This window comes from Haemorhous mexicanus, chromosome 4 (assembly GCF_027477595.1).
Source record: "Haemorhous mexicanus isolate bHaeMex1 chromosome 4, bHaeMex1.pri, whole genome shotgun sequence".
Taxonomy (NCBI): domain Eukaryota; kingdom Metazoa; phylum Chordata; class Aves; order Passeriformes; family Fringillidae; genus Haemorhous; species Haemorhous mexicanus.
This window is the reverse complement of record NC_082344.1, coordinates 31,637,225-31,698,770: the sequence shown is the minus strand read 5'-3', so window position 1 is coordinate 31,698,770 and position 61,546 is coordinate 31,637,225. Positions and strand designations below refer to the sequence as shown.

At 41.0% G+C, this 61,546-nt stretch overlaps 2 protein-coding genes across 5 annotated transcripts; one reads left to right on the top strand and one right to left on the bottom strand.

The window, feature by feature from the left end:
• The first annotated feature begins 2,049 nt into the window (after positions 1-2,049).
• Positions 2,050-11,828, top strand: SH2D4A (SH2 domain containing 4A). Its single transcript, XM_059844296.1, has 9 exons — positions 2,050-2,628; positions 3,402-3,561; positions 4,083-4,245; positions 6,287-6,352; positions 6,769-6,904; positions 8,098-8,314; positions 8,720-8,850; positions 9,254-9,474; positions 10,916-11,828. Exons 1-9 carry the CDS (start codon positions 2,454-2,456, stop codon positions 11,006-11,008), a joined length of 1,362 nt encoding a protein of 453 aa, XP_059700279.1. The 5' UTR covers positions 2,050-2,453; the 3' UTR covers positions 11,009-11,828.
• Positions 11,829-14,873: 3,045 nt separating this feature from the next.
• Positions 14,874-56,394, bottom strand: CSGALNACT1 (chondroitin sulfate N-acetylgalactosaminyltransferase 1). Of its 4 annotated transcripts, XM_059844294.1 has the most exons (12): positions 56,235-56,394; positions 55,691-55,759; positions 55,016-55,138; positions 52,557-52,618; positions 31,483-31,736; positions 28,932-29,850; positions 22,548-22,764; positions 21,267-21,368; positions 20,274-20,452; positions 19,833-19,927; positions 16,716-16,797; positions 14,874-16,341 (listed from the first exon to the last, which is right to left on the bottom strand). In XM_059844294.1, exons 6-12 carry the CDS (start codon positions 29,563-29,565, stop codon positions 16,058-16,060), a joined length of 1,593 nt encoding a protein of 530 aa, XP_059700277.1. In that variant the 5' UTR covers positions 29,566-29,850; positions 31,483-31,736; positions 52,557-52,618; positions 55,016-55,138; positions 55,691-55,759; positions 56,235-56,394; the 3' UTR covers positions 14,874-16,057. The 4 variants fall into 4 exon arrangements, with proteins under 4 accessions (XP_059700277.1, XP_059700276.1, XP_059700275.1 ...); XM_059844293.1 differs by lacking the exon at positions 52,557-52,618; XM_059844292.1 differs by lacking the exons at positions 52,557-52,618; positions 55,016-55,138.
• Positions 56,395-61,546: the final 5,152 nt, after the last annotated feature.

Here is a 61,546-nt window from a genome sequence, read left to right as displayed (position 1 = left end):
AACTTGTTTGCTGAGCACCCTTCCATCCTGTCAACACACTATGTCTCAGGCATGGAAAGAGAGACCAGTTTGTCACCATGGCATATGGCAGAGCACACCATGTTCTCCTAAGTAAATGCCATAGCAAAGCCATTCCCACTCCTGAGAAGTCAGAGCAGCATGGACATGCTGCTGCGTGCATTCTGCTGATGGATTCTCATGTGTCATGTCCCAGGAAGCTCTTCCCTCTCTATACCTGCCATCTCCATGGCTCGAGGACAGCCCAAGACCCTTTGGCTGCTGAGCTGAAAAATCTCTGCCATTGGGGGGTACTCAGAGGGCATTGCTCAAGTCAGATCATCTCCCCTAAAAACCTTTTTTTAAATCAAGAAAGTAATTTGTTTAAACCAAATCCATACCGATTTGGAACAGCAGCTTCGTGTTTCTTCTGGAATGAAGTTAACATTTTTAATAGGGAAAGTATTATGTAATCAGAGAAACAAAATAGAAATTAGAAGACTTAACATCAACTCCTGGTCACTGCACGCTCCCCAGGACTCTTGCTCCTGGCTTCTGCTGCAGACAATGCATTTCTGGTACCATGATCTGCTCTCGTTTCCTTGGGGTCCTTGAGGAGCAATTTGTCTCCCTGCCTACAGCTCATCCTCCTGCTCCAAGCTCCTTTCCAGCTCCTCCTGCTGAAAGTGCATGGGGACTTCACTGGAGTGGGGCTCCAGTCAGCTGTGTCTCTGGCAATTTTAATGCAAGCCATATTCAGAAGCAGGGGGATGCTTGGGACAGGCTGCTCGCTCGCAGCACGGGTGCAAGTCGGAGAAAGGTGGACCAATGCAACAGATACTGTTTTGACAATCTGACTTCATGATGGCTGCCATTGTGCTGTCTCCTTTCATCTAAATAATTGTGTGCTCTGTGTGTGCTCCTTGGGAAGCTTCAGTATTGCACTTGCAGGCTCCTCTACTACCTCCTTCTTTGTTATTTTATTTGTCAGAAGCCACGCAGTCATACTGTGAAGATGAAGATGCTCCCAGCAGTTTTCTTCCAAAATTTGGGTTCCTAGAAGTCCAGTCTCTCTCCTGTAAGATGGCTAATTGATTTGACCCCATTAACTTGATTTAATATGTATTCCCACTTCACCCTAGCACAGGTCCTGCCATGTCTGTGCTCTTTGTATTTCCACATTACTGCCCCCCATAACCCTCTGCCTCCCACCTACTGTGCTACGTTCTAGCATGCTTGTTCCTTAGACTCCTAGGATTTGTGCAGGAGGACATGGACAATCCCACTGCTTTAATTTTCTCGGTAGTCCAATAGCAACATTTCCCAAGAGTTTGTCCAGAAAGTCCCTGCCAGTCAGCCACCCTGCTCTGGTGTTGCACTTAACTGTCAGCCTCCCCATGTCGCCAAAAGCACTGCCAATCTCCAATCACCAAGCACTAATCTCCTGATCTCCAGTTATACAGGTAAGATAAGGAAAATAGTTGTTTTCAAGGTCTTTAGTCCACATTTCTACTTTCTCATTTGTCACCTTCCCAAGTGACAGGAGATCTTTCAATTTTCCAGTGAATTCTCTGTTGCAAATGTAAATCCATGAGCACAAAGCAAGGCTCTGCGGGTGTTAGTATCTCGCGAGCATGCACTGGACACAAGCCAGTATCCTGGGCAGGAACAGGGATGCCCCTTCTCCCCATCAGCTTCATCCTGTCAGACGAGGATGTCCCATGCCAGGCTCACCACGTGGGCAGGTGCATCAGCAAGATGTGTCATAGCAGGAGCTGTCTCCAACACTGGCTAGCCAAATCGCCTTTCATCAAACCAGCTGCACTCCTTGTGCTCCCTTGACTTTCTGGGAGGCTGACTTTGATGGATGGGAGCACTCCGAAATTCCCGCTCCCACCTCAAAAGCAGAGTCAAAAGTCCTCCCTGTCTTTCTTTGGTAAAATGAGGCAGGCTGGGCTTTTAATCATCAAAGTTTTCCTGTGTGGAAGGAGGAGGAGCCATCTAGTCATGGGTTCATTGATTCCCTGCCCAGCAAGAATGTTTGTTTGAGCACAGCCAAGCCGCACCTCTGATGACTAACAGGCAGCGCTCTCTCTCTTTGATATACTATCAGCTGGGTTTATCAGAGTATCAACACAACCTCCCCACTCCAGGACTCTCCCCTTCTGGCCAGCTCTCCCTGCAGAGCAGCAGGGGCTGCATGAGAGCTGAGCTCACCTCTTATTCCAAGGAATCTTAACAGCAGGTTTTAAGGTACTTATTTACTTTTTTTGGTCTGTGCAGGAAGTCTGAGCTAAAAAAAAAAAAAAGAGAGAGACAGAAGTATAATTGCTCTGGCACGTCTGCATTCCTGCTTCAGTCTCAGACGGGCAGGCACTCTTTCTTGTCAGAGCCAGGAAGAGGATCCGATCCCTGAAGATTATCGCCACAAACGTGCGTAAGTGAAACCTGCAGCCATGCTGAAACAGATATTATCAGACATGTACATCGATCCGGAGCTGCTGGCAGAACTCAGCGAGGAGCAGAAGCAGATCCTCTTCTTCAAGATGAGGCAGGAACAGATCAGACGGTGGGAAGAAAGAGAAGCTGCTGCAGAAAAGATTTCAGCAAAGAAGCTACTGCCAGGAAAAGGTAAGTCTCTGCCTCCTGGCTGCTTCACCCTCTGGCACATATCTGGCCTAGTCGACTGCTTCCTAGAAATAGGAAGTAATATATTCTTAGATTAATTTCTTTTCCAAGGGACATGGCATAGGCTTATTTTCAAACATAAATAAATCCACCTGCAATGGGGTAGTTTTGGCCAGGCACACAATGGTTTTTACACCCTGGCCCAGACATTCTGTCCTTGTCCAAATTGCTCAACTCCCCTGCCTGGGAAGACAGGGCTTATTTGCCCCCAGGAGATGCATCTCATTAAGTTTCCCACTAAATGGTGCCTCAGAATCTGTCTTTAACATAACCATGGATTTGAATAACTCTCCTGAGGCACTAGATCTGATGGGCAGTTCCCACTGAAGTTCCCTTGCCAGGATTGCACAGCATGCCGGCTGCTAGGAAGATAGCTCTCTTCTCCTAGGTCTCCCTCACGCGCTCTATTTGTAGGTAGCTTCACCCTCACACAGTTAGGGGAGGACAGTGGTCGGGTATTAAAGCAAAAAAAGAAGCAGTGGTGATTCTTCTCCTTTGTTCCCAGTCTCAGAAATGCCTCCTTCACTGACCTGGCTCAAGGAGTATGAAAAAATTGGCAAGTGTGGGCTGCATCCTAGTTGAGTTTCTTCATGTACAGTTTATTTTGGGGGAGCTCTGTAACCAACAGCAGCTGGTAGGACACAGCATATGCAGCATAGGCCCTGCAAAGAGCTACCCAGCAGACAGCATTTGCCAAAGAGCTGCTTCTTTTCCAGCCAACAGGAAGTCAGTGACATGGAAACTCGGCGCTGACAATGAAGTGTGGGTCTGGGTGATGGGCGAGCATCCTTCAGATAAATCCTATGCAGCCATCTGTGAAGAGATCCAGGCACAAAGAGCAAAGCGCTTAGCGAGAGAGCAAGGCCAGGAGGGCAGGTAAGAACCCTTCAGCTGAAGGACTCTGTGGGCAGATATGGAGGAGAAGGCTTTTGTCTAGGGACGCATGAGCTGGAGTCTTCTCTGTAGGGGCTGTGGTTAGCACTGTCATGCTAGTCTTGCTGGCAAAAGGCACAGGCAAAGGTTGGTTTTCTGAGAGGACCCCCAATGCTGGCAGAGACCAGCTGCAGCCCAAGAACCATCCTGGCTCACTGAGCCTCCTGTGACAAGGCTGCTGCGTGGGACCCTCTGCAGACCACAGGAAATGCTGATGCTGTCACGGCAGCAGGTGATGGACTCAGACCACTCTGATTCACTGGCAGGTGCCCGGGTACAGCCGGACAACGGTTACTCACCTCGAGTCATTAATTTAATTACCCACCTACCTGATCTGGAGATATAACTGCCTATGCACATGTGGCTTTATTGCAGCTCTGCTCTGCTCACGTGCAGCCTCCTCACGAGATGCTCAGACATCAGAAAGTGACTCCCTCCTAAGTCCTCTCTCTCTTGCATTTCAGAGAGACTGACTCTTCTGCAACATGGTCTCTGCACCCACAGCCAGGACTTCTGGCTGAGACAGATCTTCACGGGAATACAAAAAACACTGCGGAGAAAAAGGAGGAACATGGAAGAGGAATAGCTGATATTGATACAACAGGAAAAAGCCAGGAGCTCACAAAGGTAGTTTTCAATTTTCCCATAACTATAAGAAACATGTTTTTTGAGATCTAAGAAGTGCAGCAGATGCATGTTGCCGTAAATACAAATCTGAAGGAAAAAGCCATCTATCTGTTGAAGCTTTTCTTCTATAGAAGAGAAGAAACCATGTTGTTATATCCTTCCTTAAGACTCAGAAGGTCCATGTACTGTTCTCAGCTGGGATAGATCTCCTCTGCACCAATGGATAAACTACTCTGAATTGCTTTGCTTCCATTCTCTGTGGGTAAAACAAGGGGTGCAGTACTTTCCCTTCTGCACTGTGGCTGGTTTGAATGGCTTTTGGGGCAAGACCAGGGAGGCTATTCTAAGATTTTTAAATGGAATGTCACAGCTCTCAGCAAAATCATTTACTTTTATAAAAGACCAAATGAAGATAATTTTACCAGCATCATCTGACATGCATATTTTAGGTGGTTCTTAGGGGTTTTTGTCTTCTAATACAGAAAACAGCTTATGACATTGATAGCACAGGACAGCTCCAAATGCAGTAAAACAGTGTCTGTGTTCCTGTGGTGTTTCATTACAGAGATATTTTTTCCAGCAATAAATAAATTTGTGCTTTTTAACTGTCTACAAAAAGCCATTTGCAGAGAAAGGAGAAAAACAAAGAGTTAAATTAACTACCCATGCAACTACAGTTGAACAAAAGGAACAGGACGTCCTGCCAATTTAATGGGAGAAGTCCTATCTCATTCTGCAGTTTTCATTCAGCCTTGAATGAACTTGTATGAGTGTATATTTTTTTATCATACTGCCACTCCATACTTGGGTATAAAAAGTATGATAACAGAAGGCTGGGTTTTGGCAAAATGCTCTCCTACTGCTACCAAAATAGTGAATGGAATTTGGAGTGACTGTCTCCTTTATCAAAAGTCTCTGAGTCACATGGGGTTTTTCTCTGCACTGTTTGCTGAAGTTGAGCAACTATGTGGGAGGTTCTTGTTTTTCAAAGGAACTTATTAGTCAAAACTGACCAAAAAAACCCCCCAAACAAACAAAAAACACGCCCCAAAAAACAAACAAGCCCAAAACCCCCCAAAATCTAACCCACTTTCAAAATCTGGCACATGGGGATAGATGGGGGTTGTATATTTTCCCTTCTTTTCTGTCATTATATTATTAGTAAAATTTCCCAGGTTTTTGGGGCTTTTGTTGTTAGAAGAGGGCTCCAGACTGAAATCCCCTGTTGTATTTTCTAGGCCTGGAGAGAGGCTTTTTCCCACCTCCTACATTAAAATGTTTTCTCTGAGATCTGGTTCCCATTTAACCTGAGAGATCCAGGTGTCGTGCTGCAGGAAATAGGGTGATCTACAAAAAAATGTTGCTCCACAGACATTTGAAGTTCCTAGTTTCCTGTTGAGGAGAGGGAAATGTAAAGCCATGTTCCTATTAAATATTAGCCAAGTAGGTGATGGAGCTAAAAGGAAGTGTGACCTTGTTAAGCAGAATAGTACAGTTAACTCATCACTTGTACTGTGGGAGGCAGTCAGGGTCTGATGGGGAGGTGGGTGGGTGTTTACTGAAAGCCAAACCTAACAGTTTGTCTGCAGAGGCAGCTCTCAGCTTGGGACTACCGGCAGGGCAGCTGGGCTGGTTTTCAGGGAAAATAGAACACGAAATATTCAGCCAGTTGGATCAGTTTGTCAAGTAGGAGTTTGCAGCAACCCAGCCACAGCTGCAAACATGCACAGGCAGGTAAAGCTGTAGACAGCAGGTTCTGCAAGGGATTGCTTTAGAGGAAGGGAAGAAAGGGACTACTCCCTGGGAGCACTTGTGAGCATTGCTTAGCAAATCTAGGCATGCTTATGGCTATCCTGACACCCCTGACTTCCCCTCCTGTGGTGTGTTTAGCCAAATACAATGGGAAAACCCCCACAATGTTTGTCAGAGTGGGTTGGAAAAACTTTTTAACTGCTTTTGCATTAAACACCTATTGTACCAAAAAAAGGAGCAATTGTCCTAATGTCACATTCATTTCTCACCACTCTTTTGCTCTGCTCAGAGGGGAACCAGAAATGTTCACCAGATGCTGGCAGATTGCCACGTGAGAAAGAAGAGTTTTCAACAGGTAAGTGGCAACCTATGGTGCTCCTAACACATTGAGTGGCGTCAGTGCTTTTTCCTAGAGTTTCAGTCAGCTTCAGAGACTCATATGAGCCAAGAATATTCTCACATTTTGGACCAGTTTTATCCAGTATTGCTATGCTCTTCATCTATGGTGTGATGATTTGGAGATGATACAAAGCAGGCCAGGCTGGCAGACTGAGGACTGGCACAGGGAGATGCTCCTGATGATTTTTGGTGGGCTGTTTTCCCTTCCTGTCCAGTTGTTACCTGCAGTAAAGACAGAGGGTCTCTATGTTGTTGAAATTGGAGGGATTCACTGTAAAGGACGGAGTTCCCAGTGTTTCAAGGCTAGCTAAAAAGCAGGGCTAAAGCTTGCCTGAGACAAATACTTGCCTGAACATACTGTTTCTTTCCTAGATGAAGGAAGCACAGAAGAAAAATTCAGAAGAGATCACAGCCCCCCAGAAGCCAATACCACAGAGCCCCTCCAGCACAGAGAGCCAGAGAACGCTGCAGAAATCGGATGAGAATGAGCCTGAATGGCAGGAATTCTGTAAGATCTTAAAATTACCTTTTCCTATAAGGCTTGAGAAATCCTAGGGCTCTTTGGGGTCATCTCAACCCTTCCCCTGCCATACTAGAACTGAATAGTAGGTTGGAGGGTGGAGAGTATTGCCAATAAATACAGCACTGTATTATCAGAAATATTTCTGCGTCCATGCAGCATTGAGACTAGAGCTGGGCAGAGAAATGGAAAACTTTTCCAACTGACACTGTTAAAACAAGCAACAAACAGGACCCACATGAGTATAGCCAGTGCAATTAATTTTAAACTAGAAGCTGGCCTTTTGTAGGACTTTGCAGTAACTGCTCTTGAGGACAAGGATAATGGGGAACAGGGACTAATCAAAAAGGGCTTCCCTGTCATTCAAGCATGATCCCACCCAAGTAAAGCACTGCTGCACTGTCTCCTGTAATGAATCCCAATAATAGAAAGTAAAATGGCAAACAGTATGAGACTTGCAGTAGCAGCCATCACTGCTGCCAAATGCTTCCTGAAAGAGAACCTGATGCACTTTTCTTCCCAGTTCCTTCCCTGCTGCTCAGTAGATGGCAATGCTGTACCACCAGTTGTTTCTACTTCAGTCCAGTGGTTTTATTTTTCTGACTGATAAAGGAACCACTGACTGGAGAGCTGGTTACTCATACAGACTGTAGGGAGAGATGGACCTAGAGTTTTACAGGAAAAAAAACCCAAACAAAAACATAGTCATGTCTTCACTTTCCATAATAGTTTCAGCAAGGCTCCTTCCCACCCTCCAAAATTGATTAGCACTTTCAAATCCTTCAAATTATTGATTTGGGGTCATTTCAGCAGCTTCAACTCCAGCAGCTTGAAGCTCTGCCCCCCCCCCCCCCCCCCCCCCAGTTTACATGAAAGGCACTACAGAAATCCATGTCTGAACCAGGAGTCAGCAGCTGAAACAAAACCAAGAAACAAAACCAACCTAGTACTGAGAAAAAACACACATATTTTGAATCTTGTCCCAGAAAAAACCTGGGTTTTAATCTTTTAAAGGAATAAAAACTGTGCCACTTAGCACATGGGAGAGATGTGGCAAATGGTCTCACTCTTTCAGCTTGTGAAATTATTCTTGCATTTCAACAAGTAGGAAGATGGCCAAAGGGTAGCAAGCTTTAAACTTGCTGCTTGTTCGCTCCTGTAGGACTCCTTTTTTGTTCCAGTGCGGAAATCCAAGGCAGCAGATGAGAAGAGACGCTCCCTTGCACGGCAAGCCAGAGATGACTACAGGAGGCTTTCACTGCAGGGCATCCACAGAGGGAAGCAGGCAGATATTTCCAAGGGTGCCACAGCAGGAGATCGACGACCACTTCAATATCCACCTCTCCCCCCTAAGCCTAAACTTCTACCTCCTGCAACAGCAAATGGGAGAGCAGTTAGGTAAGGAAGCCCCTGTGCACTGTGGAAAGGAGAAGGGATGAGATTATTTTGCTCTAGCATGGGATGGTTGAGAAGGGAATGGTTATCTCTCCTTGTGTGGAAGAGACACTCAGCAGGAAAAAATACAGAGCCTAGGCTATATTTCAGCCTAGGGTGTGATGAAGCCTTCAGGTGTTCATTCCTAGAGGGTAACAGGTTTAGTTAGTAGAGTGTCCTAAGCCTGGAGCACAGAGAGCCCTTATGATGCCAGATGTCCGCTGAAGACCATATTCCATACAGCTGAACTGGTGTGAGCTGCTTGTTTAGGGCTGGTTCTTAAAATCCTAAGCAAAACGTAAGTCCTGCACAGGGACTCAAAACCTGTCTTTTGAATCTGATGCACAAACCAGAGGCCTTTTTTAACAGGAAAGAGGGAGTCCAGAGGACAATCTCCAATTCCACAGAAGAAAGCATCATCAAGTGGTTCAAAGAGGAGCAATTCCCCCTCCGAGCTGGCTATCTGAAAACCACAGACACAATAGCACCTTGGTTCCATGGTGAGTCCTGGGAATTTCTGCTCCAACCCAAGTGTTTAAGAAGTTTTTTCTGTTAACATGGCTGCTAACATGGGCTAGGCTTGGGAGTAAAGCTCCTATGCTAGAATCAACAGTCAACAGCTGCAATACCATTCTCTCTCATAACGCAGCAACAGCCCTTTCGAGCTCTCCACATCTGTCATTCATCATTGGCCAAGTGTGGCACAGTTAACAAAGAGCTGTTGGCCATGGCCAGTTACTAGCAATGGCAGCACTCTTCTTCTTGGGCTACAGGGCAAGAAAACAGTGAAAGGGATGGAAGTGCCATGGACTGGTTTTAGAGCAGATTTCTTGTGAAAACTGTTTTGTCCAGTCCTGCCCAAATGCTTTTCTCCCTCCAGTTTTGTGTTTTGGTTTTGAACAGGTATCCTAACCTCCAAGAAAGCAGAAGAGCTTCTGAATAAAACACTACCAGGGAGTTTTCTGATCCGGGTCAGTGAGAAAATCAAAGGCTATGTGCTCTCCTATCGGTCTTTGGAAGGATGTAAACATTTCCTCATTGACGCCTCCAGTGATTCCTACAGCTTCCTTGGAGTGGACCAGCTGCAGCATTCAACGCTGGCTGACCTTGTAGACTACCACAAGGTGAACATCTAGCAATGTATTCATTAATTGCTTATTGCCTCAGGGCACTTCAAAATAAGAAAGACTAGGTTCAGTTGTTTTGAAGACCCATTTTAACTGCTGCTGGCTATCCTGTGTGCTGCCCCAGAAGGGTATGTCAGCCTGACTGGTACAGCCCAAGTGGCCTAATACATCTCAGATATCTTAGATTTGATTCACTCACCCTCAAGCACACAGAACACCTTGCATGCTGGGCCCAAGTTACTTACAAGTTACTTAGTAGAAATGTTGATGAGAAGTGACAACATACTCATACAAACTCCTTTCTTTTGTATTCTCTCCATGATTAAGGGGCACTGGCAAGTTGGGTAAACACAAAATCCTGCTTACCTTCAGTTTCAGCATGAAAGAGAGCAATGTATCTTTATAATCTCAAAGCAGACAAGGGGTGGTACTGAGCAAAGGTGAAAAATAGAAGGGAAAGAGGAAGGTTGGCAGGCTCTTGCAACAGTAACAGCGGAGTTTACCAGCACTGACTGCAGTTGCATGGGTTTCTAGGAGAGCCAGGTGGATTGTTCATTTGTTTACTGTAAGATCTGTCCAGGGACATGTCAATAATGTCAACAGACATGGCTAAACAAAACTGGACATGAGAACAATAGCTATACTCATTTGCTCTATGGCACTTTATGTGGACTGCCTGAGCTTGCTTCTTGCATGATTTTCATAGTTCAGGCTGAAAGTATTAAAAGCAGGAGTTATACAGCTCTTTGTAGCAGAGCTTAAGGAATTAAGGCTTTGCTGTGCATAGCTATATCAAATATAGAGCCAAGCCCACAGTCTGCAAAGAATCCTGCAGCTCCCCTGTACTACAGCACATGTGGGCAGATGAACCCACTCTGCCAAAGTGCCCCATTGGGTTCTCCTTATCACCCACCAGGTGACCATGAAAGAAGGCAAGTTCCCACGATGCATCTGTTGCTACCATGGAGAATGAGATTGGAAGCACAGACTGTACTTAGAACAGAACTTGCCTAAGCAGAGGGTGTATGCTCTCTCCAGAATCCACCCTTGTCCCTCCCACAAACAGAGTCAGAAGCATAGTTCACAATCCCTGGTCCTGCTTTACCTGCATGCTGCACATTCCTGGCTCTAGCACTTTCTATGCAGAGCACTACTCCATGTCAGAGAAGCTGTAGTTTTCTCAGGGATGGGCACAGCTCTTTCCTAGAACTGCCAGAGTTGTGTCACTGAGTTATGATACAGAGCACAGAGATTGTGTTATGAAGACAGAGGGCAGAGGGCCCTTCCTTGAGTTCTACAGGAAACGGAGCTGTATCACACCGGGGTGGGAACACATCCACACCATAACAGAGGCAGGAAGACTGCTGTCCACCTTGTGAGGTTGTGACAGGCAGGGTCTGTTTGAAAACTGGTGTTTGATCATGTCCTTTATTAACAGGAGGAACCCATCACTTCCTTGGGGAAGGAGCTGTTGCTTTATCCATGTGGCCAAGAGGACAAGGAGCCAGATTACATCTCACTCTTTGAGTAAACCTCCCCATCTCGTTGGGCAGATGCAGACTTGTATTCACAAAGAACTTGGAACTGGACTTGGAACTAGAGCTGCTGATACTTACCTGAAGCCATCAGTGCCTCTATTTTCTATCCTTCCCAACAAAGCAGTAGGAGGATAAGTACTGCTGTGAGCTACAGGACACATCAGCCCAGCAAGCTGCAAAGCACCTGGATACGTCCCACAAATGGAGAGAATGAGTTGATGAAGTAATCAGTTGATCAGGGAGATACTGCCATGGATTTTCAGTGGGTTTTTGTAGGTTTCTAGGGGGACTTCTGTATTCAAGCTGCCTTTTGTTCTTGAATGCAAGGTTCTCTGGGAAATAGATTAGTACCTACAGCTGAATGAGATTTTACCTTCCCGAAGGCACAAAACAACTTGGAGAGGTGAATCAATCTTGATATGTAATTTGCATAATGTGAAGCTTAATTCTATAAAATGCTGTGTCCTTGGAAGGAAGGATGTTCAGCCAAACATCCAAGCAAACCCTGAGTACCTTTCAGTGAAAGGTGCTCTCTGTGACAAGAGATTTGCACACATGAAGAGTGCATTTTTTAAACTCCTCTAGCCTCTGAATATAAATCCTCACTCTTTTAACCTGTATTTAACTCCCACACAGGCCTTTCTGCATTGAGAGGGATTATACTTTTTGAAAAGGAAAGGAGATGGGACAGAGTAATTTTTATGAATGACAACCACATGTACAGAACCTAAAAATGTAAGAAGGAACACCTATATCAGTATTAATACAGTTTACAGAAGAGTTTTTGCCAGTAAAGAATGCTATTTTCCAAAATGAAGCTATTTATTGAAAGTTGTGTCCCAGTTACTGAGATACTGAGATGCATCTGGTGTAAACTTCATTACTGAACTTGTTCTTTCAACATAATGCTCTTTTTTCTTATCTGTTACAATGCTCTTTAAATACATAATTCAGAAGAGGGAGAGCTTGGACAGAATCACAACAATTAGTCTTTATCCAGGTTCCCTACTGTTGTTGCACATGCCAAACTCTGCAGCTGAGGGGTCTGAACCTGCAAACATAATTTTTTTAGAGGCACAATCCTCAAACAGTAAATAAGAGTTGGTCTTGTTTCAGCTGTTTACCTCTTTTTACCTGTTCTCTTTTTTCTGTTAGATTAGGGCTACTCAACTTGAACCAGTCAAAACTTTCAGTCTTACATTAATCTGGGTTTTGCAGAATACAGATTTAAAGAAATTGTGATCATCTGGTCTTAAAATTTACAGCTATGCTCACAGGCGGTTTCCATTCCAGCAAAGAGGGGATAACTACACTCCAGTTACAAGTGTCACTTGCTAGAAATAAAGCCTTAATGTAAACTGAGATTCTGAATGCAAAGACACTCTGCCACTGCAAATGACTTAATGAGCTTCTTGAGCAATATATCACATGTATCAAAGAGATAAATTCAATATAATCTGCATCGATCATGAGAAAGGGTGTTAGATTATTTGTAGGGGGGAAAACATTCCTCCTTCCTTCTTTATGAACTGTTTCTTTTTAAAATTTGGTCAAAATGAAAAACATCTGTTTTCACGTGGAGAATGTGCCATAGCTGATATCTCGCTGGAGACAAATTGTGAAGTGATTTGCAGACCTATAGGCTGGTAAAGAGAGAGGAAAAGTATGCTTTAAAAAGGCATTTTGAGACAGAGGGTGATAACCTGCAAAATAAGATGCAGGCCAATCTGTCATGGACGTAACAGGACATAATCAATTTTAGCTCTAAGATCTTTAGTAAAACTCTTCAGGGTTTGACCTGCTGACAAGTGCCTTTATATTAAACTACTTATTTGTAAATATTGTCTCAGTACAGCCCAGGGAAAACCACTATCCATGTTCACATCATCCACATGTTTGAGTCATGTCTCAGTTTTTCAAAGACCCACTTTTCTGCTGTGAGACAAGAAATATGAACATTTAGATGACTGGACTGACTGCAACTACATTGCTAGAACAGATCCCCTTAAGACTGGCTCTTCTATTGCTCCAAAATCCAGTTACCCTGAAAGTCTGTGGAGCAAGCAGCAGTTGAGAATTAAGGGTGATGACATACCTTTGGGAGTTTCTCTGTAGAAACTTTCCTTCTTCAAGAGATGCTGTGTAAGGATTACAAGATTACAATTTGCAAATTGCTTGCTGGAGAGATCGTAAATCCTGGAGGAGCATGATAATTTGTTTTGCTTGATGCCTTTAGCCAGAGTATGCTGCAGTCATCAATAAGTAAAGCAAGGATGGCCTCCCCACCTGCACAGGGCCATCTCTAGTCCCTCCTCAACCAAGATAAAATCAGTTGTCATTCTGAGAAAGATCACAAGCTGGTTTGGGTACAAGGAAGGTAGACACCTTCATAACAAAATCTATTTTTCTGTTGGCTGCTCTCTTTGGATTTCACCTTTTTCTAACTGGGCTGGAAGACCTGTTAGAGCTTCCATGGCTGACAGAAACATAAGTAACAGCAGCTTCCCTTTCTCATTTTGTTCTTCACCTCTCCTGTCAGTGCAGTCTCCACTTCTAAGAGAGCCCTGAGAGATCTCTGCTGTGATTAGATTGCCCTGCACTTTACCAATGACTGTGGGCTGGATCTCTCCATCACTGATACCATCTCAGCTCTTACCAAACTGGCTTCTGCAGCCAAGGAAAGAAACTGCATGTACAGTATTATTCCTGGCAAGAGGAACAGAATCTCTGTGGAAAAGGACATACATGAAAATCACAAAGGTGCTATTTAAAAACATAAGTTGTGAAACTCTGACAGGATCTGGATGACGTGCTTGCAAAGTAATGAAGTGCTGAATTTATAACTGCCCAGTGCTTAGAACTGGAGACTAATAGAGGTTTGAAGGGACCTCTGGAGATATCTGGTCTAGTTCTGCTCTACAAGTGCAGCTCAGGGAGGACTGAATAAAACAATCATGGAAATAGTTAAGGTGAGCCTTGACATAGGTCATGATTACAAAACTTTCATAGTGTACAACACCCAGTTTCAAATTCAGGTTTAAGTGGGACTGTAGGAACAACTTTTGCCTTGGAGCAGCTGCATTATCACACTTTGATATGCACTCAACAAGCCATACCTGCCTCTTCCTATTGCATAATGTTTGTAAAGTTACTTCATCAATACAAAGCCCTTTATAAATAATTTATCATGTGTTCTGGGAACAAAGCAGTTCTTTGGAGGATCTACTTGAGTGATTGCTGAAGTTTCTATGGTAAGTGCTGTATTTTGGGGTTGAGGTTTTAAAGTATACAAAATTTCTGTTCTTTTTGTACTTCTGCAGTATTTTGGACACTTGGTGATTTGCAAGGCAAGTGCAATGCAGATCCTTTGTACCAGTAAAAGTCAAACACTTATAAACCTGTCCAAGGAAAAGGTACTTACACCAGCATGGTCTCTGCAGAACCTGCATGCAATGCTTTCAAAAGAGGTTTATAGTGCTCTTCCTACTGCACAGCTGCACAACAAAGAGTGGTTCATTCATTGTTCAGTGCTACCTTTCTTCCCCCCAGCTTTTACAAGCCAAAAACCAAATTAGAATCTGGTTCAGACTGCCTTGAATTAATCTGAATCCGAAAAAACCAAAGAGGCTGCTCAGAGAAACAGCATTTAGGTAAGCAAATGGGATGTACAAGCCTGTGCAGTTTTTGTTGGCTAGTATATATTAAAATGGTAAATAGCAGTCAGCATCAAAAGAAAATACTTTATAAGAGCAGTAACTCAGACTTTCAACAGTTTTAGGCAATTGCAACAAAAACTATTAAGAAGATGACTAATTTTTACAATTAGTACCTATAATTATCATAAGAGAATTTGCAGGGTCCAGTAGTCCATCACAAAGATTTATTTTGTTAATTACAGAAAGATTTCTATACCCTGGGCAAGACTCTGTATTTGGTTTAGAAGAAATACTTTGGTATAAACTCAGAAAATGTTCATCACTGTTGGTATCTGGCATTTGGAGTTTAAAGCCTCCTGCTAAATCAGTACTGCAAGTTGATATGTATTTCCTTTTCTTCAGCATGATAAAGCTTCTGCCTTCCAGTGCCCAGGTTGTGCAGAAAAATCACTTATCTATTCCAGTTCCCATCCACAGGAACACAGATCTGCAGAACATTTTCCAAGCATTGGAAGGTTCTACTATTTCCTACTGAGGCTAGAAGTAGAAAACCTGAAGTATGGCAAAATAATTCTCAAGCCAAATGAATTTCATTTAAAAATAAATCTTGAAATACATACAGCATTCTAAAGCAGAAATACACGACGATACAGATGTGGCTCATTGCTTTTGGTTCACTGTCCACAGAGGAGAAAAAAAAGTACCCTCCAGTTGATGGTTTTTTAACCATCACACTTGACCAGTAAGGTTTTCTCTTTCTTAAGTTTAGAAAGCACTTTCTGAGAAACCTCTTTCTCTGGATTAACTGGGAAAGGCCTGTTAATGCACTGCTGCTGTTCCCCCTTCCCAGCCCCTTAAAGGAAAAGTATTTTTGGTCACTCCAGCTTTACCATGGTTAACAATCAGATGTCCTTCCCAGAGCAGGAGTCTCTGTACTTTTTCAAAAATAGCCCTTTTAGATATGTCAAGTTAGATGTAGGAAATAACTCCTAATTATTGGCCCACCAAAGGATCAATCCTTTAAATAACCATACACATCTTACAAACATTTCAAAGGAAAAGCACATCCATTTGTTAGTGTGAATACCACACTGGTCACATAATAACATATAATGTTCATTGTCTCTGTGATGTGACCTTGAATCTCATCAAGTGTTCAAGTCTTCCCCAGAAGCAAGTGCTGAGCAGTCAGGATAGTGGAGTACTTAAAAACCCCATTAGAATAAAAACAAAAGTATGGAGGACAGACGCTTTCCCTCTTCTTTTGCTGTCATCCTGCTGGAATCTCCATACTCTTTCAGTCTCATCCCAGCTTTTCTGGTTAAAACCTCTTTTCCAAAACACCCTGAAGTCCAGTTCAGAGTCTTTCAACCTCTCTTTCTGGATTCATGTCTTCTTACTGCTCAATTTCTGTCTATGCAGGTGTGTCTCAATCTCTTGCTTGAAAACAAGCATCCCGAGCTGGCCATGGGAAGCCTCATTCATGGCCTTGGACTGCATGCACATTTTGTACTGCTCTGGAGTCAGCTCGTCCAGACACTGCTTTTCATGCCACAGATGGAAGAGACCCCTGACAGGCGTTCGGATCACCATCAGGTTGCTGTGAAGGTACTTGCGGTACAGATGCACATCTTCACCACCCCAGCCTTTAATGTCTAGGTCAAAGCCACCTGACACAAACAAAATTCAAAAGAAAACTAAAAATCTGTTAGCAAATTCTCTCTATGCTACTAATTGCACTACAGCTGTTTTCTGACTCCAGTCAGCCCTTTAAAACACACACACTTTTTGTGAACATTAAACTGCCCATCCTCAAATCTTTCACCATCCGAGAAAAGTTCTTTATTTGCAATTTTATTTGTAAGCAGTGTTTAGATTTGTGTAATTCTGTTGCACCTAGGAAAAGCCTGAACATCTAACCACAGCAATGCTGCAAATTAGTGACACAGACACACTGGCAAAGGAAAGGGAAGCTGATCATAATTTTCTATGTTTTAGCATAGAAAATGCTAAAAGGCAGGTGTATTGGGGTGTATTTTCTTACCTATGTTGATAAAATCAGATCTGTACTGGCAAGTCATCCCAAAACCAAAGTCTCTCCAAAATCCAGTTTCTTTTTTAATAATCTGCATGGAGGGAAAAGAATATTTACATAGAAGCAGAAATGCTTTCAGAGTGAGCATTCTGACCTGAATGTGGTCACAAATAGGAGCCACTGCCCTTTTATTCTTCTCCATGTGAATCCACAGCTGGTCCTGAACCTGTTTTTGTAGATACCCGTTGTATATATCTGCCCCCCACCAAACAGCTGTGTTCTTAGGTATCATGGATAACCACCCTGATCCAGAGCAATCAGGTTTTGCTCCACTCCTACTGTTGTAGACCAAGTAGAACAATATCACACCTCTGGAGATAATTTCTTTGCAGGCAAAGCATCCTCCAAAATTGTTCGTTTCTGTGGGATTCACACCTGATGTAAGAAACATATTGGTAAACCAGGGAAGCCAGACTCTGCTGTCAGAGCAGATGGTGGCATCTGCTTTGTGGACCACAAGAGCTCTAGAAGATAACGGTGGTTCTAATCTGATCACAGCTTTTTGATTACGCTGATTTTGAGTAACAAGAATAATTTTCCATTATAGAAAATGCTATATCCAGCTAAAATTGAACTCCGGAAATGCTTGGTGATAGATATATGTCCCATAAAAGCCTTTGTAAAGATGAATGGTCTGCCTTCCTGAGATGGACAATGAAAATATTATGTATTATGGGTAGAAAATCAGAGCACTGAGAAACTAGGGCTGTAATTTTGAAAGGCAGATATCCAAGGACAGATCCCTAAGGTCATAATTCATGCATGTGAGTGACCTAACCCAATCTGGTGAGACATCCAAGAGCTTCAAGGGACTGGGACAGGCATTTAAATCCTCTGAGCAAGTCAGCAGTACTTTATACTCTTGAATGCCTGGTTAGAAACCTATCCATTAGCTGCTGCTTTAGAAAATCTTGACTTAATTGTGACAGAATTTCAGAAGATGAGGAAAGAGAACTTCCATTTCTGGTTTTACAAATCCTAGTATTTCCTTTATGAAGAAATGCTCTTACAAAATTTTCTCTCCTGATTTGTCGTTCATGCCTCCCCTTTTTGTTCATAACTCTTGTCACTTCAAATGCTTTTAAAAAAAATTATTTTACTGCTTACATTGCTATACATTTCATTTCTCATTTATTCTTTCCTCGAAAAAGCCAAGTCACTGCAGAAGCCAATTAAAAGGAAATAGGATTGTATCTGTCAGGCCTGCACTGTAACAAGAAGTCTCCATGATGATGCCCTTACAGCAAGCTACTCATGTGCATTAGCATTATTATTTCCCATTAGGACAAGTGGCTGCTGCACAAATCAAATTCTATCCAAGATTTCTGAAGGCTTTTTTTTTTCTCCTCAGCAGCCCAAGTGCCAGGACAGAGAGCTAACATTGTCTTGTTTTATTGGCATAGATCTGGCCTTATGCCTGGCAACTAATGTGGGCTAAAAATATAAAAATATACATAAAGATGTGATTGGCTGTACTTCTTTAAACCAAGAAGCTTTTCTGACAGAAGCATCACATTTTATGATTCAAATATTAGCTATAAATATTTTCACAATTCCACTTTGTGGAATTTATGCTAGCTTGAAAGCTAAACTCTATTTCATTCCCTAAGCACAATTCTTACAAGCTTGAGGATCCCTGACAGGTTCTGAGCAGAGAGAGAAAAGCTTATGTGAATCCAATGGTATGATCAGAACAAGTTTCTTCTGAGAAAAAAACAGTACAAGGAATTTTCCAGACTCTTCAGTAAAAGGCTTTCTGGCTATGTGTCTCGTAACAAAGAGAGCAGTAGACAAAAAAATACTTTAAAATATTTTGGATTGACTTTTCAAACTCTCATTCTTCATTTTTATAGAGGAACTGTACAAGGTGGGGGTAGAGATGACAGAAGACTGGACTCAGATCCCAAGAGATCTTTTTCAACTGTGACTGTCCCTGGGCTCACACCACCACTAATTCATACCTACCCAGAACAACAATAGAAGCTGGGATGCTCTGGGGACAGTGTCCAGCCTGGGACAGGACGAGCCCTAGTAAGTGCAGTGCCTGGCAGTAAGAGAGGCAGATGTGGCAGGTTAGGACCTGGCCCAGAGGAACTGAATGAAGCTGCATAGTTGGCTTAGGTTTCAATTTGAAAATTCAGCCACTTAGCAGCACTAGTGGGCAAAGGACTGTGATCCACTGACTCTGAAGAGAAGCAAGACTCCCTTCTATCAGGCCTTAAGGCTCAAAAACAGTGCAAGACCAGAGCACAAGAGAATGAAGAACGGCGTCTGCAGCAGTGCCAAGCAATAGCTTGATCACTAACATTCATGTGAGCCTCTCATCTGTGTGCTCTTTGTTCCTCACAACAGCTCCCTCCTCATTCAGGAGACTCATACATGTCTTAATCATATGCCTTATGGCAATGTTTTTAAAAATACTGCTTTTTTCTTACATCAAAATTATGCAGGTGAGATGAAAATCAGTGGAGTTATGCTGTGTTGTATCAGTGCCAGAATAAGGTGACAACTCCAAGCATGTGATTTGACTCAGACACTTCAGAAACACACTGTCTGCTCACAGGCAGTTCAATTATGAACAGTGGGAAGGGAAAGGCCACTGTAAGGTGTTCTAGTAAGTGAGGAATAACTGTGACAGCCCCTGGAATTCTTTTTTACTGACTGATCTGAGGACAGCTCTGCTTTTTACAAATGTCATGTATTCAAATGCAAATAGTATTCAGTGATAGGAAGAAATCAGAGCAAGTCAAGGACTGCCACCCCAAGATAGCACACCATGGAGGAATTGTTCACTAGTTAGGAAATTCCTTCTAGCAGAGAAGCAGACATTTTAAAAATTCTTAGTTTCCATGTAAAAACTTCAAAAAGGTTTAAAATGAATGGCACCAATGTACTTCACAGTGAAAAACACTGCAGATCTCACAGTAAGGTGAGAGTTGTAGTTAATTTTGTCTGTGTGGTGGTCACTGTGCACAAGGAATAGGGAAATGCTATCCAAGAGCACATGTACCTTTAAAAAATGCTTTGTTCAAATAAAAGCAGGCATTCAGAGAAGCATGTACTTACCAGCTGCTGTTCTAAAGATGGTATGGAATCATGGTGACCATAAATTATACTGGGATTATACTGGCTGAAGAGAACAGGATAAAATACCTTCTTCCCTGGAAATGACAATGGGTTATTTTTTTTAAAAAGCTGTATAAAACACACTTGTCTTACAAGGTACAGTCCAGACCTGACCAAATCCAGACAAAGTCACACAAGTTTTGCACTAAGCCTATGTTCTTTCCATGAGAATGTGAATGTGAGGATATAATAAATAAAAAGATGCTGTTCCAGAAAGAACAGGTGCTGAAGGCAAGAGATTCTATCATTTTGGGAGCAAGAACTGTTACAACTGATTACAGTAGCTTCATTACCCATTCAAAGGCAAGAATACTCTGGTGAAGGATTTTACATAAAAGGTGGAACCTGTTGAAAGACAATGCACTTCATGAGGAGCAGTACCTGGCTGTGTGTTCAATCTGCAGGAGTTCAAGAATTCGGCTGTGAAGTATATGTCCACATCGCAAAAAAAGAGAACAACATTGTTTCCTTTCCAAAATCGAGCACCAACATCTAATCCTTTGCCCCTGGAAAACTCTTCATTCAGTTGGATGAAGGTAAAGTTCTTGAAGTTGGCTGACCTAGAAGGAAAATATTCAGCAACTTACCCTGTCCATCCAGCTCTTAATACAAGTTGGGAGTGGGAACCCCATATGAAAGAATTAACAGACTAATAGATATCTGTAGTATCACAGTTCTGAGAGCAACTGGAGAGAAGAGATGTCCTGTTTGACTCTTGAGGAGATTTCCTATCTACATTCAGAACTTGACCTGTGTACTCACACACTAGCATTCCTCACACAGTCAGACTTTTTTTGGGCAGATCTCACAAAAATCCCAACAACGTTTAGATTCACAAAAATATCTTTAGTCTGCAAATTTCAATTACCTGTTGTTACATTGCTCTATCTATACAAGGGTCTTCTTCCTACACAGAGAAGACAAGGAAAAGGCTGCAGTGCCACGTGATCTTGACAAATACAGCTATGAAACCAAACTCAACAGAGCAGAACTGGCCAAAAGTATCCAGTTCCTTTGTGCTCTACTGAAATTGTCTTCCACCTGCCTTTGGAAGTCAGCTTTCAGTCCTAACAGTCAATGCCACTTTCAAAGAACTAAAAAGTTACCGGGGGGGGGGGGGGGGGGGGGGGGGGGGGGGGGGGAGGGAAAAAAAAAAAAAGCAGTTGCACTGAGGTAAATTGAGTTAAACTCTGCTCTGCAGTTCTAAAGACCACTCTATGGGACTCTGGGTTACACCATTTTTATTTGCTACAAAAAGAAAGCTATTTTCTGCAATATACTTTAGAACCTTTTGGCACAACTATGAGTTTTGAGTTATCAAGTCTCCATGTAGGATCACTGTATATGAACAGCACCAGATGTTCAGGTACTTACTTAGAGGTATTTTCAAGTATTGATTTGACTTCATTCATTTGTTCCTTTCCAAAGTAAACTACAGTGAGGTGAATTCTTCCATCCTGCTGAATGCCCATTTCCCTGGAGAAAAGAGACAGATTTGTAACTTTTCCCAAAAGTTACCTTCCTTTAATAATCTACAGCAGCTGGGGAAGGCAGAGTAGGGTGAACCTCAGAGGCATTCCTGGGGACATGATTCACTGACATTCTTGTCCTGAGAAAGTAGCTCACTTTCTCCCTTAGAAGAGACAGAAGTCTTTCAGGCAGATTAGGTACCAGCTCTCTAAGCAGCATTTGTTATCTTAATAGGACACTGTTAAAAGAGGCCATCCAGCCCCAGGAAGAATGATCAGGCAGGCAATAACTTCAGCACTCAGGAGAACATGAGTAAAGGGATTTTTATAATACCCTACTTCATAACCTTGAGTTTTTGCAACAGATATTCCAGAGTTCAGATCTTTGGCATTTACTAAAGCCTAAGTATTAAGCAGAGATCAAACGTGTAGCTCAAGGGTAAGACCAACCTGAGCAAATGCTAGAACCGTGCCTCACATGCACTAAGTTTAGTTAGTAAGAGTTCATCTACAATCAGCAGAGATCAGCATGACCAGAGGGCGATTTCTCCCTGTCTAAAACAGGATAATCAGAATACTAATCAGAAGGCTAATTTAGACAAGGAGCCTATTTTTAGATGGCTGTAATTAGATAAAACATGCCATCGTAAGAGTAAGAATCATTTGATAACACAGTCTTTTATGGGCAGCAATTTGAAGTTACATCTCGGTTAAGTTCTTGCTCTGAACATCATATCTGTGCTGAAAAAATGATAGTTTAAGAGTAACTATGCTGAAAGTTTAAATGTATTTCCTTCTTGCCTTTTGTTGCCTTAATATTTTATCTAATGGAGCCTTACAAAGTGTCTAGGAGCACTGATTCCCCTTTTTCTGAGAAATACTCCTTTGCAACTACAGCATGACATTCTCATGTTGCCACAATTGTATGCACGCAACAAATAGATTGAGACTCTTGAGTCAGGTACATGCAAATCAGAAACCCTGATGACTGGAATATAATTGCTTTTACTGCTAATCACAATGCATTAAGCAACCAAATGCCTTTTAGACTGTAATCTCAAAAATCACTTTGTGGCACAATGAACTGTTATGTAAAAGTAGCAGTGAGTGAGGTTTGGATAACTCTTTCAATTGCATCTTACTTTCCAAGTAAGAAAAAGCAAAGGCAGCATTGAAGGAAACCCACCTGAAATTCTGCATGAATTGCCGAAATTTGCTGGCTCTCTTGGCCAACGGCACAATGACATTAATAAGTGTGTCAGCCATGTTGACATTTTCACTTTTCACTTTCATTACAGGACCAAATGGCCGGAATAAAACAATCTTCTTGAACTGATGTTTTGCATCTCCTTTGAAAGTCAGCTCATACAAGGTGCCTTTATTTTTTTCTGTACGGTAGATCCCTGCATGAAAACAAAAATGAAAAGATTTTTGTATTAAAGTTGGGCTCCAGGGAGGAAAAAAAGGAGAAAGTCTTAAGTTGCTACATCTGAGCTTAAAATACAGCAGAGGCAAGGAGCTATTTACTTTTAAACCAATACACAGTCCACTATCATTTGGAGGAGGCCATCACTGTAGCAGGGACACAGCTCTGGGATGCAGGAGCTGTTTCATATTCTTGCAGGCACACTCCAAGGCTTGGCTGAGTTACAAACCCCTGAAGATTACCAACTGCTCACTCTCAATATAACCCAGCAGACGTACTGTCCTTATTTTTCAGACTGCTCCAATTGCACACTGCAGACATGCATGGTAATGGGATGCAGAGGGACTGCAAAGGCAGTCTGCCTCTCTGCAACAAGAGAGATTAGGCCATCTCCCAGAAAGGCAATTTCCTGATGAGCACTGGGAGGTTCTCTGGAAAGTCCCCTGAAAAAACTATGCAAACAGGCCCCAGCCATCAACTTCACCCACTGCCAGTCAAGGCAGAACTCTTCTGTTATTCAGCTCTCAAGAGACTGCTATTTTCTTGATGAATACCACTCCTGGTCAAGTAATGGTCTGCAAGGATAACACTACAGTTTGTCAGAGGCTAGACCAGGATACTCAATTCATACAGTCATGTATTTATTTCCTGTATGGATGAAACTTTTTACATACTTGGTGGGTGAAATTGGTCTGGTTCATGCTGAGAGTCAGCACGAATATAAAAGCCTTGATCATGCCCCACTGAAATACTATAATATCCTAAATGAGATCAAATTGGCAAAAAGGCTATAGATTTTACCCACTCTAAATGATACTTCAGTCCCTACAGTGTATACTGAAATAAAGCTTTTTCACTGGCAAATCCATTAGGTTTAAGAAAGAAAAATTAACGCTAATTCTAACTAGTCATTAAGCCATTGTAAACATCTTAACAACTTAATCAGTACAAGAGTATAATTGCAATGCCTTCTATCTCTTGCAGAAGTTAAAGAGACAAGCACAAATGTATCAAAAAAACCCTCCTCCTCTTAACTTGTTTTTCTTTTCTTTCTTTCTTTTTTTTTTTTTTTCCCCTCTCCATCTGGCTAGGAAGCATAGCTTCTTGTGGTTATGAAAAACAAGACCAAAATAACGCTTGCTTTTTTAAAAATTTTGGTTATTCCCTGATGTGTAACATTGCTGGGCATCTGACCCAGAGACAGTCAGCTCTGTCTGTATTTCTTGTGAAGGTCTGGGTCAAAGTTTTCTTCAAAGAGCAAAGTGACATCATCTGTTCATCTTGCATTGCAGCTTTTACATTGGTAAAAGCAAAAGACTAATGAGGTGTGATTTTACCTGGAGAGAGTTCGTGGACTGTCTTATCTTGACAATCATTCTCCAAGTGTTTTATTCTTAATGAACACTTCAGCTGGTTAATAATATATGCAGATTTGCTGATCTGTTATTCACTTCATGTTTTATTTTTAATACAATCTGATTCAACAAATGCTCCAATCCTCCTTCTAGCAAGTAAATTAATCAAGGGAGATAGCAGCTCCCAAATTCCTTTGCTGCTAATTTTTCCAAGTTGTTCCCTTGACTCCTACTAGCTTTTTTCATAAAGTCTGCCCAAGCTGCAGACCATGAACTACATCTGTTACTGAACTGGAGCTCATCTGAATAGTGGGCTCATAGTCCCTTGATTTCCTCCTCCTGGTGGCCAGAGAGTAGAAATCTGAGCCTTTGAACTCTGCTCACCCACTTATTCTTAGAGAAAGCCTGCTGATGATCTGAGTGCATTGTTGAGTGCACTCATTTGCTCAGGCAGTTTTTGAACACAGGTTTTACCAAAGATGTTTGTGTCTGAAAGGTTAAGGCAACCTTCTGACATTCAGCTAAACAAAATTCTATATTAAATCTGATTTTCATCCCCTTTAGAGATAAATTGATAGGACTGTTTCACACGTTTGACATAGTGAACTGACATTTTTTCATAATAAAAAAGTTTTAAATTAAATTAAGAAATCTAATAGTACCTACCACACAATATCTCAGCTTTTGCTTTTACATTGTCTCCTACCTCCCCCAGCCAAGAAAGACTGACCCCACAAATTCCACTTCCCTGGAGAGATGTACTATCCAATAAGGGAAACCTTGCCAAATAAGAAGTACCTTAAAGAAGAATGCAAGTTTGTGACCTGACTGGGGTCCCTCCTAGGGTTATACACAGTGGCTGCTTCTAACTCTGTAGTTTTGTTCCTGTTTAGTACCTCTACTATGGCTGAAAACAAGTAGCTTAGGTGCAGGCATTTGTGTAAAATGGTAATCCAAGAGTTTATAATCCTAATATTTTATACTGAAGAGAACTGTATGCAAGTTTAGTGCCTCTAATTAAATATGGCTATTCTTCATGTATATTTAAACTATTTGTTTTTCATTTTTAAAAATGTTCTTTCTTTTTAAAGTATCTTCTTTTTAGAAGCAGAGAACAAAGTGATTTGCCCAAGGGCAGGCAGTGAGCCTTGGAAATGAGTCTGAATGTCTTGAGTCACTCTGGCAACTCATCCAGCAGAACATCCTGCCTTTTACAAATTTTTTCCATTTCCAAAGGCTCTACTTTATTTGTGCCACCAGGACTTTCTACGTGATTCAGGAAGATGTGTCAAACAGCCTCAATTCCGAGATATGAACTATGAGGAGAGGAAAAAAGAAGTCTCAAAAAAGTAAACAAAAAAACCTTTTCCTTAAAAGATTGCTTCTGAAATTAAAGCCTTGGAAAGGCTAGATATTAAATATTGATAAAAGAATGTTAATTGATTATCTATTGCTTCCACTACAGCAGATATATTTCAAAATATGCACCATTCCTTTCAGAGGCAGAGAGAAAAGTCAAAGCCTTTGGAAACCCAATGTAAAAAAGTAAACAGGAGCTCTGTGTCAGCAGATAGAATGGCCCTAAGATGAAGGAAAAGAACAAGTGAGAAGCAAAAATGGCCTGGGCTGAAGAACTGATGAAAGAGCAGCAAGTCTCCAGTCTTCAGAGGAGCAAGTCCCAGGGCTCTCTAAAGAAATGGTAGATAGACCTGATGTCTATTCAGCAGGGCAGGCAAAAAACTGCCACCTATATGGATCTACATGAAACGTGTAACTAGCAAACAGCCATCCTTAACAAAATGCTCTTGAGTGGATGACAATTCTAGCCTCAGTTCTACAGACTACAGGCTTCAAGTCTCCTGGTGTCTCTAGAAACACTCCCTGGACTCATGTTCATTAGTTCCCTTCTGTTAGATGATGTAGGAAGCCACCTATGAGGATTTATCAGAATTTGTCATCCTCATTTTAACTCAGTACTACAATGGTGTTCCCACTTCACGTGCAGTAAAATACAGCATCTTATCCTTTGATGAAAAGCATCATTTCTTTCTCCCACTGAGCAGCCATGGCAAAATTCCATCAGATAGACAACTACCAGTACTGCCCATTTGAGGAAGCAAAGCTACTCCTTTTTCATTTGCCTCTGAGACCTTGATTAAAATTCCAGTCACTAGACAGCCACGTACTTCAAGCAGGAAAACTTTTGATCTAGCATATTTGAAGGTGTTATCGCAGGGCATTTCCTAAAAAATCCAGGGATTTTTCTGGAGCTGTTCACGTTAGGAAAGAATATCATCAGCCAGTGATTCCATTCATTTATGGAGCACACTACTGAGGCTTGTCAGTTTCCGAATTATTATCTCCATCCCTGAGAAAATGCGCAACTCCCAGATCTATTTGGCACTGCTGCTATTTACATAAATTAATGACCAGATCTGTTATCCTGCTTTCTGAGCAACTGGCTTTCTACTGGAAACAGAACAGTCCTTTGCCTGCTTATAATACACAGAAATTTCTTTTTTTTCCCCATGCTGTTTCTTACTGACTCCCCTTGGCAGAAAGCTAGTGAACTTGGTTCATAAGTGTGAGGAATAAGGGGGAGAGGGAATCATTATAGCAGCTGAACAGTCCAAGTGCCTCTGTCAGAAGAGAAGCTAAGCAGAGAAGCAGCCAGATGGATACATCTCGAGCTCCAGGGAGAAGGTGTGGCTCCCTTGGTTTTGATTAGGGGGGGGGGGAAATGGAAAATTCCACTACGTGTCAGCTATTGCTCTGAATGGAGAACTGAGAATCCTATCCAAATTTCATGTAACAGCAAATCTGCTAAGAAGGAGTTTAACTGCAATGTAAGGTACTAGGGTCATAGTCTAATTTCCACACACAAGTTACTCTGTCTAGAAACTGCAGAGAATGCAACACTAATTTTAAGATGCCACAGAGATGAAACATTTCTCCTTCAGTGCAAGAAGTGTGTGAAGAAACATTTCCCCTCTGCAAAGACAAGAATAAATGCACGAAATTTAAAAAAGGAAGAGATACAGACCCCAACTGATTTTATTGCCACATACCACCACCCTGCCTAGCAATGAATTAGTACTGAAAAAGTGATAGCAGGTGCCAGGATCCACAAGAAAAGAAAACTCCACACAGGAGTCCAAGAAAACAAGATTACTGTGCACAACTCTATGTTCTAGCTAGACTCAGGATCAGCAACACACTTGAGCAAAGCTGGTGTCAAAGGCGTTTCTAAGTAGAGCAGAAACAAGGACACAAATCCCACATACTGACAGCAGCAGTTCAGATTTTAAATCCTGTCTCTGATCCTGATTTTCATTTCAGCATATCTCTCCACCTGATCAACCTTAAGATGAGAGCAGTAGCCCCACATTTAACATGAGAGGCACACAGTTTTGTGTGCTGTTATTGCTTAAGCAGCTGGAAAACACTTAGAGGGTTAGTGCTATTACTTTCAGTGCAAATCTGGGCACTCCCAAAAATCTCCAGCTGCCCATGGCAGTTCCAGAAAATGAAAACAGCTGGCTTGGTGTCTGGGTTAATGGATTTATGGCTGCTGTGTTGCTAGACTTATACTAAGTTGCCGGAAGCTGACATAGAATCCAGCTTATTACTCATTGTGTAGGCAGTAGCACCTGCAGAGCACTGTTTCCAAAACAAGTTCACAGTCCAAACTATACTTGAAATGCAGAACTGGAACAGATAGTTCAGTCCTCCCTACACATACTGAAGTTACACAGAGCAATGGATTTGTCCTTTGATTGGCAGTTTTTGCCATTCTTGGGAGAATAAAGTTGGGGATAAAAAAGAGTGACAAGAGGTCACAGAGATGTCCAAAGGGATTTGGCAGGGAAATTTTCTGCCAAGTCTCTTTGTTTCCAGCCCCAATATATGGATCACTGCATTTGCAAACAAATCAGTCTGCACAGATGAGTGAGAATAAGAATTTGTTCCCTTGCACCTACAGAAGCAAGGACCTGCCCTGCAGGGGAGGACACAAGGAACGTTCCTTGAGCTCAGACTGAGCTGTACACAGGCCTCCAGTTTCTTGAGCTCTGAGTTACGTGAAAGGCTTCCTCCCTCTGGAGTATTTCACCATGGTATAAGAAAGCCAGTAAGACCATTAGTACATGAAGAACCTCCACAGACCCAGCACTAGTGTGCATCTCTTTACCACATATTTCTGCACTTGTTCCCCGAGCACAGCACTGGTACCTCATCAAAGTCTCTTAATTATGCATAAAGGCAGGCTCACAGCTTAACTGATATTAAGCAATGTGTGTCAGGAACATGTCCTTTCTCCTCACATTCTCACATGGAAGAGGTGGTGCCAAACAGTCATAAATGCTTGTTCAACACCTATAAAAACTGTAGAAACATATTTTGAAAAGATAAATTAAACAACTAACAGAAAGGAGGAGAATGGCAGCATGGATTTGAACTGCAGTTGCCAATGTTAACTCTGGAAATAGATCTGGGATTGCATCCGGATCAGTCACTCCTTGCTTTGTCAATTTTGAGGGAAGCCCATGATTCGAGAGCTGTGAGAACACATTGGTGTCACTACAGGACACAAAGTTGTCACAAAATCCTTTTCCCCAGGAAAGCTGCCATTTTGCTATTGTGCCTGAGACAGCATCGCTAGGTCACAGCACTGACACCATCCCAGACATCTGTGCTCCGACACAGCTCCCATCTCCCTCAGCAACTCAGTCACACCAGAGCTCCTCCCCAGCCCTGTGTGGACCTTCTAACCTGCTCTCTGCATACGAACCTTCAACGAAGTCGGAGGCTGTGTATACGCGGGGTTTTGCTTTGCTGACCCCGTCTGGCTTGTTCAAGCTCCCCACTGCTAACTCGATCACCTCTATCAACTCATCTCGCTTGTCCTTCCTTACAGGCTTCTCCTCTGGGTGCCGTGTCAGCCCTGTCTCCAGCTGGTACACCTTCTGGAGAGTGAAGCTCTCAAAGGGCACTGCTGCGTACTCTGTGGACAGCTTAACGCCGCTGTGCACCTCCGCTTTGTCTACTTGGGAACGGAGGAAAGCCAACAGGTTGGCCTGGGCCTGCTCTTGCTTGCTGTGGTCAAACTGAATGTCCAAGGGCTCTGGGTACTGGTTCTGCATGTTCTTAAGCTGCTCAGTCCTGCCCTGGAGCTCAGCCTTCAACTGGGCAATTTGTTTCTTCAAGCTGATGATGTAATTGCGGTGTTGCTCTTCTCGCTCTTGCAGAATGGCTTCATATCCCTCCTTCACTGTTGGACTGTGCACCCTGGGCAATGCAAGCTGCTGGTTGTCACCCTTGGGTGTGCAAGCCAACATATAAACAATAGACATTGAGCAACAGGCCACCACCAGCAGGCCTACAAGTCGGGGAAGAAATAGAATAAATCCTCGTCGGAGCATCATATCTCAAAAAAGCAGAGTCTAACCCCACACATGCAACAGTTCTTATATCCATGCAGTGCCACAGAGGCCTCTGGTCTTGGAGTACTCTCACACAGATGTATGTGCAGGAACTGGTTTGTCAGCTCCCTTGAAATGTGTGCTCTGTCTCTATATGGATCTCTCTCTGGAGCATACCCAGCAGGACCAAAAGACAAATTGTGAAGCAGACAGGACATGTCCTGATCCTCATGGCAACACCTATGTTGTTGCAATATGATCAGACGGTGGCTGATGGAGCCTGAGGACCTGAAAGATAAATGACAAAGACAGACAAGTTAGAATTTGGTCATTCAGTCAGATCTTTTAGTATGTTCTAATTTAGCTTGTTTCTCAGCTCTGCTCTAGCAGATCTCAAAGCTGTGAAGTGCTTGGGCTAAGACCCTAAAGGTGCCAAGTTCCTTATGCAGAAAATCCCATATGCATCCCTTTCATTGTTAATAACGTGTCTTGGCCCATTGCCAATGGAAAACTAGTCCAGGCCTCAAAGACTCCCATGCTTCAGAATAACTTGGAAGAGTCTGGTGGTTAGTCTGGTTGTTGGATGCTAAAGTGCTCAGTTCATCCAAGCATTGATGGCCCTTCAGGTGTTCTCAAATCTTGGAGTGTTCACTCAAGTTTTGAAAGGAAGGCACTCAGTCCCACAGCTACCACATACATTTTTGCTTCCAGGCAGATTTTTTCAAAAACACCGGATGAAAAATGTAGTCAATTCAAACATATGAAGCCTAACCTGGAGCAGAAATCTGATAACCAGAAAACTAAAAACAGTTATCAAGGCAGATTACTGCAACTATCATTGTTTGACATATCCTACCAGATGCTCTCATAAAAACCAAATAATGAGGAAGAGGACATATTCTAGGAACACTCAGATTGATTTTACCCTAACTCAACAGAAGCTTTGTTGCAATTTTGAAACTGTCATCATTGCACATTGTTTTAACATTTCAAGACCCTCTTCTGTTTCTTATAACATTATGAAAATCTGTGCAAAAATGTACGGTACGACCATGTTTTCCGGTCTGCCTAGGACTATAGACCACAGAGAAGGTGGAACTGGGAACATTATAATTTTTAATAAAACTTCTTCAAGTACATATAGAAAAGGGGAAAAATTAGATGATTGAAGTTGAATATTGATCTAGCTATAAGCTACATTAAAACAATTGTGCTGAGAACATTACCAGAGAGATTTTCAAAATCCCTTGGGTTTGGCCCAAACCCATGCTGGTGCAAAGAGCTTCACCATTTACTTAGCTGACTGTACACTTAGGTATCAAGGCTGAGTAGCATCCTAGATTACACTTTGTTAGACACAAACACAATCAAATTAACCCCTTGGTGCTCTCCCCTTGGATGCATGCATGACATAATTACACTCTTTTGACAGAGAGTCACAGTCCTTTTAGGCATACATCCTTGCTGGCACACCCTTAAGCAAAAGCAGTTTGACTAAGAATAAGACTTTCAGAGTTATTTTCAGTTATTTCTAGTCTTGAATCAAAGTCTTATGTAGGAGTTTTTATAAACTTCTCTGTAGTTTCCCCCCTCCTGCCCACCCCCCCCATCTTGATTGACTATTACTCCATATGCAGCAGTTACACAGAGATATTTCTGATGTTTGGACTGTTATTATTTTATCAGTTCCCAGAGCTTCTGGGAAAAAACCCAACTTTGAGCAGGAATTGAGGGGGCTAGAATGAGCCATAAAAATAGTACTGTATTTTTTTCAAAGTAATGCTGAATTACTTGTATAGCATTTATAGGATTCTCCAGAAAATGTCAGCATTTTCAAGGAAAGAATTGCTGATTTTCAAGAAAATATTCAAGCAGAGAAGAACGTACAAGGAGAAAAGTACAAGGTGTTGGTGCCCTTACCTTTTTGATGTGATCTCTTTGGAACATCTTGGTCTGCTACAGCTTCTTCTCAGCTTGCCAAAACCATTGCCTGTTTATCTCCCTTCTCATGCCTTTCCCAGAAAATGCGTGTACTATGAAAAGTGCTGTCAACCTCAGAACACCTCTTCATTGCTTTCACATTTGTCAGCTGCCTACATCTTCAGTCTGTCTCTCGTGTGGTGAAAGGCTGTAGTGGAGACGCTTCCTATGGATGCACTAAAAATGTTGGCCTCCTGCAATGTAAAGGAGCTTGTCAAAGCAGGGAAAATTAATCTGGGCATTTCTAACTGTACAAGAGATCTGGCTAGAAGACTGTAAGAAGGTAGTGTGCAGGGAGACAGGGTCAGGAAGTGGTGAGATGTAGTACATAAAACACTGCTGTGCTTGTATGCTTCCCTTCACACAATTAGTCCATTGACTGAATTGGCAGAAGCTGAACATCAGTGAAAGGATTAGTTGTACTAACATGGTATAAACTGAAATTACATCTCAATGGCTTAGATAAACACACTATTTAATTTCTATAAGCAGTAACAGATCTGAATTTTGGTCAAAGAGCTCTTCAAACATTGACCTTAGAATATATATGTCTATAGATAGCCATGTTCACTAAAATGTAGCATCTCTCTCTTCAGGGTTCTATCTCTTTTCTGTGTAGTTTTCTGATTTGAAATCTCTGCTATCAAAGATGGATCTTTATAAACATTTCAGGACAGTAAATTAGCAGAGCTACTTTGCCCTTTGAAACACCATTTTCATAGTAAGGACTTGGGACTATGGGGACTTTAACCTTCTCCACAGGATTTGACCATCATGACTGGAGGCATCCTGACAAGAAGCTTTCATTGTTTGCACTCTGGATCTGTCTTATTAAATTGTACTGGTAGCTTCAGTGGCATTGCCTTACAGTGACTGACATTTAAATATACAGCTGTTACTGCACTACTATCTCATGGGCATGCTTGTGAAAACAGTCCCTATCCAGGTCAGTGCCAAAAAAAGCAGATTACTTTAAATCATCAACAAAGGTGGTCACAGCTAAGGCATGTCAGCTGCATAGGCAAGTACCAGAAAGCCAGGGATGGTAACTCCTAACAACCATTCTGTTGATTTCACCAGACCAACACAATTTCACACCAACTGAGATGAAGAGAAGACAAACTGAAATGTCAGGTTTTTTCCTAGGAACTGACAAAAACGCCTCTGTATTTCACAGCAGTCAGCTGCATCAAGTAGTATTAGTCTGTTTGCAAGGAGAAGCTGCAACAAATATGCAGTGATTAGTCTGGTGGCTGAGGAAAAGGACATTAATTCTTAAAAAAGCCTTCACTTACAAAAACATCTTCAACCTCAGTTCAACCTGTTAGCCCAGCCAGAGGTCAGCCCTGCTCTCAGAGGTGCTTTTCACTTGCTTTCAAGGAGCCTGGGCCCAAAAAATGCTCTAAACACAGAAACAGATTCTGTCATCACTTTGGGCACTCTGTAAACATTTCTGCACAGTGGAGGGTGCTGCACCCAATCACAGGGAGTGGAAAAAATGGAAAATTGGTTGGTTTGAAATTTCAGATGGTACCAAATCACTGTGTCTCACCAATATCTGAATTTTTATTGGACTGTAGAGATACAGGAAATTCATCTCTGCACAGAAATGACAATGTATTTCAAGTCTGAATTTTTGACTCTCGAAAACCACACTGAGAATCTGTGCAGGAGAAAGGGACTCAAACCAAAGTATCTCTGTATATATATCTCCTCTCTGAACTTCACAATTTCTGCACTCCTCATGTTGAGGACAGAAATGAATGGCAAAAGCTCAGTCATATTTGCAGAGGCAGTGATCTCTCAGCACATGTGACATGAGCAATGCCAGATAATTCCATGTTTTTAAGTACTTTCTGCCACAGCTTATTATTGTAGGTGTAACTCAGACTGGCAACTCCCATTTTAGCTCACAAAACTTTGAAATTCCTTTTATTTTCTTTTTTTTTCAGTAGAGGCAGTAAGTGGCAGAAGCTGCAATTAGGTTTTGTGTAGGTGTTTGAAACATCTTCATTGAATAGCAGCACATGTCACTGTGAGATTTCACTAGAATCATAATAATCTCTGAGATGAGCTGTGGGGAGGAGGAAACAGATGTTCCACCCAGACTTTAAGTGCCTTACAAAAATAGAGAAAGACATTCTGCAGCCACTTGTAATTTGCCTTGAACTTCTTAATTACAAGGACTGTGCATAGCACTGCAGACAAATTAGGCTGCTTTAAATGTTAGGAGCAAGATTTTTCTTCTTAGCTTCTCAACAGAAATCCAAGACCCTCAGCAGAATAGAACATGTCACAGGGATTAAAACTTAGTCTCACATAACAATTTACATACTTTATGCAAAAATTAATTCTATTTCTCTTTATGGCTAGATCATGATTTCTCAGCTACTTCTCAGCCCAGTTCTTCTGTTTAGGGCTAAATTAAACAAAAGGCTGAATAAAGAAAAAAGCCTGTCTGATAAATTGACTGGGTGTACCTTCTTGGCCTTCTTGTATTGTCCCCTTTTAAAAATTCTATCACTCCCTCTTGGGTTGACACTCACACATCCCAAACAAACCACTCAGTGTCAACATCTGGTTTCCAATCTTCAACCCAAATAAAGGGTTAGTAAGAAATAGTATTCAGAATGAAAAAGTTAATAGTAGAAGACAGTAGACAACTTACTGTAAAACTCTTCATTTCCTAATCTTTGATATCATTCCTCTTCAGGAGAAAATCTTACATTGTCACACATTCTTTCAGAAATTCTCAACATCTAACCCTGCCCACAGAAGGACAATTACACTGTTCCCCGCTGTAAATAAGAATTACAGTCTGATCCTCTTGCAAATAGGTTACAACAACTGTTAGAAGCTGACTTCAAAAGAAGAAACCCTCAAAACTTTAACAGTCCTGGAAATACTGTATTTTCCTCTTGGGAGAGAAGAGAGAAGTAGCTGTTTCATTCAAGAAGCAGCTTATATTTAAGATACTGCTATAGACTTCTCACTCTGGAAGCTACAAAACCAGTGTAGAAGTCCTAACTTTTACATTTAATAGTATCTGGACCCCATTTCTGCTAATTTAATTGGGCTACTCTTATAAGGGTGAAGCATTAACTTTATCTGTTGTGCCACTTTAGCTGAATTCTGAGGTCATGTGTACTTGTGTCAGACCATCCACTTACATGCGGTCTCACTGCTCATGAAGGGAACCTTCCCAAAGACAGTCCAGAACAGAAATTAAGATGACTCTGAAAGCCTTCTGCTGTCATACGCAGTAAACATGCCAGAGTTGTTTTAGTAGCCGTTATTACTCTTACAGTAGACATCCAGTAATAATTATTTCTTCTACAGTATCATTATTTCTGTTTTAAATAAGGCACACAAAAGGAGTGTTGAGGTCCCTTGGTCCTCCCAGTGCATACCTATTCTGTGTGTGGGTTTATCAATGTGTTTACACACAAAAGAGTGGAAGCACCATTGCTTTCCTTTCTCCACTGTTAACAAAACTAGTTTAAAAGTTAAAAAAACCCATAGAGGATAAACAGTAATTAATTTCTAACTACATCTGAAAAGAACCACTGTAACACTTAAAATTATCTCCACACAACAATAACATTGTTTTTTCTGATAAAAACCCCATTACTTCAAGTAACTGCAACAACACTCCTAAAACTGCTTTTTCTGTCCTAGAACAATATTCTCTGTTTAAGACCTGGCAGTTTTCCAGGGATCAATAACCAGCCATTGCAAGGGTCTCTATTAGGAATGCTATTTTTTATATGAGGTACTCAGATTTCCACTTTACAACCAAAACAAACCACCCTTCTCTGCTAAACACACTGATCTATAGATGTGCAACCTGCACATCCTCAGTGAAGCTATTGGCTGGGGGTACTATAGGGCACTTCCAAAAGCCTTCACAGGACTTTCCTGTGAGTTTCCACCACTCTGTCCCTCCTCCAGCAAGGACATGACAGATCCATGCCTTGTCAGGCTCCAAAGAGAAAATGCAGAGAAGAGATGACAAGCATGCGATGCTGCTGAAGAGATGCTGTGACTTACAAAGACCATCTCCATAGTACTACAAGAAAAAAAAGACAAGGTTTTTCTCTAAATGTCCATTTCTCATAATCAGACTCTGGCCTGGAGTTTTAGGAATTTAGTTACTCCAAAAAAGTTTTGAACTTTGCTAAAATGGAGATGAGAAATATGCTCTTGAGTTGAGCTGGAATTCAGCCTGGTCTTTAAAGAGCAAATTAACAAACTATCATAGTTTCCAGAACTAAAAAATTGTGGTAGAGCTGGACAGCTGAGATGTCCAACTTAGCTGGAAGGTCAGCATCTTCTGAAGATGACCGTCACTTTAATTTCATTTAGGTGAGTGCCGTCTCTGTTTCATACATGTGGAAAAAAGGAGCATTTTTGTCCAACCATATGATGCTGCAAGAGCCCTATACAACATCAAATATAGCACCATGCTGAGAACAGTTTCTTTTTGTAGGAAATTAGCTAACAAAACAAGGACAAGCTACAGCCAGGGAACAGCTAAATAATGCTGCTCTAATTTACTTCATTTTAAGATCTAATTGAACAATTTCTCTGTATGTAGTGAGCTTTCAGATAGACTAACTCAGCTTTAACATAACACCAATCTATACCAGCTTCTGAAATATCTTAGGATCAGAGTAATAAGGATAAAACATAAAATCCTTTAGTATATAAAACAAATAATGGGATACATTTTGCTCATCCATTTAATTCTGGACCTGGGAAAAAATGCTGTTATTTCACTTTGAAATGTTTACGCATGCACCCTCAGTGATTTACACAAGCAAAAGAAAACTGACTCCCACCACAGGAATGAACAGTCATTCCTTTTAAGAATGAAGATGTCCACAGCTTTATGAAAGTAGCTCAGGTCAGCAGCAGCAAGGACTGTAAAATGGAAGAGATCTACACCTATGTGGGGACACTCTGTTGGTTTAGACCATCTCTTCATGACTGTTACTTAAAACATTTTCTTGTACAAAGTTCACATGAATGTCACTTTAGTGAGGAGCCCCAAGGATTCTGCCAGATGTACATGCCACAGTAGCACAGCCAGACTTTCAATGAAATCTGAAGCCCAGTATATACACAGCTGTGATGCATGTCATGAATCAGGGAAGGTTTAGCACCTATCTAATTAAGCAAAAGCATCATTTATCCGTGCATGACTAAGTTGTGTTCAGAAACAGGAAAGCCTAGCTAGGCTGAGCTGCAGGGTGGAAAGCAATTTGTGTCTCTTCCAGTATTTGACTAGGACTTCTTTAGTCAAGGCTATTAAACATTTCATATGTTTAGCTGCCAGTCCAGGCCTTCAGCTACAAGTGCACAGTGCAGTGAAAGCCTCTGATTTGAGAAAAGCTGTGAGGTGATAAAGTACAGTAACAGGGACTGGAGGTATCTATCCCATCAAGGTCCTTGTAAGGTAGCAACAGTTTTAAGATGTTTGAACAATCCAGCCTGACCTGGAGATAATGTCTTCCTCTTCTTGCCAGAAATCCCTGGTACAGCTAGAATGCTCTGTACCAAGCTAGATGTGGACTTGAACTTCATTAACTCCAGCAGAGTTGGCAGGGGAAGAGTTTTCCTCCCTCCTGAGTCCAGCATGTGGGAACTGAGAAGAGACATCTGGCTCCCACAAGTCTAATGTTATATTCTTAAAGCAATGCAGAGCCCTGAATTTTGAGCTCCTTGTACTTTGAATGAAATTTTCTGAGTAGCGTGGTATCAATACAGAGCTCTAAATAAAATAATTAACAGCAAAGGAGACAAAGGAAAAAACATTTTGATAGTCAAGGTGTCAAGGATTAGGTAGGTTATCTAGGCTAAGCAAGAATTAGCAGGATAGGAACTAATTTTGCTGACCAAAATTACTTTTCATCTGTGGTTTACATTACAGGAGAAAATCAAGTTTCAGACTACAAACTAATAATCAGGAAGCCAGAAAACAACTGCAACCTGATTCAGTATTAGAGAAGCTTCCCAGGCTCCGCACAGAGCATCAATACATGCAGCATTAACAGCTCCCAGAGCTCCTGTACCAGCCCCCAAGCTCCACTGATCTGCATTTCACTGTCAGTCTGGTCTGTACTGATGGACAGGAAGAGGCCAGGGCCCTGATTCAGCCCCCACTTCCTTCCTCCTCCAGGTTAGTGTTACTCGGAAACAACATGCCACAAGGTCTCCTTTCCTTCATCACCACTGTTTTGATACGTGGTTTTGGTCAAAGGCCCAGCATTTCCTTGATATACCAGGAAACCACCTCCTAGCAATTCTTTGAAAAGCCCAAGCTCTTTCAGTTATTTCAGTAAAACAGTTTTTCTCTTTCTAGAAGAAGTTTCAAAACATCTTTTCCATTTTTTAATTTGGGGCTCACATAATACTTGAATCTCACTGACTTCAACTTTATCATTAAAATAGCTAATTCTTTACTATGGGAACTTGAAAGGATAAGTCACAGCAAAGGTCTTGGCAGAGTTGAAAAGAAAGGAAAGCTTTTTTATATTTAATATTATACAGTCTTCTATCCACTTGACCATGAAATTCTTCTTCCAAAAGGAATTTTTAAAACCCCAAACCTGAGGATGACCAAAAATTAAAGAACTATCTTGCAAAACACAGCTGTCTACAAACTTTCATTCAGATCAATTGATTTCAACAGAATGAGGATGTTTATCATTGTATGATATTTTATCACTTATATAGATTTATTTTCAACTAAAATATTTCAATAGCTTGAGAATGCCTACTTTGTTTTAACTTAACAAATCACAGGGCTTCAAATTTCCAATTCCTGTCAGCTTTTGTATCTTTGAAGGTGTCAGAATGCACACAGGTCCTCAGAAAACTGCTTTTGGTCAAATGGCTACAAGAAAAAAATGCTATTTTAATTTTATGAAAAATGTCTTCACATTTCTATATCCTACAGTTAAGTAAACCAAGCCACATTTTCAAGTGTTAATGAGACACCTGATCACAGTTACTTTGGTTAAGTTTTCATCTCTGATCCTCAAATCATATTAAAAATGAAATCTATCTCTCAATTTCTTTATGAGATATCTCAATTCAAACAAGTAGTCTGATATTCTCTTGTACACCTCTCTGATATACCAAATTACAGCCATAAACATAATTTCTCATTGGTCCTTAAGAAATTTCAGTTCCCTTATTGACTGTATTGGTATCTGGGATTAAAACTGTAGTTTATTAAGGAGATTTTAATTGCAGTTATTGCATATTGTCAATAGCTCTTAAACCCAGTCATTCAGCTAGAAACACATTAAATGTTAACAGTTTACACAAGAGCCATCCTGGTTCTCAAACACAGAGCTGATTGACGACAGAAGTAAAGCCAGTTTCCCCAACCATCAAGATCTGTCCTTTTTTCCCCTTTTGTTACACAGGAGAGGTACACCCTGCAGTCAGCTCAGCATTTCCTGAGGAGTTACAAAGAGCCTATCCCTTGAAAGAACTTCAGGCTTCAATCAGAAGCAAAACCATTTCATGTGAAGTTATGAAACAATGCACACAACATGATCTTACTCTGTAACATTTTTCCTCATTGTACCATGAAAGTATCTGACTTGGTTTAATGTAACTTTGTATCAAAGTTGATGCAAACAATTTTTTTTTTTTAAGGATAGTTAAATTTTTTTTAAGAAAACAGTTTTCTGCTTATCCTTGTTCCTTAGGTGCAACGTTTTTCAGAATACAGGAATAGAGAAAAAAGTGTAATCTCATAGCCTACCAGAATACTTGAAGAAAAGAAATTTCCTTATGATTTTAAGCTTCATGCTACTGAGTCTTTGTTTCTCTCCACATTGAAACCTGTCTGCAAATGACAGCATTATTTTTATTTTAACAAAGATTGGCTAGGATGTGTGCTGGCACATCTGTGTAAGCTAATGAAACAAAAAGAATAAATTGCTGCTGTGTCTTTACAGTTTTCTCCCATTCCCTCATTTCAATACTCCACAAGTCTCTGTGGAATATTAAAATCATATCATTTTCAGCACCAGCTCGTGGCAGCTTAATTCAGTTTAACTCCCTACATCTCCACTACTTTCTTTCCCTATATTCTATTATCACAGAGCAAGGGTTCAACAAAGGCTATTAGAAACAGCAGTGAAATGTCTCACTACAAATAGTGCATTAGTCCCTAAAAGAAAAATTATTCTCCTATGGATGTAAAAGCATCTCCTTTTTCCAATTGCAGTCAAAATAACAGTCAGAGTTTTCCAGGACTGGCACCTTAAGGACAAATGTCAAGAGAATTTAACAGCCTTTTGTCTAAAAGAGGAAGGAAAGTAACTGTTGGTGGAACATATTAGTTGTTAAACAGTAGCTGAAAGCTCCTACGGGAAGGAATGAAATATGAGCAAATGGTGTCAGCATGTGGATGTAGACCACGTGATAAAAAGCAAGTCATACCTGGTTTAAACAAAATTCACATAGAGAGAGAATTTTTAAGCACTAGGTTAGTGCATGCACAGGGGATTTTGGTGGTTTAATTCTCTCCTGTGGCACGTACCCTTGACAACAAACTTTGCATTGAAAGCACGACAAAAACTCAGAGAAACTGAAGAAGCTGTGGGAAATCCCTATGTTCTTAAAGGAAAATATAGAAATGAAAAACTGCCTGATGGAGCAGATTACATCAGCCATCAATGTAATGGTTTACATTGCATCTCTTAGAGGATACCAAGTGCTTTGGAAGGTGAAAAAAAGATCTTGTATAGCAAAGAGATCTTTTTTAATGTTTGTGATTTTGATGATCAATCTATTCCATAAGCATAAATTTGTATTTTTGCAGATATGCACAAGAAACAATTCTTCTGTTTGGGAAATGTTACTTTCCTTCATTACTCCTCTGGATTTTTACCCTGATTTTGACTTCCATTGCTTCAAAATTGGTATTTTCCCATCTCCTTGTCAGAGAGGTTGCATACTACTACGTGTTTAGGTACTGCTTTTAGAGGACAACCAATTTCAATAGCTACTCCTCTGGATCAGTACTGCACCTGATTCTATTAAGCTGCAGTCAAAAAGGACAAAGAAAAGTGTATTATATGTAAATGACTGGAAAGTTCAAAGAACATTATTATCTTACAGACAATCATAGGGAGAACTCTCCCTTGTTTATTGTAAGAGACATGCTGCTGAGAGATCTCATTTATTACATTACCTAAGGTCAGGCTCCTGCACTTACCTCCTGAATTGTCTTCTGGACTCCATCTACCCACATTCCTAATGGGAGCCCAGGGAACTTACCTGGCTAACTTAATCACCTGAAGAGCCATCATCACACAATGCCAATTAATTTATTTTACATAAATCAGCGTGTTCATTATTGCCACAACTGAACTAAGGTAACATACTAGGGAGTAGAAACCCTCCTGATAGCTTTTACACACTGTTTGCCCCCTCTAAGACTAATCCAGTGTCCTACTGTTTATTCAGTTTATTTCTAACTTCAGTTACTTTTACAGAATTAGAAGACATCAGCCAACCTGTACAGTGCAATAGTTCAGTGTATCTCCAGCAAGTCCAACACACTCAAGATGCACTCAGCAGAAAAGGGAAAGAATATAATGAAAATCAGATGGTTTTGGCCTCCCCTTTGGTTTTATACACCTCTTTCTGCTTTATTTCAGATATTCTACCTCAAAAGATACAGTTGACTCAAAATATAAAAAGATGCAAGAATCAGGCAGCAGTTAACAAGCTGCTTGCCAGCTGAGGAGCCATGCACACATCCATTATTACAAGCCTAAAAATAGCAAGCCTTTGAGAAGCTCTTAGAACAGCAAAATGTGGCATATTGATATAAAAGTAATTTGTGGATGAAAGAAAAAAGATGGTAAGAAGCTATTTCAAACAGATGGTTAAAGAAGTAAAGCAATTTAATCCCAACTTCCAGTGGCAAATATTGTCATCACTCTAACAATGATGTTAGAGCCAACTGCTCTGCCTGGGGTCTCGCTGCATTCCTTTCAGAATGTCCAGGCTCCCAGAAAGTGGGGTCTACTCCAGATGAAAGCTACACAATTTCCTATCACTCCTTGCACATTCTCTAGCTGTTTTTCCTACCCATTTTCTATTTCTCCCTAGCAAACCTTCCCAGAACAATTGTGTTCCTTACTGTTCCACACTTTGCACAGTAGAAGTCAGGTCCAGTTGGGCTCTCAATGAATCTGTTATGACAACAAGGCAAACACCAGGTGGTGGCCCATAGCTTCTTCTTTCTCCCTAACAGATGTGCAGGCCACTTCAGAGACCCTGGCAGAACCAACTTGGCTGGTCTACTGAAATTACACATTAGTGCTGGCAATCAGCCTGGAAACCTTAAATATGGTACAAACTGTGACTCCAGCCCAGACGAAAAAGGGTAAGAAAATGGTAAACACCTTGAAATTAGAACTCTCTAATCTCATCTATCCTTTAAAATCAGGAGTCTAAAACTAAATACTGTGCACATATTGCAGCTACACAGTGAGGTTCCTCATTTGTTGGCAGATCTGGAATTTCATATGAGTCTGTCACACAGGAGCACTAGGAGGAATTTGAAGAGCAAATGTGAGGTAAATACCTCTGCCATGATCTCACAGCATCATTTTCCACCTCCTTCTTTTAAGAAGGGCACACCCTCAGGATGACTATTTTGATGTGTGCACCATTTGCTGGGTGGAGGCTCTACACACTCCTTCTTGACTTCCAGAAGAGATGCCCCATGAAATTCCCTCCCTCCAAGAAAGAGTGAATTTCTCCTTTACTAGCTGAAAGCTGCAGTTTAAGGAGTGCAGCTACACACAAACCTCCAGGCTGCAGTTATGGGATAGGCCTTCTATGTCCATTAGCACAGGCAGAAAAGGATTCCCAGCCTGGAGACAAGAGGAGCAGCTGGGAAGTGGCTTCCTCAGATGCTGAACTGCACATGGAAGTCTCTCTAGATATGGGTCCCTGGTGTCCAGCCAAAGGGGGCAAAACTAAAGAAAACTAGATGTAACAGGTGGGAAGACTTTCTTTTAGGCAGCCTCCTTTTCCAGAGTAGCTCAATCTAAGAGCCTTTCTCTGAGTACACACTGCACTGGAGGCTCATGCAATAGAGCATTTGTTAGCAGCACATTTTATGGCCTGAAAAGAAATAAAGTCCAAGTGCTCATGCTCCAAAGCACTGGCAAAACACAGCCATCCCACAGCTCAAACCCACACTTTAGCACAACACTGCAAGATGCAGGCTATGCTCATTAGACAGGTCAGTTCTCAGGTGTGATCCACTTCAGTCTGCAAAGCCGACCAGAAAAAAATCACAAAGTGATGAGAAAATGCTTCCACCACACCACTACACCTGCAGAAGACAGTACAGTTTAAATGCTTTCTACACCAGAAGTGTATGATTTTGAAGCCCCCAGCATGGCCATTTCCTGGTCAATCTCAGCTGGAAACACTGCACCCATCCCCGGGGACACTGAGGAGGCTTTCTAAATGACACACTGGTTTTTTCACCAGGGTGGCAATGAGGTATCTAGATAAGGTTTCTCACACAACTCAACAGTGCACAGACTACTTGAAAGGAGATGCTAAAAGAAGTTGGTTCACTGTGAAAGCAGAGATCAACTTTGAATTTCATTAGAGAGATACTGAAACATGTAACCAAAAAAGAATAATCTTACAAAAAGGATATTACTGGGATTGTGACTAATTTTTTTTTTCCTTTGAAAAAGGGAAGTTCCACAAGGAGTTAAGGTAATGATGACATGATACCAGAAGAGGAACATTTGTAATGTGTAGGACTAGTTCTACTGTAACTGAAAACTGTCAAGACACCCTTACCTATGCCAGAGACAAAACACTCTGTATTCAAGGGAACATAAAATCAGCAACAGTGACACAACACTTTATTAATAATTGTCAGATAACGTGAGGAAGTCACACCGTTGACTAAAGTAACTACCGAGAAATCAAATGAGAAAGAATTTATAAATTGTAATTTTCTATTAAAAGTAAATCAGCTGTAGTGATGGAAAGCAAACATTTTCACACATCTGATTTTATGCATCCTTGGTAGATTTCAAAGGTGCGGACACAACATGAAAATGATTTTTCAAGCCTTATAGCTGAATACATTTAGCCAACTTTTGCTATTTTCCCCCCTATAAGCAGACATGTTCTCAACAATTTTCCCTTTTATTCTGGAATGCCATTGTGATTGGAGATCAGGAGACTTTGGGTTTGTCTTATTTCCCAAATTACTTGAAAGAAAAAAATGCAAAGAGTATCTATGTATCACCTAAATGGAAAAACTAAATTATTACCAAGGTCATAATGATTTATTGTGGAAGTTTTAGTTTCATTTTTAAAGTAAAAATTTTAAAAAAATGTTCTTTTCAAGGCATAGAACAGTATTATCTGCTGAATGTCAATCAGTACTGATTCTTTGTAAAGCATTTTGTCAGTCCAAATCATCAGTACAGCTGTAGTAACTGCTATTAATGAACATTGCAATAGACCATCTGACCAGAGCCATCACTTAGACCAGTCCATGCCCTCACTTCATTGAAAATTACAGTAATGTTTTTTTTTAGTCCTTAGTTAATCTATTCAATATCAAAATGTCAAATCCCTCTGATTAGCTCAGCACATACACTGTGATTGAATGTCTGAAAGGAGCTCCAGACATGCTTTGCACCTTCATGTCATGTGCACAGGGTCACTAAAGAACAGAAACACAAACCTTAAAATTCATTACCCAGCTGATGCCATTTAAGCTCAGCAATCAACTTACAAACTGTGTATGCAAGACAGGAGATCACTTGCCAAGATGACATTTACAGTCTAAGTAAACAAGCAGCACAGTCTAGATTTCCTAATGCATCAGGCTGTTTGCAGGCTCTGATTGCTGCTGCTTAATGCTCAGACCACATGCATGCAAAGAGGCCATATGGTTGTGAGAAAACAAACCACTCTGCTTAAAGCTGGAACCTGCATCCTAGGAATCAGAAAGGACTGGGTTAAATGGTGGATTGTGCTGTCCTCAAGCATTCCTCTGGTCTCCTCCATCAGCATCGATATACCTTTGTTGGAGTACTATGGACTCACTTTGCTTTGCTAAAGGGATGGAAAAACATGTTTGGAAGAAAGATGTGAGGAGTAAACAAATGGAGACAAAAGATGAGGGCATTTGTGGAACCACTTAGAATTACTATGTGGCTAAAATACCCTTGTAATGTGAGGAAATTGGCTGTGAGTAAGTTTGCAGCTACAAAGAGCCACAAAACCTCAACACGGTTTGAAGCGGTTTTGCTGAAGGGAAGCAGCTGTAGCAGCTGCCCTGGATTCTGAAATGTGTTTGGGGAAAAAAACCCAACAAAACAACAAAACTCCCCACATGTTCGAGAGATACATATCTGCAGAGAACATCAGGAGAGCCTTAGAGAGCTCAACAGGGGCTGGACGAGAACCACACCTCTTCCCAGGAAGGAGTGATGAGTGCACAGGGACCCTCACTCAATTCGCTCTCTTATTTTCCCTGTTTCCCTGTTTCCCAGCTTTTGTTCTTCCAAAGGTAGGCTGGGTTAGAAAGCTCTTAACATTCCTCTTTCCATCAAAAGTATTTATCTGAGAAAGTCCAATAGGCCTGAATCCAGCTACAACAAACTTTCTGGGCACTTCCGACTGTTATGAAATGTAGTGACTCAGCAACCTACCTCAAAAAGAGAACATATTTTATTTGTTTACTGGAACTTAGTAAGCCAGGGCAGGAAAAAAGAAAGCATCAGAAAGACACATCCCCACATATCTTCATCTAAGAAAGCTTAGTCCTTCTCTCTGACCCTAGGCAGGTGTCTCTGTCTGGCTTTCTGCCTCCCCATAGACTTTTGACTGTCTGCCTCCCTCCCCAGGCCCATAGCTCTGCACTTCAGACACTCCTGGTCACCAGTCCTGTGATGAATCAGAGGTATCAGTGCTTCTTTACAACCAGCATTTCCCCACTTATGTTCCCATTGCCATGGTGAGCAGCAACAGAGCCTGAAATATAAGGTCAAAACATAGCCTAGATATCTCCCACAAGCCATATGGAATATGCATTTTCTGAGGAAATTTCTGGCAAAAATTTGCACTTGCTGTCTGACCAAAAGCACACCTCAGCTCAGCACTCTGGACTCCTAACTGAGCTCGGGAGACAGAGAACAATAAACATCACTAAAAAGCTTCAGCCCAGATTCCTCTGCACAAACTGAAGAGGATCTTGCCAGTTCCTTATAGGTTATCAGTGTTACTTCTTTGATCTCTGTCAGCCTCACTGTGTTTCCCTCTACCATGTGGAAGTTCAGGGCCATGGCACATATCTGCACCGCTTGCCAAGCACCCCAACATTACTTCATAGGAATTGATTACTATTTTCCACTTTCAGAAGCTTTTCAGCCCATCTTTGCACAAATAATGTATGACAATATAGGTTGCATCTGAATATATTTGGAAAGACAAACCAGACCCCTTTCCCAGTTACTATTCCACTGAAAACCAAATGTTGGTCTGCATGTCTTGGATTACTCAGAGATAATACAGTTAGCAGCATGATACAGTTATGTGAACTGTATCAAACTAATCAGACATCAAGACAGAGGAAAAAATAGGAGAAATCAAATGAACCCTGGAAAGAGACATCAAGTCCAGGCTGCCAGGACTGCACATACCTGAGGAAAGATGAAAATTTTTGTGGTAAGTACATCAGAATTTAGGCCAGCCTAAGAGGGAGGCAGTCCACTTGGTGAAAACCTGGACCAAAGCAGATATTCAGCATAAGAGACTGGGTTCTGGAGACAGGTGTGAGGACACCAAGTATGAAGCACCAAAAAGGCAGAAACATTATAACAACATACAATCGCTGCCTTGTCTCAGAAGGAGTCAAAATTAAATTACTTGGACCTACCAGATTTCAGTATAAATTGACATTTCTGGGCATTAAATAGGATTACTCAGTAGATGAGAACACAGAAGTGCAGTATTGACAATAAGTGTCAATATATCAGAGTGCTGATACTGCAGCCCAGTTTGGTATCCTAGGCTTGATGAATAACACACTGGGCAATACAGAAGCTTTTTATTTCTGTGTTACCTCCTGTATCACCTCAGCCTTCTCTGGATTAATTTTAAAACAGCTATTTTGGAACTTGTGAAAACAAAGGCACCTCCATGTCAGTTTTTGCTTGGGAGACTGTCAAAAATCCAATTCTAGCTGCAGCTTATGTAGAATCAAATGCAGACTCAGGCCTTAATTTTGACAGAGGTATCACAACACAAAGACATCAGGTGTTTTTTTCCTCTGTGAATTGCAACAGATCTTCTCTACTGATAAGTTTTCATGTCATAGTTGCTTTCTGATCTGAAAAACAACAATGCAATTTAGAAATTCTTCTCCTCTACCTTGATACAATTTTGAGGAATGCAAGTGAATTCATTTTATTCTGGAACACCAGGAAGATGAAAGAGAATAAAAAATTTAAAAGAGATCAAAATTAAGAAAAATATGTAATAGCCAAGGAAAACAAATAAATATTTAGCCAGAAAATAGATACAGCTGAATGGAAATTGCCCTGTGCAATATAAAAAGTGCTGGTAACACTTTTTTGGCTTGGCTTTGTTGTTTCAGTCCTAAGAGATCTGAAATGTTTGCCTTGAACTGCGACTGACCATACATATCAGTTTGATGAGAAAGACCAAAAGTTTAGTAGGAAGTGTGTACCATAAGCTGAGGAGCAACAGCTCAGAACTTGTATGATTCAGCAGGCAAAAGCACACTACAGCCTTCATATAGGGAAATAAGCCCTTTCTTGAAGAAAGCCCATGGAGTAAAAACAAAAGAACACCGTAAGAAAGAGCAAAAGCTCTCAGTGCATTGAGGTGACCAGTGTGCAGCACATCAGAACTTTCCAAAACACTACTGCACTTTCTAGGTCACCACATGCAGGTTCCATTATCTTTCCAAAGGCAAAAGAGTCTGGAAACTGGTCTGGAAGACAGTCCTGATCAATTCCTAGGTGACAGATATATATATATATATATATATCACTATGCTGTAGGACTGAACTGCAGCACATGCAAGCCAAGTCTCCTTCCTGAAGGTAGGATGATCCTGTGCAAGTAATTTCCCTGTCTTCTTCTTCTTGATATTTCCAGATGTAGCAAAGACAATAATGATGCTGCCCACTGTACTATGCATTTAGATAAGATGATGAAAATAAATAGAAGTGGATATGTACTTAAGATTAAATAACTTGCTGTGGCTTCTTCTCTTCACTGACTATCATGCAAGGAAGCTTAACAAGATATTGAACTGAAATGCATCTGGAACTGGACAATCCAGATTCAACCCTAGCAGTGTAAGAGTTAGCATCATTATTAATACGCTGAATACTTCTTGTTGTGGTTTGAGGGGAAATGGGTTTTTTTGGGATGGTGTGGTGCTGATAACGCCAAGGTCGCGGGTTTGTTCCCCGTACGGACCACACCATCCCAAAAAAAAACCATTTCCCCTCAAACCACGACACTTCTCCAAAAATCTCAAGGTGAAAGATCAGCATCCACCTCTAGATCAGAATATCACCTCTAGAAGGTGGGAGCTTTTCCCTCTCCACAGGTATGGTATCGTAGACATTAACTGGAAAATGACTATTTACTTCAAATAGGAGGGGGAAATGTGCCCAGACTGGAGATGCCCATGGCAGCTGCAGTGAAGAAACAAGAAACCAAAGTCTAGACCAACATGAAAGCTTTTAACATGCCACTGTAAAGGTTCAAGTATCGGTTAGACAGAGCCTAACTGACTCTGTGACTTTAAGAGTCAGATGATTTTATCACCAATCACCTTAATGATCATACATACTCAGCTGAGAGGAGCTGTGGACACAATTTGACTCTCATTATTTGAATCCATAGATTTTTTTCAATTTCCATTTTTTTGAAATACAATTTAAAAGTGAAAACACAGCTCCTAAAAGAAACAGCAGAAAAGTTTTACTGAGCAATCATATAAACATAGAATACCAGGTTGAAAGGGGACCTCAGGACAGTTTTGCAGTGGCACTCCCAAAGCAATGCTCACCTCACCTGTGCCATTCTTCCATCATGAAATCACACCCATAAGCTTGTAATCCAGCCCAAGGACTCCAAAGAAAAATGTAGTTGTCACCTGTACCTGATGGTCATCTAAATAACAGTCCCCAGCAGCAAGAAATTGACACAGCAAAACTATTTATGACACCAGCACACTGTGATCTGCCTCACCCACACCTTCTCTCTTTCCTTGGTAACTCTGGAAAAGAGCTTACCCTTCCCTTGGACTCCCTTTGATAGCAAGAGACATCCATTTGGCTCTTCTCAGTGGAAGGAAATCCTCATGGATCTAAGGTACCTGTGACAGCCAAGGCTTACCCATTCCCTCTGGTTGTTTGAGCACATTAATCAGCCCGGATGAAGATTATAATGGATGCAAGGACTCCCTGATGACTTTTCCCCCAAAGCCAAATCTCTCCTTTGCAGCTTTATGAAAGTTGAAATATTTATGTGGGAATGTACCAATATCAAAATTCTATGTAAGATTTTTTAACTCTAGGATGGAACTTCAAAAGGAAACTGAAGAAATACACTTAATCTGCTCTGTGATTACCAGCACTTCTGTAAAACAAATACAGCAGCAATGAAGGATCTCACAGGATGCAACATCTTTGAAACTCAGTCTCATGCAGCATAAATACAGTCCCCTGATTCATCCATCCTCTTTTCTACCTCCTCTAACTGACTACATTTGAACCATGCAAATGAGAAAAAACATCAGGACGGTACCATTAGCTGCACTACAAGTCGCAGAAGCACAAATGGCATGGAACGTCTAAGCCTTTTAATAATGATGCTCTTCTCTGCTGCAGATCACCTGGCACACACAGTTCAGCTCTCTGAAAAAATAATGCAGTCACTCCCTGATTAAATTACTCCTGGAGTGGAAAAGACATTGAGCAGCCTGCCTGTTTCAATTGGCTGTGTAGTGACTGAGCTCCATGAATATGGAAATAATTAGAAATCCTAGACCAATATGGAGGAGGACAAGGAATATGTGACCCACATAAAGGGCATGCTGGAGTCGCCTGAAAGTGAAATCATAGTGTAATATTAAACAAGTGAAAAATCCTTGATATCAGTGATGGAGATTAGAAAACAAATGAAGATTACTTCAGTAAAATGCCAGAGGTTCCAACTGAGATACAAAACCTTTTCAAACGCATTTTACAAGCTCCTTTCTCCTAGGAAAGAGGTAAAATTGAGATTTTATTTTAAATCCTAATTCATAATTCTAATCCACACCTTTGTGTCTATTTTGCTCTTGATGTTTAATAGGTTTACAAGATTACTAAGTAGCTGCCAGACAAGTTTTTCTACTTGGGCTCTGAAGCTTTGACCTTAGTAGTAGTTAATAGCCCAAAAGATCCTAATCAGGGTATGAGAAATGGACAAGTACCCTAGGAAAACCAAAAAGCTTCACCAGCAGATGAGCCTGTTTTCACCAACTCAAGCAGATGAATTGCTTGAAAGAAAGTAAGAAAATTATGGGCCTGAATTTACTGGAAAAATTCTGTCACATACATCTGTAAAATCTCTAAAAAAAGCTTTCCTTGGACGTGACTCACTTGCCCACCTGTGCTAACCAGGAAGAACCAGCACCCCAGTATAAGAGGTGCTTTGGTGAAATTGAAGTGCTCTGCTTCTCATATACTCCTGCAGCTGGAGTACACAGCACATGCAGAGCTCTGTCTCTCCTGCCACTCCCTGGAACTGCTGGCAAACAAGGTGTGTAACAGCAGCCTTCTTCAGCTCCTTCTCCCTGGCTGTCATAGCAAAAGGCAGATCCAATAGCAAGGAAGAAAAATGAAGTCAAAACCACACTGGATAAATGCAAACATCCATGCCCATTAAATTCTAACCTTTTTTTGTCCGCATCTGAAAACTAGGGCCACCAACTCATAACAATACTTTTAAGGGTTTCAGAGATGTGCTCTCAAAACAGTTTTGCAGTTACCTTCCATTTGCAAAGATCTAGTTTCTTAGTGTAGTTAGTTCCTAAGGATTTTAGAGTGAAGCTTTATTTTCCCTTCTCTAATGCTAAGAAATTTTCCTTTCATTCCTTTAACATTACGTAAGTGCTTTTCATTTCCTGAACAATTTTCAGAGAAAGCCGCTATATTTTTGGAGTAGCTTATTAATTCATAAATTTATATACATAGTTCAATTAAGCATCAGAAAACTTCACCACTGACTTTTATCTCATAAAATCATCTTACAGTATCCTGTAAATCGAAAGGCCAGTGGCATGTTTTCTATCCCTGTGGCTCAAGCAAATCTCTGTATCAATTTTTAAGCAAGCAACCACTACTTTCACAGTAAATTCATTAATCTAAAATATTTCTGTTTAAATTTTCTAGGATTAGAGGTAACATTATGATGTGTTATATATTCCCTACTGACAGTTTTTTTACTTAATAGCAGTATGGTGAGAAAAAAGCAATGCAGGTAACATGATTCACTATGCACACCACTGTATATTTTGCTAATAGCTTTTTACAAGATTTCCCCAACTTTATTTAAAATCTCTTCCCTGAAATCTAAAGGCTACAGCTTCTCACAAATAAAAGAATACAAAGTTTCCTGTACAAAGGGTGTTTCAAAACTGTTACCTCTATTTTCAGACTATTCTAACTGAAGAGGAATGCTTTTCTAAAATACTGTCTCCACATTAAAAGCACCCATGGGAAAGACTATTTGATGTAAAGCTCCTCCTTTCAAAATCAATACAACTCAAAGTTTCCCTCTGTGAAGAAAGACGGTACGTACGTGGTCACTGTAAATGTTAATGAAAATATCAGTTGCAGGATACATGAATGCAAAGAACCCAAATATAGACATACTCTGGTCTGGGCAAGTTGAAATCGAACTGTCCTATCAGGGATTGGGTGACTGGCTACCAAAGCTAAAAAATAAATATGCACCCTTCAAAACTGGAAGCCATTTGGTTCACTGAGTGATAACCATTGATCCCTGGCACATGTAGCTCTGTCTAACTCTGTTATGATCATGGCCAGGACTTTCATAACTACCTTCTATTAAATCAATTCATAGGGGAAAATGCTGGAAAAAACTTAAAATTGTACAAGTATTAAAATCCCACTTTTAAGACTGAAATGTTCTGCCTTCCCAGATGCAGTTGAAGTAGCACCTTGGTAGCAGGAATGGCAGCACAGGTGACATAACATCTCCTTACCTTTCACCATTCACATCCCAGAAAAAGATGTGAGTGCAACACAAACCACTGACCATCAGTACTGGTCTGGGTAACATGAAACTCTCTGAAGCTCTCTGCCTCGGTGCATGTGCCTGGGAGGCCTTTGAATATTCAATCACTCCTGTGGTTTGAACATTTTGGCCTGTAATGCTTTATTAAGCCAACTTTCAAAAGAAATGATCTCTTAGTAAACCAGGTGGAGTTACAGATCGCTCAACTGGTTTGAAAACTAAGTGATTCTAATTTCTAAATATGGCTATACAATAAACCATAACCTAGTAGGCAAAACTCTGACTTTAAATGCAGGATATATAAGTCCAGCTTTTGGTTCTGCCCCTGGCCTACCGGCAAGATTCCGTCTGAGTCTTCTCACCATACGCAAAATGGGAACAATAAGAGAATTGCCTCAAAATCTGAGTAACATTATAAGTGGATGAATTATAGATATATTGGGCTGCAGACTTTTGGCTTTGAAAATCTTGATCCAGTTTCTTACCCTGGAAAGGAAGCTGGGATTATTCAATTTAAGAACTGTCAGCTATTTATAGCCTCAGCTATAAAAAAAAATTCTTTTAAGAAGTAGCAAGCCAGAAACCTCTTGCTGCCCAACCATCTCCAGTAGAAACAATTCCCAGGGGTATCTACATACTGTTCCAGGGTTGCTGGAGTGCATATTGTTCCATGTCTTCTTGCCAGTAAATTGCCAAACCACTGTCAGACACACAATGGAGAGGAAAAAGGAAAAAACAGTTCTGAGGATTTAACTTCAGTAGAGTTTCTATCACTGTTCTGTTACTTTAGAAGAATGATGCTCATGTCCAAGTGACTGAGTAACATTTCTCTGTTATCAAGGCAATGCAACCTGATCAAGTGGAAGGTGTACTTGCCTATGGCAGGGGGGTTGGAACTAGGTGATCCTTAAACAATGTTCAGTGCTAATGTACTCTTAAGAACATCCCCATTGGCATGGAACTGGGCTAGCATAGTACAGTTTAGCCTAAAACACATACACCTGCTGAAGATGAACCTGAAAACAGAATCCAGAACTGTAACTAGTCTAAAACTGAGGTACCTTAACAAAACCAAAAAAACACACAGCTCTCTGCTATCTTCTGACAATCAACTTTCTGTCTCCATGCCAGAAGAAAGACAGAGCTCTGCACAACATTGAATGTGTTAATTTACTCATTGGTAGAGAATACAGCTCACCATGAAGACTTTTTTTCTGAAAACTAAGTCCCAAAGGGAGGTGAAGACATTTACTCCTACTTTGACTAACCAGTCAAGTATAAGAATGTTACACCTACACTAATAAAGATATCTGTGAGTGTCTAACAAGGAAACCATTAAGGACAATGATGACATCTTATCTGGGTAGACACAAACAGTCGGGATTGAAAGATTAACACGGCACTGTCTGAAAACTTTTGTAGTGCAACTGAATAAAAAATGAGAATTTGTTCAAGAATTAGAAAATGACCTGAGGTATTCTGGTGTGGACAAAGACTCAGTGTGACAGAGCTTTCTCTCACCAGAGGGTAACTAAGTGATGGAGGCTTGTGAGCAGGCTTTCTCCAGTAGGTGTGACCTGAAAGGTAAGCTACATGCCAACAAAAAAATTTTGTCAGAAGAGGATCAAGTCAGCAGGACAAGGTGAAACAAAATAGAAGCTAGGTGTAAAAAGATTCATCATTTTTGCCTTATGTTTTTTGTCCATATCTTTTGTAAGTGTTTCTAAGTGCATTGCTGATTTTAACTGTTACAAACAAAAGTTCACAGTGCATTTCTGCTTAACCTGTCTTGACTTGTGCACGGTTTAGACTAACGAGCCTTTCCTTGGCAAGACACAGACCAGGTCACAAGGGTAAGAAAACAAGCACCCAGTTAACCAGGTAACAGGAACCCAGTTTGGGGCATGCAAGGAGAAATATAGCAAGCCATGAGCTCTGTTACATTGACTAGGTAGAAAGCTGACACCACAAACCTCATGGAAAAAAATGAACACCTCCCAGTAACTCTTGGGAAGCAAAAAGGATGGAATCCAGTAAGATATTGCATCAACTCCAAAGATCCCAAAGAACACACCAAGCCACCCACATCACTTATCCTCCTTGCCCATTCATGTTTTCTGGCAAAGTAATGTCCATAGAAATCTCCACATATCATGGTGGGAGTCTAATAAGATTTGAAAAGCAGTACTGGCTACCTCACAAACCAGAGATCAGAAGGGAAGGGAGGCAGCCCAATACACCCTCTGCCAGGGATGGTGAATCAGAGATCCTATCTATTTTTTTTAGAAAAAGGTTCAGAAAACATGTTCTATAAAGACTGCACTCATTTATTATACCGCTTAATTTAACATTTTTTAAGGAACATTCAACTTGAGATAATTTTAATAATAGGGAGTAAAGGAGATTTTTTTTTTTGACAGAGAAAACAGGTTGCAGACATAAAGTGGGTATTTGCACTGTGACAGGATATGGATTTCTAACTCCAAAAAATAGGATGACAGAAAATAATAAAATTTGGTGTAATGTTTATTAAAGAAAGTTAAGCCTCAATGGGCTTTAAAACACCTTAGAATTAATTTGTTCATTTGAGTATTGTAAATGCTTACAGTGGTAAATATTTTTGTTCTATAAAATTAAAAATAGTTTTCTGTAACTTTGTAACTCTGCCCTCTATCAGTCCTTACCCCATCTTAAGTAAAAAAAAACCTCTTGACAAACTGTTTAAGGACACTTCTGAATGGAGCTAACATTAAGTGGAATTCAAACAGCAAACAGCTTCAGAGAGGAGGAGCCAAACAAGATAGATTTAAAACATTTTTCTAAATCAAAAGTGCTTCTGGACATGCAATACAGCATGTCTGCCTTAAAAATGCAGACTCCCCTTGTAAGAGATGCCCCAAATATTCATATGGATTGATTTAAATTATGAGAAAATTATAGAAAGCATGAGCAAAAATCTTGGAACTATAAAAACTGCAACCTTGATACAGAAAAGAAAAATTAACATCCCTTCAATGGCAAGCTCTTAAATTGCTTGAAAAGAAACATGAACAAGAAGTAGTATTTTCTGATTCCCCAGGCACTAATCATAACTCACCAATAGTGTTTTCCGACACAAATCCATTTTCAATGCAGTTGCATTGGGCAATGTTGCAGTGACACCTTTCAGCTATTCTGATGCTCATAAATAATGATTCAACCTTTTAAAGCTACATACTTCCTGTAAGAAGCAACATTAAGTAGACAAGGAAGTAAACAGCTTGATATGAATAACTATTTTATTTGGACTGCTCTTAAAAAAGAATACACAAAAAGTACATCGCATATGTTTGAAAACAATTTTACTCAAGTTAAACATTACCATAAAAGTAATTCTTTTACAAGGAAAGTGATTCACAGTGGAAACAATTTGAAACTCAGTTTTACAAAGTTTGCATAAGAACTGCCCACCCAGGTCAAGAAATCCACTCACTCCCACACAATGTGATAAGCATAGAGGACAAAACCAAAGCAATTACAAAAAAAGATCTTTCATTCATCCAGAGAACACAAGCTAATAGGAACATGCAGATATGTAGTAGATATTGTTGAAATAAAAATACAGGATTTTAAGTCTCACATAGAGAAGGAACAGTTTTGTGACAAAGATAAACACATTTTATCAATAAGAAAAACAAATAGCAACAGGATAATCTTAGCAACTATAAAGAAAATAAATACTGCATCTACTTCACAGTATAATTTCAGAGATAAGGATAAAAAATTGCCTTACCTCAAATACAGCTTGAAGAGAGGCATTAACAATATGCCTACATCCTTTCTTAGTTCCCTTGATAGCAGTCTAAGAAGAAATACAAAATAGCAAGTAATTATCTTTCCTTCAGACAGCATGTGACAAGGAATAACACACTTTCCAGTAAAGTGTGAAGAAAAGAAATAAAAAATTAAAACTCAAAAAGACAATCCTTGCAAAATAAAAAGACAAGAAGTTTATATATTTTAAATTCACAGTATGATTTATTGCTTTTTAAAGGAGTAGAGACATTCAGGAATTAGATAGTATAGAGTTAGCTGTGATATTACCTCAATTCTCACTAAAATATTAATTCAGTACATTTGTCTACAAAAGGAAGACTGTAAATTCATCCACACAGAACTCGGACACTGGAGAAATAAAAAGATTCCTATTCCAGCAGTAAGCACACATGGGCTCATACGATACAACCTTATTAAGTTGCTTTTTCCTCCCAAACGACAGTGCTTACCAAAGAAACACTCTAATGTCAAATGCTTTGGTCAAGAGTTCAGTCACTGACCTGCAATGAAAGCCTTATGTTCAGCTCCAACATTTTCTAACAGCAAACAAGGAGAAAAAAAAATGGTTTCACGGAATGAACTGTTGAAAAAGAAAATCCTCACATAAGCTTTCCCCGAGGGGGAAGAAATATCCACAAGCTTTAAATTGGCCAGGCGGATTTAAGAGGAAGCAAAAAAAAAAAAAAAAAAAAAAAAAAAAAAAAAAAAAGGCAGCTCTTTCTGTTGCGTCAAAGAGCCCACTGTGCAATAGGAACAGTGAACAGAGTTGTTAAACTGGCAAGCTTTTGCTGAAGACAGCTTTTCAATATGCTCTCAGCATCGTCTCCCAGGGCTGGCTGGAGACAGTCCCACTCCTCTTATATGGGCTCTACTCCTTCAAGAGGCAATCGCTCTTAAGGACAGTTTCTATAAACATACTGTTCTGCTGGCTTGGCTGCACATGATGAGGGCTGTTGCACACGTACACATACCTGCATTCAGGGAGCAGACCTGCATGCACTTGGGGAAAATGCAGGCACACTCAAACTAGCCATCACTACCTTGGCTTAAGAGCAGGATGCTATTGATGACTGACTGCTTGCTAAAACTCCCTTCCCCACTTAGACCATTCAGTGTGCAGTTGGAAAGCAATCCTGAAAGGCACAGTACTTAGAGAGGAAACCTCTAATGCAATTCCATTGGGACATTGTAGCCCCAGCAGTGCTCTCTGACTAGCAGCAGAGAGTGTGTGTAGTGCAGAGAGCTCGGAGAGCCACCAGAGACTGCAGCTACGTGGGATGAGTGAACCATCCCTCCTGGGAATGACGGCTCCATCACTGAGGACATCTTTAGCGGCTGAACCCGTGTACATAAGGTGAAAAGAATAAGGACACCGAGCAACCTGGTTAAACATTAGTAAAGCCACAGTCATCACCACATACAGGAAACTGCCACACAGACCTCTGTAGGTGAGGATAGCGCCCTGCATTCCTTTTACAAGCCATGGAGACCTAAGCAAAGGCATTCAGAGCACAGTTCAACATACTCCAACCTGCATCTGGTCTGCTGAGCTGCCTTCTGGGCTTCACTGCCTACAAAGGGAACCCATGATGGCTTTCCCAAAAAGAGGTTGCAGACAGCAACATTTTTAGAGATGAGTGCCACTCCAAAATGACAAGGCGATGAATGCCTGCAACATGTGAGCAGAAAGAACTTGCAAGGAAGAATGGCATTGGTAAGGGACAGGAATAGAAAAGGGAAAATACAAACTGTGGAATGCACTTTTCAATGTGACTGTAAAATTAAAAGCGGGGACAAACATATGCAGCTGGTTAATTTAGAATTTCTCTTCTATTTATATATCTTTCGAAGTTGCCACAGGGACATAATGAGCCTGAATATGTGGGAAGGCAGCAGAAGGAAACGAAGTATATGCAGGAGTTAAATTCTCTCTATTTGTGTTCTTTCTCTACTTTGTGAACTTTTATATGGAAAAATTACTGGTTTAACAGCTTCTCTTGAAATCCTTCCAGGTGAAAATGAATTTCTCTCCTAAAAAGTGTTTCCATAAATGACAGACTAAGTTTCTGCAAAAAGTACCTTCAACTTAGAAGTGAAATACAGCATTTTCTAAGCTTTTAGCCCCGTAAATTTAATGCAAGGTCCTATTTGTGCACCAAGCTGTGTACTGCTTTATTGTCTTCTCACAACACCAGACAACTCACTGTGTCCAAAGCCCCAGCTGTAGTGTCACTGGACTCATAAGAGCATAGTTTTGGCCACACAAGAGAGGGATTAATAATTCTGTCTGTGCCGTGTGGAAGATAATTACAATCTGGTTCAGTTCCCCAGGTCTAAAAGCTAGGCAGGTATTTTAACACATCTTACAATAATAATACCTGCTCATAAGATTACCTAAATGTTTCCCCCTATAAATCCAGACTCCCCTCCACTCATCAGTGTCAAACTGCAAGCTGAAGGAAGCTGGTAATATTTGTTCTTCTCTTGAAATTGATTTTTTGTTTATCTCAGTATAATAAAAGTAGATTAATTTGCATGTTGAGCAGGTGCCTGGAGCAGATGATGTCCTGATGTCCCTTTCAACCTAAACTATTTTGATTCTGTGAAAATGAGGTCAATTATTAAAAGCTGCCTAAGGCTATTATAGAAATTAAGTGGACTGTGGCCAACTTCAGTGTTTTGAAGCCATAATTTGGATTCAACTGTCAACTGCAGTTTCAGAGTCAAAGACCTCCATTATGTCACTTTGGGAGAAGCTACCAGATCTGCTGAGACATAAAACATAAGCATTTGTAATGATATTGCCACTATGAGGTCATTAACGGATATCACTTAATGGAGAGGGCTGTATTGGTCCCCACACATCCCTTGCTGCTCCACTCTTGGGTTCCCAATCTCCTTTTTTTTTTCTTCCCTTCTTATCTATCACCCAGTCATCCAATCTCAATTTTGTGTCCTTCAGCCACAAGAGACAGAAGACACTGAGAATTCTGAGTGACTGAAAGCCCAGACAACTCATGTCAGAATTGTGAGTGACTGAAAGCCCAGACAACTCATGTCAGCTGTAGCTGTAGAAATTCCTCTGCACAAAGCAAAGGATGCAGAATTGACAAAACAATCTACAAAACAACAAAACCTTTTGCATGATCCCTAGTTTTTGTGTAGACTCCACCACACTGCTAGCTCAACACAGACTGTCTTCTCTAAGGCCTCACTCAGAAGATGTTAAGAAGGTGACCCCTTTCAAATCTTTTCAGTATTATGCAAAGCTTTAGCTTCCTTATTACCCATGCCAGACATCAACTCCTGCATCCCAGGCCTAAGGAGTGGCTATCAATTCAAGCCCTCACCACTCAGCACAGCAGTTATCCCCACCTTTGCACTGCCACATCATAGACCAATTTATCCCATACCTAAAACCCAACCTACACACCCTTTGGGCTTGTTGTAAATACTCCAGTCCTGTGTAAGTGACAGCAGCCTACGACAGCAAGCCAGGAAATCCAACACAGAACAAATGCTATCTGCTGGGATAATACTGATTCAGAAATGTGGAAGGTGGAGAATGACATTCAGAGCCCTTTGCCGCTGCCAAGTGCCAATCTTACACCTTTCAAACACTCTCCTGGCTCATGAAGACTCACTTTGTGGTGCAGGAGGAATTTGAAACACTACCACCAAGGTCTTCAATATGGTCTTTGCAGACATCATGTATCTGTCCCTGTGCTGCATCAGCTACACTGCCTGAATTATCTCTGTTACTCACAGGCATTCCTCAAGAAATGGGACAATCTTCCCAGGGAAAAATCATCCTTCGCCACTGCCTTGAGGTCAGTGCTGCCTCTTTCCTGCTATAGAGGGTCACAAAGCCTCTTCCTGAAAAACAAGGCTCATGTAGGTATTTCAGCTGAGTCCTGTATTCCTGCAGGAAGGAGGCTGAGTGCACTTCCAATTGTCTAGCTAAAACATTGAGATTCAGCATGTTCCTGCGCTGTGGAAATCCAAACAGCACAATCTGGGCAAGAACTCAGGAATGCCACTGTAAGTGGAGAGGAAGCTTCAGACCCTGACAGGCATAGCCCAACCCCACCACCACCTACATGCTTGGCTCCCGGAATGGGAGAGGAGCATCGTGCCAGTGGCACATCAGTAGTTCAAGTTTAGAACAGCAGTGACTCTAAACTGTCGGCCTGGCTAAAAACCAAGTTTACATTCCAAGTACCTTCAAATACTAGACCAATGTCACCTGTTGCAGACACAGTGCCCATATTCTGAAGAACCACAGTGTTCCTCCTCCTCCCATCCACAAATGAAACATCAGTGGTGTTTCCTGCTTGCTCAGTAGAATCACTTGCCCCAATCCCCTGCAAGTCTGATCCTGCTGCCTGTCTTGTATCTGAGGATCACAGAACAAACAGTTTTTCCTCCTAAGTCCAGGGATCAGGCAGCCTTATTGTAAGTCTTTCCTTAGGTTTAAACTCTTCCAAGCCCCAACCACCTTTGTCTATGCGCCCTTCAGACTTCTCCTCTGTGAAGTTATGCTGTTTGTACCACACAAAAGTGGACTCTCAACTTCTCCTGGCCTGGAAGGGCTGGGTGCACTGGCAAACACATGGAGCATTAGGAATGCAGAAGTAAGGATTCAACATACCTCCACAAGAGACAGCAGTACTTCATTTGAAAAAAAAAAAAAACAAAAAACCAAGAAAACAAAACAGATTATTTACAGTTTTAAATGAAATTTTTAAAAAATCCAGTGTCCAGAGGACACACAGGCACACAGACAAGGAAAAAAAAAAAAAAAAAAGATAAAACAGTGTTTCTGGTTTATTGGAAGTGTTCCCCCATGCCTAGTGAATTAAATACAGCAACACCTTGCTTTCAGGACACCCTGTGAAACTGGTTCAAAAACTGCTATCTCCCTGCCTAGCTGATGTCTTAGGGGTGATTCTGCACCAGCAATTTTTCAGGGCACTCCTCACACATCCATTAATTTTCAGAAATAACTTTTGGTAATCCCCTGCCCACCCATTTCACTCCAGCAGCACCCTGATTCTGGCTTCACAAGTGGCATAGGGGGAACCCCAACTAGTCCATCAGCTCTTGCTGGGCAGCTTCCAAAGAGACAGAATACACAACTTTATTACCATATTCAGTCCCACAATGCAAAACTATTGAAATATTATTATTATTTAATCAAATTTGGCTGTATACATCTGCACAGGCACATGGGGAAGAGTTCTGGGTAGACCTACACACCAGCCAGTGATTAGCACTGCTGCACTTGCAGCAGATTGCAGGGCTGTGAAGCCTTTTTTAGGAACCTGTGCCATCCTACAGCAGGCACTGTTTGTAGTTGGATAACAAGAGCAGGAGAAGAGGAGGCACATGTTTTATGAGGGACTGACTCTCTGCTGAGCCTTTGTCACCTCTCTGTGGTGACAAATGGCCAGTCACCTCAGCAGGAAAGCAAGGACCTTGCCTGTTACCTGCAAGAGAGGTTACAAGTCTCTTAAAACTATTTGCTGAAAGGATTACTGCATTAGCTCTTAGATGTGCAATTTATGGATTTAATCAGTCCCCAAGTGCAAAGCCTGTAAGGTCTGCTGCAACATCAGAAAGGAAGAGCCTACTTGAAAGGAGCAAAGAAAGTGACAAGGAAGGAAACTGAGAATTCCTACGAAGTTATGCTTGTAATCAAGCGTCCTAACATTAAAATCTAATTATAAAAAGCAAGGCTCTATTCCAAGCTTCTGAAAGGCGGATGCACATCTGTGGTGAAAGGTCCTGCTTTTCCTTTGCATTTGCCTGC

Coding starts and splice junctions, on each gene's coding strand:
- SH2D4A (XM_059844296.1), top strand. CDS start 2,454: ATGCTGAAACAGATATTATCAGACATGTACATCGATCCGGAGCTGCTG. Junction 4,246..6,286: donor AAAGCCAGGAGCTCACAAAG/GTAGTTTTCAAT, acceptor TGCTCTGCTCAG/AGGGGAACCAGAAATGTTCA. Junction 8,851..9,253: donor AATAGCACCTTGGTTCCATG/GTGAGTCCTGGG, acceptor GGTTTTGAACAG/GTATCCTAACCTCCAAGAAA.
- CSGALNACT1 (XM_059844294.1), bottom strand. CDS start 29,565: ATGATGCTCCGACGAGGATTTATTCTATTTCTTCCCCGACTTGTAGGC. Junction 21,369..22,547: donor CAATTCATGCAGAATTTCAG/GTGGGTTTCCTT, acceptor TCTTTTCTCCAG/GGAAATGGGCATTCAGCAGG. Junction 16,342..16,715: donor ATCTGATTTTATCAACATAG/GTAAGAAAATAC, acceptor TGTTTGTGTCAG/GTGGCTTTGACCTAGACATT.